Here is a 71598-nt window from a genome sequence, read left to right as displayed (position 1 = left end):
ATCAAGCTGTGGAATCATGATAGATCCACCAGAATTTTGCGGGATGTACGGTACGTGCCAAAGTTGAAGAAGAATCTCATCTCATTGGGGGCTTTAGAATCTAAAGGCCTAGTTGTGACGATGCGAATTCTTAAAGCAACTTCAGGAGCATTGGTGATGTTGAAAGGCGTGAGGAAGAACAATCTATATTACTATCAAGGTAGTGCAGTGGTGGGGACAGTAGCGGTAGCAACTTCTAGCACTAAGAAGGATGTCGAGGCAACGAAGTTGTGGCATATGAGGTTGGGACATGCTGGAGAGAAATCCTTGCAAATTCTTACCAAGCAGGGATTGTTGAAAGGTACGAAGGCTTGCAAACTTGAATTTTGTGAGCATTGTGTTCTGGGAAAACAACGAAGAGTGAAGTTTGGCACTGCAATACACAATACCAAGGGTATTCTGGATTATGTGCATTCAGATGTGTGGGGACCTGCCAAGACTCCGACAAACAGAGGTAGGAATTATTTTGTCACTTTTGTGGATGATTTTTCCAGGAGAGTTTGGGTGTTTACTATGAAGAACAAAAATGATGTGCTTGAAATTTTCCTTAAGTGGAAAGCTCAAGTTGAAAACCAGACATGAAGGAAGATTAAGGTTCTCCGAACAGACAATGGAGGAGAATACAAGAGTGATCCGTTCCTGAAGGTATGTCAAGATTGTGGCATAGTTCGACACTTCACTGTTAGAAAAACACCACAACAGAATGGGGTGTCGGAGCGTATGAACAAGACACTTGTGGAGAAAGTTCGTTGTATGTTGTCTAATGCTGAGTTAGGCAGAGAGTTTTGCGCTGAGGCTGTGACATACGCTCAACATCTCGTCAATCGTTTGCCATCATCTACTATAGATGGCAAAACCCCGTTAGAGGTACGGTCTGGAAAACCTGCAAATGATTATGATTCTTTGCATGTTTTTGGTTCTATTTCATATTATCATGTGATTGAATCAAAGTTGGATCCACGGGCAAAGAAGGCTCTTTTCATGGGCTTTAGTTCTGGAGTGAAGGGATACCGTTTGTGGTGTCTAGAGGCAAAGAAGACGATTATCAGCAGGGATGTTACCTTTGATGAATCTTCGATGTTAAAGAAGGTAAATCCATAAGGAGTTGATAGTACTCCACAACAGGTGGAGTGTGCCTGGAAGCAGGTGGAGTTTGAGCCAACAGTGGTGATCCCAACACGAAATACCACAAGTGACTCTCCTATGGCAGAAGAAGAGTCAGATGAGGAAGAGGTTCCTACCCAAGAATCTCAACATCAATCAGTGCCAATTGCAGTTAGAAGACAGAGACGAGATATTCAGAAGCCTGCTCGTTTCATGGATATGGTTGCCTATGCACTTCCAGTTGTTGATGACATTCCATCCACTTACCCAGAAGCCATTCTAAGTTCAGAGAGTGGTAATTGGGCAGGTGCGATGGAAGAGGAGATGCAGTCTTTGAAGAAGAACAAGACGTGGAAGCTGGCACAATTACCAAAAGGTAAGAAGGCAATTGGGTGCAAATGGGTATTTGCAAAGAAAGAAGGATTTCCTAATAAAGAAGATGTTCGCTACAAGGCAAGGTTGGTTGCTAAAGGCTTTGCTCAGAGGGAGGGAATTGATTATAATGAGGTATTTTCTCCAGTTATTAAACATTCCTCCATTCGAATTTTGTTGGCCTTGGTAGCACAGTTGAATTTGGAGCTAGCTCAACTTAATGTAAAGACCGCGTTCCTACACGGTGATTTGAAGGAGGAAATCTATATGATTCAACCAGAAGGATACAAGGTTGATGGTAAAGAAGATTGGGTTTGTAAACTTAGCAAATCGTTGTACGGACTGAAACAATCTTCGAAACAGTGGTACAAACGATTTGATAAGTTCATGAAGGATCAGAAGTACAAGAGAAGCAAATATGATCACTGTGTGTATTTGCGCAGACTTGAAGATGGTTCCTACATTTACTTACTCTTATATGTTGATGATATGCTGATTGCAACAAAGAGCCAAGTTGAGATTGACAGGTTAAAGGCTCAGTTGAGTAAAGAGTTCGAGATGAAGGATTTGGGGGAAGCCAAGAAGATTCTCGGCATGGAGATAAACAGGGACAGGGAGAGGGGAAAACTTTGGCTGTCACAGAAACAGTATTTGCAGAAGGTACTACAACATTTTGGTATACACGAAGATACAAAACCTCTAAGTACCCCACTTGCTCCTCATTTGAAATTGAGTAGCCGTTTATCTCCGACGACTGATGAAGAACAAGAATACATGGCGAAAGTCCCATATGCAAATGCAGTTGGAAGCTTGATGTATGCAATGGTGTGTACGAGACCAGATATTTCACAGGCTGTGAGTGTTGTTAGCAGGTACATGCATGATCCGGGCAAGGGACATTGGCAAGCTGTGAGATGGATTCTACGGTACCTCCAAAATACCTTAGATGTTGGATTGACATTTGAGCAAGATGAATCACTTGGTCAATGCATAGTTGGATATTGTGATTCTGATTATGCAGGTGATTTGGATAAACGACGGTCTACAACTGGCTATTTGTTCACTTTAGCAAAAGCGCCAGTTAGTTGGAAGTCTACCTTGCAGTCTACGGTGGCTTTGTCTACGACAGAGATAGAGTATATGGCGATTATAGAGGCTGTGAAGGAAGCAATTTGGCTTCATGGGTTGCTTAAAGACTTGGGAGTTGGTCAGAAACAACTTGAGTTATATTCTGACAGTCAGAGTGCTATTCATTTAGCAAAGAATCAAGTCTTTCATGCACGGACGAAGCAGATTGATGTTCGTTATCACTTTGTGTGTGAGATTCTCGAAGAAGAGGAGATTGTTCTCCAGAAGATTCACACTACGGAGAATCCTGCAGATATGCTCACCAAGGTGGTTACAAGGACCAAGTTTGAACACTGTTTAAACTTGGTTAATATCTTGCACATTTGAAGTTGGCGCCCGGAGGCGCAAATTTGAAGCACTGTAAAGTTTGTTTTTGTTATGTTTTTTAGAAGATTTGTTTTAGGTGGGACTTGAAATTAAGCCAAGGTGGAGATTTGTTGATTTTGGCTTAATCCCAAGTCCCACATCGGTGGGTTCATTGTTTGGGAAGGAGGTTTGAGGGTTATAAATTAAACTCTTCTCCTTCAGTGTTATATATCCTAATTTGTAATATCTTCTCCCATAATAATAATAAAAGTGAGCTGTTTTTGCTGTGCTCGGAGATTAGGCTAAATTGGCTGAACTCCGTTAACAATTTTCTGGTGTGTTTTTCCTCTTTATCTCTTTTATTATTCTGCTCTGTTTATTCAATATTATTTGTCGGGTAGCTCTGTTAGGGTTCTGTTTTAGTGGAGAAATTACCCGTTTTTTCCAACAGTAACTAATTATTTTGGTCTCTAAAAATTGGTTTCTATTTCATGATTTTCTTGTAGTGATAGTCATACTTTTGTGAGTGAATTTCTTATACATTTTTCTTTTCTAAAAGATCTTCCACATAAATGTGGATGAATTTTTGATATAATTTATTCTCTTATGTATCTATCACGGATCACATCCGTGAGTATAACTCTAATTATGTGAACAAACTATGCAATTACTACACCAACACATCTTATATGCCCATGTGGAACAATCTTTGATGTAATTTTCTATACTTGTGCACATTGGTAAAATATGGCTAAGAAAATATAGTGAAATTATATTTTAAATTTCAAATGTTGATTAAACTTACTCAAATTAGAGGATGTTTTAAGATAACTCTTTAAAAAATGAAAGACAATGAACTTACCATTTTAAGATTCATGAAAGTCCCTCGTTCTAAAATATTAATGTTATTTTAAATAAAGATTTATATAAATGTGAATATTATTAACAATAACTCAATCCAAAGCTTAACAATAATTATAACAAACGCTTTATCATCTTAACAAAGACAAAAGAACTAACATCACACTAATTGAGCTAAAACATCACATCCACCTAAAGACATTAAAGTCATTCAAAACTATCCTATCAATTAAAACAAAATATTCACCTACTTAATTCTTATTACATCATTCCTAAACATCATCACAACCCAGAAACAATTGCATAGGAATTTCCAAATCTAGGTACTTCTGCTCATTAAGAAAAAACAGATATTTTGGTCAAAGTTTATTGGTAAGACCAAAACTTTGTCACTATATAAAAATCCCTTTGACAAAAAATCGATCAACAAATACAAATCCGTCGATGATTACTTACCAACATAAATTTATAGATAAAATTCATTAATAGTAAAAGAGTTACCTACAATATAAATTGGTCAATAATATATAATTTTCTTATAATGTGCTTATTACCTAGCCTCCTATTTTTCTATATAATCAAAACTCACAGTGAGAGAGATAAAAGAAAATATATATTATTCTTCATAAAAAACTTAATAATTTTTTTTTTCAACTTCTGATAAAAACAAAAGATTTGATCATCAAATCATCTTTTTTTATAAAAATAGAGTACGAAAATCCTTTATACCCTTAATGAACAAACCTTTGAATTTCTTCAGGAGACTGGTGTACGTGTATAAAATATATGATGTTCTTTTCTTTTTATGAAAATAACTTATTATATATTTTTTTAATGACGATATGTAGTATTCATGTCTGGAGAAAATAAAAACTATAATAACCTGCTGCATCTAGCAAAATCAATTTACCAGAATTTTCTCGTTCTTCGAATGCAAGTAAGCATTAATTGATTAATATTTATACATTCTTCCAAAGTCTTCCTTTATCCAAACATGCTTCTAGATAGGAAAAGGAATCATTACTAATTTAGTTTAAGAATTAACTTAATATCAATTATATAAGAATTTTAAAAAGTGATATTTTGTTAAAATATTATATTCTAAAACAATAATCGATAACGTATTATAGATAAAAAAAACATTTAAGACTTAAAAAAAGTTAATTTTTAATTAAAAAAAAAACAAACAAAAAAACGATTGATTATAACAGATATGGGATTAAGTAATTTTTCTAAACTTCTCTTAATTTTCATACATAGTATGTATTAAAATTTATTAAAAACTACAAAAGTATAAATAAGGTTCCTTAAATTAAAAATTGAACTAAAAAAGTAATAATTTTAATGAATTGAAGTTTATAATATAAAGTGCATTACAAAAGTAGCTTAAAAGTAGGGTTTTTGACTATCATATGGGTTTTTTTTTTTTTTTTACTAAAATGGGGTCTGTTTAAAAAAAATTTACAAATTTAGGCAAGTCGTGTCAATTCGGCACGACTTCATATGCACAAATCGTCCCAATTAAACACGACTTTGTCATGTCATACTGAAGTCGTGCCAAGTTGCCACGACTTCTACCCTGTCATACTGAAGTCGTGCCAAGTTGGCACGACTTCTGCCACGTCATATTTTTTTTAATCTTTTTTTAATTTTATTGTTTATATATTGGGTAGTAAGTTATGTAATGTTAAAATTTAATTTGATACATAATTGTCTAAGAGTGTTAGTTTTAAAAAACAAAAAATTGGATAATCGTGTATGAATCATGTTTGAATTGAATGAATAAATACATAGATAAAGAAAATGAATGTTCTAAGAGTGTTATGAATGCATAAATACATAAATAAAGAAAATGAGGAAATGAGGAAATTAATAATCAAACTTGAATTGAATTTTATTATTAAGCTTGTCGGTGCGGACAATTGCTTCTATTGTGACCTTCCGTTCTACAATATGAACATTTTTTTGGCTTATTTGGAATTGAATCATCCATTTCGTTACGAATGCGTTGAGTGCTAGGTCTTCCTGATTGATGTCGACGCATGATGGGGTCAGGTAAGAAATTTGGTCCCGTGTAAGTAGACCAATAATCCTGATTTCGAACTGGATTAAATTGGATCTCATAAGCCTTTATTAAAATATTGTGCAGACTGTATACTGAGGCCTTTTAAATAACGACATTTGTGACCCAATATATAAACAATAAAATTAAAAAAAAATAAAAATTTACGACGTGGCAGAAGTCGTGCCAAGTTGGCACGACTTCAATATGACAGGGTAGAAGTCGTGCCAACTTGGCACAACTTCAGTATGACAAGGCAGAAATCGTGCTAAGTTGACACGACTTCAGTATGACATGGCAGGATCGTATCTAATTAGGACGATTTGTGCATATGAAGTTGTGCTGAATTGGCACGACTTGCCCAAATTTATAATTTTTTTTAAATGGATCCATTTTTTAACAAGCAAAATAAATAACTTCATCATGATTAAAAACCCTTAAAAGTATTGTTACTGATATTTATGATATTTATAAACAAACATAGAATATGCCATAAATGAATCTCTAAAACTGAACTCTTTCATTCAAAGAAGGTTAGTGGAGAAAGTGACAAGGTTGATGATATTGATGTTTTGTTTTTGTTCTATTTTGGTAAATTCCATGGCAATTTAAAACCAGAGTTCTGTGTCATCGAATCTTATCTCAGCAAAAAGAAAATAAAAGAAGAAACGTCACTAATTTGCAGGGTTTCCATGCACCCAAGTTTATCTGAATCCCAGTCATACAAGGCTGCGCACGTGCGAGAATCATTCATTGAACAAGAACAATAATCATTAAACAAACGTTAACAACAAAGTGGTGTCACAAGTCTCAGCATACACACACCACTTACGGGTCACGTAAGCATCCCAAGATCTAGATCAATCAATGTCTACAAAAAAATTAATACCCAAATCATAATCATACCTTATAAAAATCCAATTTCAATCTTAATGTTATTAAGTTAAGAAAATATTAATAGACAAGCTATATATAATTAGTGTATTTGTAATGTTCTTTAACCCTAACTCACCGATTTTCTTTTACTAAATTAGGGTTTGTGTAATTAATTACATCCTAAATGTATTTAATTAATAACCCATTAGAAAATAAATAAAATTTACTATAAAAAAATAATTTATTAGTGTTTCTAAATTTTATTAATAATAAAAATTATTTTATATATTAATAATTTTTTAATTTATAAATAGTATATGTTAATTAATATTTAATAAAAAATGAATAATTAAATAGAAGTTATACGTTTATAAAATAAAAGGATAAAATATCTCTCTTTGTTAAAGGAAAGATAAGAGAGTGGGGATTGAGACAAAAGAAAGGATGAAATTTGCTTTAAACCATAAACTAAAAAAATGGTTGTCTTGCTATTTCCTCCATGATTTCAATAGTCAAAATCATCATCCAACTTTTTCAAACCTTACCCTCTTTCCTCGAAGCTCCCTCCTTGACCAAAACTTTCCATGACCCACCTCTATAAAAGGCTTCATCAACTTGTGCATTTTAAATTCAATGTTTTGAAGCATAGAGACACTATAAACACATCCCCACTTTTTGGTTCTGTTCTTGTTTGTGTTGTGTCTATTAGTAGCACATTGACAAAGCATGAAGAACAAAAGGGCAAGTAGAAGGGACAAAAAGGAGATCAAAGTCACATATATTTCGAGCCCCGTGAAGGTGAAGACCAGTGCCTCAAATTTTAGGGCACTTGTTCAAGAACTCACTGGCCAATACTCCAATGTTGCTGAAACCTCCATGCCCATGGAAGAGGAGAATGAGCACTTGGAGAGACTGGTTCACAAAACTCATGAAAGTGAAGCTCAACAATGGAGGGTGGATGTTGAGAGCACCAACTTGATGATGAGACCTGAGTATAGTGAGTTCATGTCGAGATCCTTGATGGAGCCATTCAACCAACAACCTCTTCAATATGATTTGATGAGTTTCAACATGTCATAGGTTTTGGTTATTGTTCCGTACGCATGAATATATATATAATATGAATCTCCATGTTTGATTTTGATCTTGGTTTATCAATCTATTGTTGAATTAATGATGATGTGAATAGAAGTTAAAGGGGGTTCGTGTATTTTTACGGATTCTTAGATTCTTAGATGTAGTTATTTAGATTGTGGAATGGAGGAGAAGAATGAATAAATAAATACACCCAATTTTTGAAAAATATATGTTTTTTTTTCTTTCAATATACTGAGGACATAAACTTCTTCCGAACATGATTTGACTAAGTTTATAGGCAAATAATAAAAAAACCTAATATTTTAGTGACTTATTTTCTTAATTATATGTTTATCTACAACTCTATTGGAAATTATGTTTAAGGAATTCGAAATCGACGTCACTTAAATAATATAACTTAGTTCCTATGTTTCCTTACCGAAGAGGAAATCTGAATATCTTGCTAATATTTTTATATTTAAAAAATAAGAAAAATATAACAGGACAACACGTGTCTATTCAGGGTGCTGCTTTCACAATTTATCTTAGCCACGTGTGTAACTTTAATACATGTGTGAATATGGAAATAAAGGAGTAATCAAACAAATACACGAGTGTTATAGAAGAGAAAATATCTCAAAAAAATATCTCAAAAATATATTTTTTGAAATCATTGATTTCTTTTAGCTGAAAAAATAAATAATGAATTGTTACGAATTCGTAAGATAAAATTGAATGCCGACACTCATTTGATGTAGAAATAAGAGAAGTTATGCCCAACGACATGTGACTCATTTCCGTTCCATTGGTAATGTTTTTTATTTTTCTCTATGTTATTAAATATTGATAAGGACATTTTTTTTGTTAAATTAATATTTATTTCAGTGGCTTATGTGCAGACTGCTATAAGTGATCATAGTTTGATTGGTATGGATATGTCTGTTGAAACATAATTAAAATAATATTTTTATGCTAATATAAGTGTACCTGAGTGGAGAGATGGGGTCCAGGCACGGTCGGTTGACGTGGTGTAATTGCTGACGTGTTGATCTTCTTCTCCTCTGGTAGATTGTCCTTTCTTGCTGTCTCCTTTGATCGGTCGTCCCTTCGTGCTATCCACTTCGGTCGGGCGGGGGAGGGTACCTGCGAAGGCACTCCGACGCTCAAGTAAGTATGAGATTCTAAGCGCAGTTTCGTAAGTGAATGAAAACGTACCTTTCTCTGGCTTGAGCACAGTATTTATAGGATTGCCTAATGGGCTTTCTATTCCTTGGGCTCAGGGTGGTTATGGATATGTCTTGTCAGTCGTGCTCCGGAATACCCGGGGAACATATCTTCTCTAAACGCATATTCCTTATTCTTCGGAGGTGTATCTTAACCACCTTAGCTTGTCACATAAATGCCCTTACATTTATTGTGTATACGGCCGGTCGGAAAGTGCGTTCGTTTCCATTTATTGTGTATACGGCCGGTCGGCCACGTGCGTTCGTCCGGTGCCTACCAGTACACTTGCCCCCCAGGCTCGAGGTGAATAAAAGCCGAAGAGTCGTAATAATTGTTGTGCCTTTCGAGTTGTCAGACATTAAATTTAACGGAATGACGGGACGTTCGCATTAGCGAAGAATATTTTCGGTTAGGCATCGGACAAGCGGCCTGCCTGCATGGAGCACCCCTGGAGGACGACCAGTACGACAGAAAAAATAATAGTTGATGGAAAGCTGGTGCCGGTCAACCCCGATGATAATTTAAATGAGGAGGCCGAGGGGGAGACCCCTGGCCCACAGCCTGACGCCTCTTTTGAAGAGTTAATGAACAATGTGGCATAGAAAATTGCTGGACCCGACATGTGGGCAATGCACACTTGCATAAATAATTCTGATTACATTAAAGTAATAAGATAATTCTGATGCCGGACGAGGTATAAATAATTCGGATTACATTAAAGTAATAAGATAATTTTGATGTCGAACGAGGCATAAATAAGTGAATAATTCTGATGCCGAACGTGGCATAAAAAGGTCTGATTACGTTAAGGTAATAATTCAGATGCCGAACGAGGCATAAGATTGAGTAAATAATTCTGATGCCGAACGTGGCATAAATAATTCTGATTACGTTGAGGTAATAATTCAGATGCCGAACGAGGCATCAGATTGAGTAAATAATTCTGATGCCGAACGTGGCATAAATAATTCTGATTACGTTAAGGTAATAATTCAGATGCCGAACGAGGCATATATAATTCTGACTACGTTAAAAGTAATAATTCTGATGCCGAGCGAGGCATATATAAATCCGATAAATTCTGATGCCGAACGAGGCATAAATAATTATTATTACGTTAAAGTAATAATTCTGATGCCGAACGAGGCATATATAATTCTGACTACGTTAAAAGTAATAATTCTGATGCCGAGCGAGGCATATATAAATCCGATAAATTCTGATTTCGTTAAATACCTATGAAACCGAACGAGATATGAATTGAGTAAAGGACTAGGAGATTTGGATTTTAATTTAGTGCCTCGTTAAAACCTTCCCGGTCGTAAACCCTCCTTAGGGAAAAACCGACCGAGCGAGGAAAGAGTGCACTTTTATTATTAAAGTTCAACTGTAATAAAATTTGAGATGTGTGGCATTCCACGTTCTCGGTATTTCCTTCCCAGATAAATATTCTAAATAATAGGCTCCACCGGCTGCCGTATCTGCTATGCGGAAAGGTCCTTCCCAATTGCTGGAGAACTTGCCTCCTTCCTTCCGTGCGCTGCTCCGCATTCGCCATACTAAGTCGCCTTTGTGGAACAATCTTGGTTTAACTTTGGAGTTGTATCGTCTGGCCGCCCGAATTTTGCATGCTTCTTCTCTAATTCTACACTTGTCCCGGAGTTCGTTGATGAGATCGAGACCGACCGAGAGGCTTTCCTTGTTTAGATCAAGATCAAGGGTTTGCCGGCGGAGAGAGGGTTCGCCAATCTCGACAGGGATCATAGCTTCGGTGCCATACGTTAGGCTGTACGACGTTTCTTGTGTAGTCGTCTGAGGAGTACAACGATATGCCCATAATACTTCTAAGAGTTCTTCAGTCCAGTTGCCCTTTGCTGGGCCGAGACGTTTCTTCAGTTCGTTCAAAATAACTTTGTTTCCAGCTTCTGCCTGTCCGTTTGTTTGCGGATGTTCGACTGAACTAGCGATGTGTTTGATGTGGAGCTTCTCGTAAAATTCAGCTAACGTTAGGTCGGTGAATTGCCGACCGTTATCGGTGATGATGATTTGTGGAAGCCCGAAGCGGCAAACGATATTTTTCCATACGAAATTTTGAACATTGCGGGCGGTGATTGCAGTCAGGGGCTCGGCTTCGATCCACTTGGTGAAGTAATCAATGCCGACTAGTAAGAATTTACACTGGCCTTTACCGGGGGCGAAAGGACCAATGATGTCCATACCCCATTGGACGAACGGCCAAGGTGATAACATAAAATGGAGTTCCTCAGGCTTTTGATGGGACAAAGTGCCAAACTCTTGGCATTTAAGACATTTTTGTACGAAATTGGTGCAGTCACCCTGGACGGTCGGCCAGTAGTATCCGGCCCGGAATACTTTGGCAGCCATTGTCCGTGCGCCGGAGTGAGTTCCGCAAATTCCTTCGTGCAACTGTTGGATGACATAGGAAGCTTGGTCTGGTGTCAAACATTTAAGGAGTGGTTGGGTATAACCTCGGCGATAAAGGTCGTCGCCGATTAAGACAAAACGGGCGGCCTGCAGCTTCATGGTTTTTTCGCCGAGAGGACTACATGTGCCGTCGAGTAAATATTGCTTGATTGGGGTAATCCAAGTAGATTCCGTGTCGGTCGTCAGGCATTCCTGTAGGTCGATGCTTGGGCGTGCAAGCGTAACATGGATGACCGACCGATGCATTCCTTTACACTTCGTGGTTGCTAACCGGGACAAGGCGTCCGCGCGGGTATTGTGATCGCGTCGAACGTGCTGCATAGAAATTTCAGAAAAGGTGCTCATCGACTGTTTGACTAAGTGATAGTATCGCTGTAAAAAGCTTTCTCGGACTTCATATTCGTCGTTAAGCTGACCGATGACAAGCCGGGAATCACTTTTGCAAATTAACTTAGTGATTTCTAATTCTTGAGCGAGACGTAGACCGGCTAATATGGCTTCATATTCGGCCTGATTGTTTGAAGCTTTGAAGTCGAATTTGAGGGCTTGCTCGATGACAATCTCGCCGGGGCCTTCCAAAACAACTCCAGCGCCGCACGACCTCTCGTTGGAGGAGCCATCAACATATAAGATCCATGATGAATGTTCGGTCTCGGCTGAAGAAGTAGTGAGTTCAGTTGCGAAGTCGGCGAGAGCTTGCGACTTGATCGCTCCGCGTGGTTGGTACTGAATATGGAATTCGGATAGTTCGATCGTCCAACCGATCATTCGTCCGGCTAAATCTGGCTTAGTGAGGATCTTTACAATAGGGTAATTTGTCCGAACAATAATCCGATGATTCTGAAAATACATACGCATTCGTCGGGCGGTAATGATGAGGACCATGGCTACCTTTTCGATCGTCTGGTATCGGATTTCGGCGCCATGAAGGGCGCGACTGACGAAGTAAACCGGCCGTTCTTCAAAATTAATTTCTTGCACTAAGACTGAGCTGACGACTTCGTGTGAAACGGCGAGGTAGACTATGATGGGTTCTCGTGCGTCCGGTTTCTGGATGACCGGCGGGGTTGATAAAAAAGTTTTCAAATCGAGGAAAATTTCCTCACATTCGGTCGACCACTCGAAGCGGGATGCTTTTTTCAGTAGTCGGACGATGGGCCTCGTTCGTTCGGCGAGTTTAGGAACAAATCTGGATAGTGCGGTGAGTCGGCCGATAAGTCTCTGAATTTCCTGAATGGAGTTGGGACTTCGCATTTCGGAGATAGCTCTGCACTTCTCGGGGTTAGCTTCTATGCCTCTATGAGTTAGCATAAAACCTAAGAACTTCCCCCCCTCGACGTCGAACGCACACTTGTCCGGATTGAGTCGCATCTGGTGTTGGCGGAGGGCCTGAGAAACTTCTTTTAGGTCGGCAATATGTTGTTTGCATGAGTCGGACTTGACGACGATGTCATCGACATAGACTTCAACATTCCTACCAATCATGTTGTGGAATACGTGGTCCATTAGTCTTTGATAAGTGGCTCCGGCATTTTTGAGTCCGAAGGGCATCACTTCATAGTAGAAATTGCCGGAATCAGTCATGAAGGCCGTCTTCTTCCGGTCGGCCGGGTGCATTTGGATCTGATTATAGCCAGAGTAGGCATCAAGGAAGCTGAGGATGTGATGCCCGGCTGCACCGTCGACGAGACGATCAATGGTAGGCAGAGGATACGAGTCTTTTGGGCAAGCTTTATTGAGGTCTGTGTAGTCAACACACATACGCCATTTTCCGTTCGCTTTCTTCACCATAACCACGTTGGCTAGCCATGTGGTGTAATGGGCCTTCCGAATGAATCCAGCCTGTAACAATTTGTCGGCTTCCTCACGTTCGGCTTGACGTCGTTCCTCGCCTATATGTCTTTTCTTTTGAGCTATTGGCTTAGCTTCTCTATACAGTGATAATCGGTGAGTGATAACCTGTGGGTCTACGCCAGGCATATCAGCGGCCGTCCAGGCGAAAAGATCGGAATTTTTAACAAGTGTCGTCCCGATGGCTATTCGGTCGTCCGGTTTCAGCGAAGTACCGATGTGCGTAGTGTGGCGATCATCGCGAAGCGGGAATGGATGCAAGTCTTCTCCTGCTTCCATACGGGGATCGTCCATGCGAGGGTCGAGGTCAACAAGGGCTATCATTTGACGACGGGACATGTGTCGTCCGGAACGCCGTGTGGGGGAACGTCCTCGTTTTTGCGGGACTCGGTCGTCCGTATTGGTTGTATAGAGTCGTCGAGTTGGCTCACTTTTCAAACTTGCTACATAGCATTCCCTAGCGGTTTTTTGATCGACATGGATGGTTGCAATGTCGTTGTTAGCCGAGGGGAATTTCATGGCTAAGTGTGGAGTGGACACAATGGCTTTTAATCTGTTAATGGACGGACGACCGAGCAGGATGTTGTAGGAAGTGTGTGCGTTAACCAGGAGGTATCGTACGTTTATTGTTTTATGGAGGCCGTCTTCCTCACCAAAGGTTGTGTACAAGTCTATGTACCCCTTAGTATCGACCCGTTCACCTGAGAACCCTACAATTTGTTCGTTATAGGGCTAAATATGTGCTTCTGGGATGCGCATTTTCTTGAAAATGTCCCAATACAGTATGTCGACCGAGCTACCCTGATCTACCAAAGTCTTGGCAATTGCGAACTTGTCAATTTCTACAGTAATGACCATGGGGTCGTCCTGGACTGGATCTATGGCTGTAAAGTCTTCGTCAGTGAAAGTAATCGGAGGTATATGTGGACGCCTCCTCGTGGTAGCATGAGCGGACTGGATGTCACGGAGATGTTTCTTTCGGGCGGAATTTGAGCACCCGCCACCGGCAAATCCTCCAGCTATATAATTTGTTTCGTGGTTCGGTTCGCCCAAGTTAACGGGTCCAGCAATCATGTTGATGACTTCGCGGACTCGTTGGCGAGGTCGGGCGTTTCGGTCTGGACTTGTGCTACGGGCGCGTGTACGCCGAACGGGGCTTTCGCTGCGTTTTCGCGAAGTCTGGCTACGGTCAGTGTGGCGTTTGTAATCGTTACGGTATGACCGGTCGACACCACGGGAAGGACGGTTAGTATTCCGTGGTGGGGATCTTGAACTCCTTGTCCTCTTGACGAACTGCCGTAAATGGCCAGCTTGGATGAGTTCTTCAATTTTATCCTTCAAAGCTTGACATCCTTCGGTCGTGTGACCGAAATTCTGATGGTATTGACAACGCTTAGCAGTATCTGCATTCGGTGGTGTTTGATACTGCTTCAATGTCGGGATTAGGTCCGTTTGTAGTGCTTCATCTAGGGCTCGTCCCCTCGGCACAGTTAAAGGGGTGTAACTGTTAAACCTGGGGATTCGGCCTCCCCTATTCCGGTCGGACCTCAGAGTGGTTCGGACGGTTCGTTCGGTTTCGACTTCTCTTTCTTTACTTTGAGTTTGGTCTTTAAGGGCTCCGAATCCGACAGCTTTGAACCGTTGATGGTAATCAATGTGTTCTTCGATTTGCATGAATTTGGTTGCTCGAGTTCGAAGGTCCTGCATGTCTTGAGGTGGTTTCTTGATGAGACTTTCAGTGAAACGGCTCGGTCGGATGGCCGAAACCAAATGGTGCAATGCAACCTCTTGTTTGAGCCCTCGGATGTTCATGCATGCTTTGTTGAACCTATCTAGAAAGGTTCTAAGAGATTCACCTTTTTCTTGTTGTACCGCTATGAGAGACATGGAGGACATGTGATGCGGTCGGCTAGTGGCATATTGAGTGGAGAGTTTTGCGGCTAGGATGTCAAAATCGTTAATGGAGTTTGGAGGCAGCTCTGTGAACCAGGTAAGAGGTTCTCCCTGGAGCGACGTGGGAAATACTTTACACCACACATTGTTATCTGTGGTATACAAAGTCATTTGCGTCTTGTAGACATTTAAGTGTTCGTCCGGGTCGGTTGAGCCGTCATAGAGTTTAATGACGAGGCCTCTCCATTTGTCAGGAAGTGGAGTGGTGATAATTTTGTCTGTAAAAGGATGACCCCTTTTACTTGACTTTCTTTCGACTGTTTCAGCTCTGGAAGCAGGATTGGTATTGGCAGGTGTAGGTATGCGAGAGGCGGTTCGGTCGGCCATATGGGATTGGCCTTCTCGTTCGGGATTATCGACCTGTTGTTGGAGTCGTGCATTCTGCTCTCTTAATAAGGCGATTTCTTCTTCTTGGCGGCGTCTATCTTCTTCTTGGAGGCGTCTATCTTCTTCATATTGACGATGGTCTTCCATCCCCTTTTGTCGCAGTTCCTCCATCTGAGCTTGGAGGATTTGAATCATAGTCATCTGTTCTGCCATAGCGTCGTTGTTGTTTCTTGTCGCAACCATTATAGCTTCAAAAATTGAAGATTTGCCTCGGCCCCACGGTGGGCGCCAATTGTACCTGAGTGGAGAGATGGGGCCCAGGCACGGTCGGTTGATGTGGTGTAATTGCTGACGTGTTGATCTTCTTCTCCTCTGGTAGATTGTCCTTTCTTGCTGTCTCCTTTGATCGGTCGTCCCTTCGTGCTATCCACTTCGGTCGGGCGGGGGAGGGTACCTGCGAAGGCATTCCGACGCTCAAGTAAGTATGAGATTCTAAGCGCAGTTTCGTAAGTGAATGAAAACGTACCTTTCTCTGGCTTGAGCACAGTATTTATAGGATTGCCTAATGGGCTTTCTATTCCTTGGGCTCAGGGTGGTTATGGATATGTCTTGTCAGTCGTGCTCCGGAATACCCGGGGAACATATCTTCTCTAAACGCATATTCCTTATTCTTCGGAGGTGTATCTTAACCACCTTAGCTTGTCACATAAATGCCCTTACATTTATTGTGTATACGGCCGGTCGGAAAGTGCGTTCGTTTCCATTTATTGTGTATACGGCCGGTCGGCCACGTGCGTTCGTCCGGTGCCTACCAGTACAATAAGGTTATTAGTAAGGAGTGTCTCTTAATCTAGGGGTACATGTAGTACATGTGGTGGTTAAGTCACGTAAATATATTGTAACTTAAGTGTGTGTTTAGAACACGTAGTGGTTAAGTTGCATGCATAGTGAAAGATAACGTTGCACCATGAGTAAGAGTGCCCACGTAAGCATAATATTTTTCTGTAGTTAGCACCTGAAGATAAGTGGTGCCCCGTTTGCAGGTGGTTTTTTTGTTGTTATTTTAAGCGCTCATTAGAGATAAAATTATTTTCTGTTGTAACACCTTGAGTGAACGTGCCCATAAACAAAATGTTTTTCTATTACGTATGCTTTTGATTAAGATTAGATTCTCATGAGAGAAAGTTGTTATAAGAAATAAGCTATAAAAGGGGTTTGAGACCTCAGCTAAATGTATGTTGTTTCTGAGATTGAAACTGAATACTTCTTGAATTTTAGTAGGCTCTTACTGACTTGATCGTCGGAGTGTGATCAACAGGTAGGACCCCCTATGTTTCAGTGAAGTCACGTTCCAGTGCAACAAGACGTAGAACAGATTCCAAAATAGACGGACTGGAGTAGAGCTTGTCACCAGAGTCAACCGGCAAGAACATTAACACTGTAATAATTTCATCTAATTATTAGAATATAAGTTTTACATATTTCTATACAAACTTAGAGTTTTCCAAAACATTTTTAATACATTATTAGAGTTTGTAGAAATACAAATATTTACAATATAAGGTTTAAAATAGCATCCCAAAGCCCTCCAACACATGTATGATCGTGTGCTCGTGTACGTAGTACAGTCATCGCAATTCACAACACAACAAAGATAAGCTAATGAAAAGAAATTCCATAACATACTTAATCCATGCAGAAAGAACCAATCAAATTTATCATTTATAAACATTTATTTAAATGTTGTCATATAAACTTTCAATGTCAATTCCATCATTCTTATAGATCACACATGGATTTATTTTCAATCACAGTCATTGAATTTCATTTCAATCCATAACACTTTGATTTCATTTCAATCATACTAACTACACATGAATCCATTGTCTTCCGAAAGGCTCATTAAGTATGTTCCTACCAAAGACTAACCTCTAATCCATACATCAAAGATGAGGATAAATTCAAACCTTCAATACTGAGTGTATACAGCGGGACCCAGTGTGTATGAACTCCTAGTTAGTGAAGCCCGATGATCTCTGTTAAACAAAACTTTTACCCCTAAATATAACAATATTTCATAAAATGATTGATGTTATCAACCAACTTAATTCCACACGTTAAATTTAAGATGAAAAGGTAGGGTTATTTTGTCTTTGTTCATCAACGTGAGGAGAAATTCCATTATGAGCATCAAATAATGAAGAACTCTAGAAAATGTGCATTTAACAACCTATGAATCGGGTTTGCGTGCAAACAACGTACATATTTACATCAATGCTTCAATAGTTTTCCATTTATATGGTTAAGAAAAGGACACACCATAGAAAACTTGGCAATGAAGAAGATATACGATGCATCGTATATGTTCACATCTATGCTATAGGGTGATGTCTACCATTTTCTTTTAGTCGTGGTATTTACTTTTATACCTCCTAAATACCCTTTATTCCACTTCAACTTGTTAAAAAATTTAATCAACTCTCACATTGTTAGATATATATAATTAAATTATTACATGCAAAATATTATAAAATTCATTTTATAATTCAGTTTGGTAAAATTAAACAAAGTTTAAAATTATATTTTTAAGTTTAAAGCCATTCACTACATGTGGATTAGGAGGGCTATGCATCACCAAGTTCATTAATTCTAACTCAAAATCCAATCTTCCTTGTTTTTATTAATGCATTATTTAATACATTGAGTAAATTGTTGTTGTGCAAATGGACCTCAAAGAATATTAATTTATTTGTCAAAGAATATTCATGTATTTTTGCATGTGCACGTCCATGTATTTAATTTATGGGTTTGTATGTAGGCATGTGAATAATTCTAAAATTTAAGGCTCATTTAGTATAAGAGTTATACAAATGACTTTTTTTTAACTGAGTTTATGTGGGTGTTTGACCATTTGCATATCCATTTCTACTTAGGAGGCTTAGCTAGTCTAAATTTGTGATGCAAAAATGAAGCAACTAAGGGGTAGAGAAGTGAACCTAGTAAAGATAATATGAAATGCAATTATAGGTAATGTTACTTTGGAGGCTGAGGAGAAGATGCACTTATGATATCCTTATCTTTTTCTGGTAAGTGGTTTTTTGAAGATCAAAATTTCTTAATGGGGAAATAATCTAATCACTTATTTTTATCTATCATTATAAGTGTGTGAGAGAAATTAAAAATTGAATTGTAAAAAAAGAAGAAGGGTATACACGAAAAAAAACACTACATTATCTATATACTCCTTACACAACATATGGCAAAAAGACTACACTTCACATCTTTGATGTTTAACAAAAGGAATTAACCCCATCAAAAAATGTACCCAACCTCACCTGCTATAAGGTATATCAAAAAACCTATATGAACAAAAAGATTCAACAAATGTGTTGTCCTATGGATGTTTAACATAAAAGGGAACCTTCACAAGATAAAACAATGTAACAACGGATTCCAGTCCTCTAACCATCGAACTTGTGACGTGTATATATATACCATTGTAAAAAAATATCATTGCTTTAGTTATCAACAAATCTAGATGTCCTACAAAATTGTTATATCTAAATTGATATTATTTTGACAAGAGCAATATCAATTTAATGGTTTAGAAGTTAGATATAATCTCAATAAGAAACTTAATCATTTATAGATGTATAGTTGCTTCTATATATTTGGAAAAATATTTTGTATGAAAAATAATAAAGCAATGTATATATATATGCATGATTCAAAATTAACTTAGCATTTAAAGAGGAAGAAGCTCAATCTTTAAATGCCTTAAATGGAAAGCTTTTATAAATACTTAGATTGAGGAATTTATGAGCCTCAATTGCATTCATTTTTACATATTAATTCTCATCTATCTCTTTTTTATTTATTAACTATCATATAACCTACCTTGTAAAATAAACTATTATGAATAGTCATGTTGATCTTCAGTGTGCCTTTCTTCTCTATCTAAATATGTATCTAGGGATATTAATTTAAGGTTTTATTCATTTAAGAAATGATTTTTTTTAAACAACATTCTAATTAAATACTTGTTCAAACTCATTTTAGAAAAATCTGTCTTTTATCTTGACAAAGTTTTTTTCTTAATTTATAATTGAAAGAAGAAAAATTCAATTCAACCTGTTTTTATTATATCACCTTTTCTTTTTCAGCAATAATAAAATGATGATAAACCCTAATTATCTAACTGGTAAATTATCACTAAGCAATGATGGTGTCATTGGTGTGTGTCTGAACATAAAGAAGAAATTAAAAATAGAAGTTGATCTTCATTATTTTCTTTCACTGACCACACGGATACACAATTGATGAACACTTTCTCTCAATTCAATTTTAATTGATTTCATAATTTCTCAATACAACTTTAATTGATTCGATAATTTTAACTAATTAATTAATGCAGAGCACATACTTTGATGAAATAACTACAAACAAAAATGGGTGTTTAGTTAGCAAAGGAACTCATATTAAGTAAAAATGTTACATTTTTCAGTTCATTTGAACCCGTAATTTTTATATTGGAAATATTTCCCAAAATATTACTGGAACATTAAATTATAGATTATTTAATCTATATATACTCTAAAGTTTTGAAATATATATATGGAGGACCAACACACTTAAACTTTTATTTTTAGAAGAAATACTACTAGAATTTATTTATTTTTATATATTTTGTGATGCTTTTCCTTCATATTTTGATAATTAAGAATTGAGCTTCTGTCCATTCGTAAAATTCCACGAAGTATTTATAAAAAAGTTCTACAAAATAGGTAAAAGTTTAATCATAAAATAAAATAACTATTTTAAATGAACTTTAGGATGATTATTTTTCGTTTTTATTTTATTTTTTTCCTAATGACGATAATAAATAACTCATATTTAATAGTACATGTTTAAGTATATTTTAACTCCTTTGTTATTTCTTTATTTTAATTACTGTATTTTTTCTTTATTCTTCTAAAATTAAAAATAAAAATCATTATTTTTATTTTTTAATGTTATAAATATTAATTAACCGTTTATCTGTTAAATAAAAATCAACTAATCATTCCAAATAACATATAAGAAAAACTCTTAAAATCCATAAAATAAATTTTATTTATATATTTTAAAACAAATATTAAAACTAAAATAATAATTTAAAAAGGGATAAAAATCAACATTACAAGAAATTTGAAAATTAGTATATACAAAAAGTTCATGTAAAATTATAAAATCGATATTAATTAGTCATATGACAACTCTGAAAACATGGACGTTATGATGTTAACGTAAGTTTGCAGTAGTTAGAAAAATTGATGCTAATAGAAACATTATAAATAAATTAACATAATATTAATTGAATCTGGTAACAGTTAAGTTGATTCTAATAATGTAAAATTAAAATAATTATTAAAATTTAGTATCGATGTAATTGATGCAAATTTAAGTTATTTTAAAATAATATAATTACAATGTCTCTTAAACCAACGTTAATAATTTTTAAAAACATATTTAAGAAATAATTTTGGCCTAGACCAACGCTAAATACAATAGTTTATTAATTATTTTGATTATGTGTTTTCGTTTTTGTTTGCGTAGTTAACGCTGCTAGAATTTATATTATAAAATTAAATTCTTTATCTGTTTTAATTATGCTTATAATGACTTTGGTTGGGAATACGTATAGTTGTTAACTTGAATACTTTTTTTATTTGTTGAAATAAAGAATAACAAGAAAATAAATTAAAACTGATAATTAAAAAAGTAAAAATAGGTAAGTATTTATGGAATGTTAATTATATCCACACTAGTGTAAAAATAGGAATACTTAGTATGATGATTGTAAATTACTTGTAATAAAAAATAGTATTGTAATATTATTGTAATAAATGTTAAATTTATTATGTCGGTTAAAACTAAAAATGCTAAGTAGTTAATATATCACTTCTTTTTAGAACCATCATAATACTTTAGTTATTATGTCTCTTTGAATTTTAAGACATAGTATGTTTTCATTTATGTTTTTAAAGTTCAAAGGTTTTTCTAAAATCTAAAGTCTCTTCTCTCTTCTCCAAGTACAAACTCTCTGCATGAATCCTAATCGTGCTTAGATTTTATGATTCTAAATTATCTTTTTCATTCTTGAATTGCAAACTCTCGTCTTTGTCGTGCACACACATTCTGTTATGGTCCTTTTTTAGTGTTGAAAGTTGTTGCTATTGAGAAACGCACAGAGAAGAAAGAAAGATGGTGTCAATGTGTCACCCACCGTCGAAATCGTGGATTTGTAGGCCAACTGGAAGAATGACGATCTAAAGTACTACGTCATTTTCTAGTTCCTTAGTGGCGTTTGACCATCAAATCCGATGATTTCGACAACAAAATGAGTGTTTCATCCTTCCTTTCCCTCTCCCCCTCCACGGTTCCTTCCTCACCCTTGAGATCTTCCTCTTGAAACCCTCTAACACCTACAAATTACTTGTTTCCACCCTCCGCCTCCCTCTCAAGGACCTACATGACTCCACGCACCTCCACAAATTCCCCTTTTCCTGCCCCTTTGACTCCACACCAAGATCTAGCTCCACGACTTTGTTGTAGGAGCTCAATAGGCTTGCTCTCAAGAAAAGGCTTAAAGACAAGACAAAACTATGGAGAGGGTTGAGAATGATATAGCTGCTAATGTTGTGTGAGACGATTACAATGATTATCGAGTGGATTACAAAACCAAACAACGCCTACTGGCTTGTGTTATCATAAGGTTTGCAAATTGATAAGATATTTCCATTAGGACTCACTCTAATGTTGTTCCAATTTAGATTATATATATAATTATTATATTTATATATATATGATTTGACTTGATGTTGAATTGATGAATGCATCCATGTTGCTTTACTTGTTGTTTCTCATGATTTGGTATTGTTCTTGTGGATTTTTATAATTGAAGTGAAATAAACTTGGTTTCATCTTATTTTGTATTAATTACAAATTTAGCCTTGTCTGTAATGTAACGGATATGCTTGTCGTATTTGACTTAGAACAAATGATATATATACTTCTTTGTGACTTCTATTTCGCACCATACTTTTACAATTGGCCAAATATTTTAGAACTTATGGTTGACTTCCAATGTTGACAACCCTTACTACATCACTTTGAGAAACACAATCATTGAAAAGGTGGTAATAGAAAATAAACTTGAAAAAAAGTAAAAAATTCAAAAAATAAAAGAAAATACAAATGTTACATGCAATGGGATCAATGATCAATCTAGTAAGTCGATGGAAAATAGTAATGGAAACACAAGTACAACATAACATATAGGTCAATTATTAGTCTAATTTGAATCAATTAGCATTGGAAACATAAGTATATTAAAATATATAATTCGGTGGTTTAGGTTATAAAATGTTACAATTTGAGTTTTTTTAAGTAAATCCCAACATAACATATAAGTCAATTATCAATCCAATTGCACATTTACAAAGTTATCATGTATTTTGAAATATCATGTTAATATTGGAATCAAAATTGTGGTGAACGCTCATGGCAATAATCAATCAAATGACATTTTCAAATCAAAATTGTGGACATATCTGGTGATAATGATAAGTTTAATATTAGACAATGATCAATCCAATGAGATGTAATACTTAAGTCAAAATTGTGGACAATATTAGTGGTAATGATATGTCATATTTACATATTTAAATCAAAATTGTGAACAACATTCGTGGCATGATAAGTCGAATAATGATTCATCCAATAATATATAATAATTAAATGAAAGATGTGGACAACACTTATGGCATATTTGATAACACATACACTATTGTGCCCATTAGTGAATAAGTCGCAATTGTGGCATACATATCACATGATGATAGAAATCATTGTCAATCATCTTATGTTAAAGCATTACATAAAAACATATAGTAATTAATTTAACTTACAACGAAAGTGAACTTCAACTCAAAGGTTGGTCATCAAAGTCTTCAACATAATGAGAGTGCACCTGACTCGTACCTTTTTAAGTATCTATTTTGGTGAAAATCATTATTTTGGTGTAGTGTAGGAAGTTTTATTCCATATAAACGTTTACATTCCAAATTCTAAATTAGCAAGTGATCATAATGTGAGGCGTGAAGTTTGCATGAATGCAATTCATCCTATGTGATTAAGAAGTTAAACATTATAAGAAAAAAATTAGTTTCATTTCATATCCCCCAATTTGTAATCTTGTGTGATTTTGTTCTACTCCATATGTATTTATCAATTCAAACATAGATTTAGGAACAATAATTAAATTAAAATTTAAACTATATAGGATTACATACACACACATATATTCCTAAGTAATATAAATTTTATTGATGCCTAGGTGAAGAAAAATCTAATCACGAGGGACTTGCTTTTGTGTTTTAGAAAATTGAAAGAGTGATCACCGTGTTACATCAAGGTTGAACCATTGGCCATTAGTCTAGCAAAATATGTTAATGGACAAGTAGAGTTGTAACATTATCCATTGTAATACGAGAAATTAATACAACAACTATATATATATATATATAATCTCACATTTTTCTAAATATTATCTTATTGAGGACAACTTTAACTTCCTTCGGTAGAGTTGGCATATATCCAATAACTACTACTTTTTTTATTACAATGGAATATAAAATAGGAAAATCTTCAAGGAAAGTTAATAGACCATATTTTATGAAAATATTCTCAACTTAGAGACCTTGAAAGCAAAGAAAAAGTGTTCATTTACTAAATCATATATCTTTGACTTTCAAAAAAATGGATGTCTACAAGGTTTTCCATTTGATCTTCATTAGAAAACTTGATCTTAAGTTTTATCCTTTTTGTTATGTTCGTTTCATATTTAAACTCCCTTTCTCCATGAGGTTTCTCAATATAGTGACCAACCAAAATCAAATGGTTTTGAAGATTCCTCTAAAGAGTTTGGGATAATCAGTTTAGAGATAAGGGTTTGTCCTAACAAAAAGGCGAAAATAGAACTACAAATGTGAGAAATGTGGGGGAGGGGGTGCCATTTTAGGATTTTGTCTCAACAAACGGGGAAAAAGGACAATGTAGCTCATGAGAGAAATACACATAAGTTTTACACATTTCTAAAATTATTTATTCTTTTATTTTTTTCTTTGCATCAATTTAATAAGTGTCCTTTAAGTTGATGCTAACTTATTATCAAACAAAGTGTTGGTTAAATTGACATAACGCTTAAAAATACAAAAAATAAAGGAGGGTGGACTGCCGACTAGCTTGTCTCACCTGTCACCCGATAGGTTAAGTAGATCAGACCAATATAGATTGACGGGTTCAAAAGGTTGACCCGCCTCACTTAATGGTGACGGATTACCGGACTAGTCGGACCTGACACACTTTGTCATCTATACTATTATCGCAACAAATGTAATTAAAATGTAATGACAACCATACGATTAACTTCAAAATATCCAAACTTTGTGACAAAGAGAAGATAATTTGTGTTAGTACATCTCCTAACTTTGATTCTCTAATAGTAATACTTTTCAAAAAAATAAAAAAGAGAATAAATAAATAAATAAATCACATATAGAAGTAAAATATAATTAAGACATTTTATTTTTTTTGAAGTTCTGTTAATAAAATATTATTTTTAATTTTATATTATTTGTTAACTCGTTAGTTTCTACTAGTTTTATCGACAAGAGTTAAAAAAAAAGACTATAAAAGGTTCCAATACTGTGTTATAATTAAAATAGCTTTTTAATATAAAAAATAAAATAGAATAAAACTAAAGAAATAATTAAAATTAAAATTTAGCAACACACACGGGAAATTTATAATTTCCAATTATATTGAAAAAAATAAACACAAATAATAAACTACAATAAATTATTCTGATTTAATTAAAAATACTTGTTCAAGTTCCCCATAAAGGATTGTAGTTAACAGTGATCATTCTCTTTTTTAAGTAAGATTGCTTTTTAGGTTTAGAAAGATAATTTTATTTATTATTAGAGTGATCTTATTTTATTCTTAATATGTGATTTTTTTCTATAATGGTAGCCTTTAAATTGGAAACATGTACAATTTTTTAATTTAATTTTACATATATGTTATTTCTTTTACTTTATCCAATTGAATCTTGAAATTGACATATTTACCAAAGATACTAGAAGAAATAGTTTGATTAACACAAATATAAAATATAAAGGTACCCAAAATTAAAATTAAACAAAATTATATAATTCTCAAAATTTAGAATGAAAATTAACAATAACCAAGCTGAGGAGTTTAAAATTAATAAATTAAAAATTAAAAGAAAAAAATATATTTTAAAAAAGAACTAACACCCAATTCTCTTGTCCAAAAAAACACAATTGCATTAAACAAAATTATCCAGCAGAATCTCTAGTAGGAAAAAAAATTGATCATCTATCTTTTTTTAAAACTATTGAAAAGATGCTTCCAACATAATATTGAAAATTGTTTCAACATAAAAATGTCAAAGAAAAATATTAATTAGCAGAAATAAAATACTGATAATAATACATGTTAAAGCACTAAAACTTTACCATAAAAATTTAATTAAGAAATCATTAGTTCTTGGAAAGTGGAAGATTTTAGCAGAAGAAGACATCCAGAGATTGGTAGCATCCCTGTTCCTCTCTCTCTCTCCTCTTTCTCTCTCCTCTTTCTCTCTCTTCCATCGGTTTCCTTCCTTACTTAAATCTTAAAATCCAATAACTACATACAAGGTTGAACAGTACCATCATCATCATCATCAGAATTACAAGGTGGGTTTGCTTCATCTTTTACTATAGTTTTATGTTGCATGAGTAAATACTGTGATGTTCATGGTGGATTTTAGTGCAACTGGGACCAGATGATTTTTTGAAATTTGATCTAGCTGAACTTAGATTTGGTGTTTTTTTTGTTTATTTATTTTAAATTATTATTATTTTTTATTTGGGACATCTGGGGTGGTGTCAAATTGGTCTTTTTCTTCTCAAAGTGTGTTGCTTTGACTTTGGAGCACTTGGTTTGGTGGGCTGTGTTCTCATTTTCGGTAAGTTGGGGGCGGCTTGTGGGTGCACACGGATGTGCTAAAGTTTGAACTTTTTTCACACACGAGTTTGTGATTTTTTGCTCAAGGGAGTTCATTCTGCAGCTTAAGGGTTTTTGGCGCTGCTATAGTTTGTGATTTTGTTTTTCTTTGTGTCTGGTATTCACCGTGTTCTTCTGATTGGCATTCACTTTATGGTTTCTGAGGATGTAATAGCAATTTCTGTTTTGGGGTGTTAGGATTGGTTTTGTTCTATGTTTGTTTCTGATTCTGTTTTGCTTTGTGCTACGTCTGAGAATTTCCTAGTAGTTGGTTTTAACTTTACTGAAGCAGCCATTTTGTTATTGAATTTGTTGTTTTATTTTGGGTTAGGGCTTTTAGGTTTTCCTGTTTTGTTGAGCTACTGGGGAATTGATGATGTGATGGTGAAAATAATGTATGGGGAGTAGAACTACCAGGGGTTTTGGTGTTGAAGATGACAAGGGAGCTGAAAGAGGAATGCCGAGCTTCAATTCTGAGTTACCCATTTCCAATTCTAGGTAAATTTCCTCTTTGCAATTGTTCTTGGTTTAGGAATTGCATTAGTGGAGAAATCTTCGTTGTTTCTTCAATAATTTTCTTTTCTTTCTGTTGAATTTTCGTTGTGAATCTTGGTTTTACTTATTAATTGAATTAGGTGTCATGCGATGTCTGCTTACACTAGTGATACATGAGAAGCTTCTTTCTGATTTGCATTGAGATGTTTATTTGTCCATTATTGATGTTGGGTTATACTTAGAATATCTATAGCATTGTGATATTTGTGGTTGCGTGGGTTTCTTTTGTTCTGAATAGGGAGTAAATAATACTGAAAGGCTCTGTTATATTATCAGTTTGCTAGAATAAATCTATACAAACTAGTGGTGCCCAAATGGACTCATGCCTTTGTAATTGGATATAAGCACCTCTCTTCTTGAATCCCCAATCCTTTGTGAAGGTGGCTTTCAGTTCAAGATATGCCTAGGGATCCACATAGCAACTGCACTCACAAATGCTACAGTTGCTCAAGGTTTCACACAAAACCTTCAGCAGTTGTTTATAGCACCATAGGTATACATATACTCCATGGACGCCATAAAGCGCTTGTAAGTTTGCACTTGTGGGAAGATGGCTAATATTCTGCCATTTTGTAGATTTGAAATTAGAAAATATACGAGTGAAAGGATAACAAGTTAGTTGATAATGAGCATAGTTTATGTGAGAGATAACAATTTTTCATTTTCCTTTGGAATCTCATTGGGCCAGAGATGCTATCCTTGGCTGGGAGCAAGTATTGCTCTTACGTTTTTGTACTTCTCTATGTTCACAATTCATATAATTCTCCCTTTTTCATTAGAGAGGTGTGAGTACCTATCAATTGGTGCTTTTGTTGAGAGTTATTTGGGATTAATGGGGATTTTCGTTCTATGCAAACTTGCATGGCTTCACAATGCTTTGATGCCTTGGAGACTTGTGTGACAATGTTGAGACTTCTCTTCAAAGGCCAGGATGTGTTACAGCAGAGTCATGATTCAATGTTAAAGGATTACACAACTCAGCTGAAAGATCAACCTGCCAAGCTGGGATCCTTGCTGACCAGGTGAGGACATTACTAACACTCTTTCAGCTAGCCATATACCAGTCTGAGATCTGAAAGGGAGTCCAACACCTACAACAATAACCACATTCATCCTTCTCTAGATTTGGCACAAGGATAAGAAAAGGCCTATCTAGTGGCTTTTTTGGGATGACCGTGAGTGTTGCCTCAATTCTAAGCAAATTGAGCTTCCATCCTTCTAAGACGATTTCCCAGTCAGATGGGTTTCGCTTACTCAAATGCCATCATTCCCAATGATCAATATACAAACTTTTTGCTCCGACAATTGCGGGAGGACATCCTGTTAGTATCCAATCCAATTGCAAGGTATAAGACTTACGTCTCATATGGAGGATGTATGATTGTTCAAGGGGCTGTGGCATCTGTCCTATGACGAGCTTGTGTATATTGGATTGGAGAAACAAAGGGTTGTGTTCCAAGTCTGGGCAGCTTCACAGTCCGACTCATAGGTGACTCAATGTGCAGCCACAGTTGTCAAGATAGGAAGGAAGAAAACTAACTACTGATTTACTTTTGGCAGTAGAAGAAAAACAACTAATGGAGATTCAGAAATGGTATGGAACATAATGTATGTTCATGGAGCAAACCCACCCATTAGACAATGAAGATGGAAGGCTATCTTGAAGGATGCCCAATTCTATTCCTCATTGATAATGGAGCTCGTCATAATTTCATTAATGCTGAATTAGGGACCTTTTCAGGATTTTCTGTTAGTGAAACTCAGGAGTTTGAGGTCAGTATGACAGTAGTGTTTTTCCAAGGGAGGTTTAACAATGTCAATTCAGGTAGGCAAAAGAAGTACGTAGGTGAATGCATATATTCCTGAATTGAGAGGTGTTGGTCTTATCTTGGGAGTTGTAGCTGGAGATTTTTTGGGAAGCTAAGAATAATCGACAGAAAAGACCATGACTTCATGATTGTCATAATTTCACTCATACGATATTGGAAATTTACGTCACACAACAAATTATACAAGAAGCTGGACGAGGTAAGAGAAAGTAGTCTGCAAATTATTCCTGAGGACTAAGGATAATATGTAGACGAGGTAAGAGAAAGTAGTCTGCAAATTATTCCTGAGGACTAAGGATAATATGTAGTATGTGCATGGTTACTATTAATTAATGAGTATCTTTAGATAAGTTATTTCACACAGTGTTGGGAGTGGGAGGATAAAAATATGATATATTGGAGTAGTAAAAGTTTGGTATAGTTGGTTTGGCACAATACCGGATTTGCAGAGTGGATTGATCCTGGACTGTTATCAAATAGCAGAGCAGCGGAGTGGAACGGTCATTGACTGTAATGGAATTCAACTAGCAGAGTGGCTTTCAATAGCAGCCACCAGCGAATTTCTTTGTGCTATGGGGTCATTACCATGATATAGGCATATAGCCTTCAATAACCCATTCTGACCCTTTATTTCGTGTGTAAAATATTCCATAAAAAGTTACCTCTGTTTAACCTCTGTTCCTTTGCACTTATTGAGACTATTTTTTCACGTGTTCTGTTATTTCACGTCTCCTTGCTCATTTTGTTTCCCTTTCCATTTTCAGTAAAAGTGCTCTCAAGTTTCTCCTTTTACTGGAAATATGGCCTTTGTTTCAGTGAGAGTAGAATAAACATTTTAGAAAGAAAGTCATCGATTTGGATATAATTTGGAAACTTGATTCTGTGTTCTACTTATAGATGACCTCTATTATTCTATATGATTTTTTTCACTAAAATGAAACTTAAAGACTGCCATGTTTTAGCATAATTCTGACAACGCATGGTATTCAGCTATGCAGAGGGGAGCACAATTGATTCTTTTCGTGTTTCTGACTTTGGTGCATTTGATCAGCCATATCGCGTAGAGGATGCTGTCTGCCTTAGTGGAAGTAAGATTTCTGCAATACAACATAACAAAGTTTACATGTAACTGTCAATATGTTGTATCATCTCATGTTATGATAGCATCAAATTGTCTTTATAAGACCTTGTTATTTTTGTGTGTCTAGTTTTTGATTACCATTTCTAAAAAAAGGGAGTTGTGCATTTATGGAAGGTTGCTCTTTCTTTATCTTGAGGTTGTAAAGTGATATCTTTTTTGTAAGGAGTTCTGATCTGTCGCTTTGTAAGGATTACATGGTAATTGCAAGAGAGTCATATCACACAAGAGTAATAAGTAAAAAGCTGAGAAGTTATAAATCCATGAAACAAGTAGTGACTGTTTAAGGGTGATAAACATTTGACTTTTGAGAAGGGATTATTGGAGGAAGGTGTTTGGAACTCACAGGGTAGTTGTAACCTCATTTGTGATGATATGTTTAAGAAAGTTAGGAAGGTAATCTTGAGTAAAATAAAGGGTTTGGACCAATAGATAAGAAAACTGGCTGGTGGAATAAGAGTTTGAGAAAAGTAAGAAACGAAAGGAAGTGTTGTAAGGCCTTAAAAAGGTTGAAAATTGAGCAAGGTATTAAAAGGCTAGAAACAAGACAAGGAAAAATTGAGTTAGGCCTGATCCAAACTTTTGAGGAGTTTTATTGAGATCACACTGACAAAGTGTAAAATAAAATAGAAAGAGGCGTAGGCTGAATCCCTTGTGTGTATTGAGCACATTATAAATAAGAAAATACAAAGATATGGGCCAAGCCCGTTACATCTAACACAGAATGGAGAGTTAAAAGATGGATAAGATTGCCAAAAAATAGGAAAAGGAAATCAAGAGATATGAGGGTGGGATTGGGGTTTGAGGGGAGTGAGATGATGAAAGCAAAGAAGAGGATGAAGGTCAAAGAAAGAGTAGAGACATTAAATAAATTAGGGGAGAAAAGTCTCGTGAAAAAAAAAAACCGAACGCCAGTCAGAAACTGCCTCCAGTACAGTAGCCAGAAGTTTTTGGGATTGGGTGGGGATTGGTGTGGACAATCATATGATTATTAGATTAATCTGATGGTTATGGTCCGTTTGGGACCACTTATCAAGGTGGTCCATATCCTTGCTCCTCTTATTTTGAGCCTTTAACTATCAAGTAACTTTTAAGCGAAAACAAGTTGGGAGGCAAACATACTTGGCAAAGGTATCATTGACTAAAAGGAATAGTCTCATTCCAAGACCTGTAAAAGCATAGATACTACTGTTAGCTAAACACCTAGAAATGGATGTTTATAACTTAATTATTTTTTATTTATTTTATTTTTGCTACAAACATGGTTAATTTTATAGGCTTACCTTTGCTAATGATTTTTCCTAATCATTGATTCAGACCCAATTTACAACTCACTAAAAGTAAGTAGCCAAACAATTTCTCCGGGTTCTGTTCACATTAGTAGCCTTGGTCAGGTGAGTTTCTCTAGTTCTTTTCACCCAATGAACTTTCTGCTCTAGTAAGTAAGGTGAAGTTTTAGCTGGTTATTTTCAACTTTTCTGTATTTTCTCTTTGATGTAGTTGCCAACTTCACTTGATAAAAGTCCATTGACGAATCAAACAGAGCTGCATAGGTTGCGATTACAGAAGGTTCAATCGTCAAATCCTGACACTATTTTAGTTGGTAATACAGATAATCAGGAGGAGTCTGCCATGGCTGATGCCAGTCCCAGGACTGATATTTCTACAGATGTCGACACTGATGACAAAAATCAGCCGGTGATGTTTCTTTACCTTATGCTGTTTCCTCTTACTGTTCAACTGAAGCTATCTTAAGTTCCTAATCTCAATTTGGCAACCAGTTCAGAATGAACTTTTCAACAAGTGCCCATGTGCATGATTGAATTTAATCTGAAGTGTGTTCAAATAAAATGTTTAAGCCGTTTTAACTCTGTTCCTTAAATCAGCACAGAAACTGATATTCTTGATAATCTAACATTTGATGTGCCCTGTGTTTGCAGTTTGATAGAAATCAATCCCTTGCTGCTGTTTCTGATTCTAGTGACAGGTCGAAAGATAAATCGGATCAAAAGGTTTAATATTTTATAAATTTTATTATATAGGATGTATATAGAATTTCATATGGTATTTGTTACATGATGATAATTTTTTTTAAATATTATTGTAGACTCTTCGCAGGCTCGCCCAGAACCGTGAAGCTGCAAGAAAAAGCCGTTTGAGAAAGAAAGTATGCATTGTATTTACTTATGTTTTTTCGGTTAATATTTATTCATATAAATGTGTATATTTTCTTGTTTCCCCATATAAATATGGTTATTATGTCATATTGATTTTTTAGTTGTTCAAATAGGAAATAAATAGTGAATGGCCCTTTGTAACTCTCACTTTGCCATGTATTTTTGTGAATATGACCATATTTCTTAGAAAGTGGATTTGAGTTTAATTTTACTTTAAAAGACGGTTTATAAGGTGAAGATTGCCCTAATTTTTATATTATAGTTTGACTATATATCTATGTTGAAAATTAGTCATTTTAAGCATGAAATTTGATATTTGCATGTGGTCTGAATTCAACTACAATTGCTAGGATCAGAGTCGTGTCTATAAATTATGAGGCCTGAAATTTATATTCAAATTTTACTTTACTTTACTTTAATTTATTAATCTTTTTTAATTAATTACAATATTTTTTATCTGAGTTTTGTAATTAAATATTCTGAACGCTTCACTCATGATATATAAAATAACAAATTCATTTAATGTATTCATTAAAATAAGCATTATATACTATTTGAGTAATTTTAATTTAAATGCTTTTAAACAATACAAATAGTTACGCGGTCAATATTACTTTCAAGCAATGTGTGTTTTTGAAATACAATATAATCTTTTGATATATAAAATAATGTTTATAGTAGTCTGAATTCCTATTTTATATACTTCTGGCAATATCTTTATTGAAAAAAATTAAATTAATATAATTTTTTTTCATCTCCTTATCATCTAAATTTAAATTTTAAAAGTTCAAATAAAAAAATAAAAAGTGATTTCATGTTATTTAAACTTGCTTTTACTTAAATAGATGTCATTTAATGTAATATGCATATAAAATAATCTTTAGTTAAATGTGTACTTTTTTTATCAAAATATCTCTTTTACATATCAATATTAGATTCATTGATTAAACTTAAACATCATAACAATTCGAGTTATATTGTAAGAAGAGTAGGATAGGATGCTAGATACAACAAAGAACATGAAAATACTATACATTGCACCAGGATGTGGGATGCCTTGCTCTAGTGTAACAATATCTTCTAGTCCTTTGTGTATGTTGTTGGAGCTTACCAATGTGTCAAAAACTAATTTCCTTCATTATTGGTTTGCCTTTTTGTTTTGGAATCTGAAGAAGGTGCTTCATAGCAAAAAGGAATTGGAAATTGATATATTGCTGTCTTGTTCAGTATTTTGCTTCTAGAAAGTTTTTTTACTTGTGTTTTCTGTCAAGATAGTTTGTTTTATATAGTTGATTCAATGGTTTGTTTGTAATGTTTAAACCTTCTTGGCCTCTATGGCAGTTCTAAGAAATAATTATGTTTACATGCCCACTTTCTATTCAAATGCAAGGCAAAAGACCATGAGGCTTAAGCTCATTTTCCTCATACTTCTGTGGCTTCTTTACATAGGCCTATGTCCAACAGTTAGAAAGTAGTCGTTTGAAGCTGACCCAACTAGAGCAAGAGCTTCAGCGAGCTAGGCAGCAGGTGAGGTTTTAGTTAATCCTCAGCTAAATTGGGCCTAATTCTCTGCTCTTTCTTCCTGCTAATCATGTTTAATTTTAAACAAAATATCTTGTTTCTCCCTGTGTAGGGGATCTTCATATCAAGCTCGGGTGATCAAGCACATACATTGAGTGGAAATGGTATCTCACTTCTAAAATAAGTTACTTGTTGCTATTGTTTGAATTGAAAAATGTGTTTAAAACGTAGTATATAATATGTGTCTGTTGTGTTGTAATGAGTTATTTCAGTAAAATTGTTATCCATAGTTATGTTAGGTTATCCATACCATAACAATCATTCATTACATTATTTTCCAGGGGCAATGCAATTTGATGCAGAATATGCAAGGTGGCTGGAAGAGCAGAATCGGCAAATAAATGAGCTAAGAGCAGCTGTAAATTCTCATGCAAGTGACACCGAACTGCGCATGATTGTTGATGGTATATTGGCACATTATGATGAGATTTTTAGGATGAAAGGTGTTGCTGCAAAGGCTGATGTTTTCCATCTGTTGTCTGGTATGTGGAAAACACCTGCTGAGAGGTGTTTTTTGTGGCTTGGTGGTTTTCGGTCATCTGAACTCCTCAAGGTGAGGTTATGCTGATCGTTTTCTTTCCAGTTCTCATGGTTGCAAAATACAGAGTAAAATTCTCTTATGTGTTCTCGTGATGAGAATCTTTCCAGTTCTCATGTGTTTTATTAGCCTCAAGTACAAGTTTCTTATAACTATGACAGCTTAGTTTTTTGTTTCTGACGTATCGAATCATTTTATTTACATTTCACATGAGTCTTACAAATTTGGTTGTGTTGCAGCTGCTGGCAAATCAATTGGAACCTCTTACAGAGCAGCAGCTGATGGGTATCACCAACTTGCAGCAGTCTTCCCAACAAGCAGAAGATGCATTGTCTCAGGGCATGGAAGCACTGCAACAGTCCCTTGCGGAGACACTGTCCACCGGAGCACCTGCCTCATCTGGTTCATCAGGGAATGTGGCAAATTACATGGGTCAAATGGCTATGGCCATGGGTAAGCTAGGGACACTTGAAGGGTTCATTCGACAGGTACATTCTTCTTGTGCTTGTATGCAAATAGCTTGGCACAGTGGTATGGTTTTGGTGATTGATTGAAAAATATGACTTATAATAAGGTTACAACAATATTATTCAAGATATAATTAATGAAAAAATGTCAAAAGAGAAACATGCCAAAAGGATAATAATGAGATTATTTCAAGATATGTGTAATTAACAAAAGATTTTTGGTTGGAAGGGGATGCAATGTTGTGCTTGCATAACTATTAGAACTGGTCTACACTAGAATTTTCATCTCCTGTGTGACTAGATTTGCATATTTAGTACTGATTTTTGCTTTTGTCTGAACTCATGGCAATTTAGCGTTGCCAACACTATTCATATTATATCTAGCTTATGACTCTTTCCATGGTGTTTATTGTAAGGCTGACAATCTTCGCCAGCAGACTCTACAACAAATGCACCGTATTCTGACAACTCGCCAATCGGCTCGTGCCCTCCTCGCTATTCATGACTATTTTTCACGACTGCGTGCTCTGAGTTCACTCTGGCTGGCTCGCCCAAGAGATTGATGGGCGTGGTAAATAGTATGTTAAATTAAGTTTCATGGATCCATTATCAGCAATACTTGGTCACCAAAGGTTTTACTATGACAAGTTTGCTTGTGTTGTATTGCAGTCTTTGTATCACTGATGCTAGTGCTTCATTGAGTCACATAGTCTAGAAACGAAATTGGTGACACAAAGTATGCTTGTTGTCTGCTAATAATATTCACCATTGAAATTGTTGAATGGCCTTGCTTCTTCCATAGAAATATAGTTGGCTGTGAAATATTTTAAGAGTTGTTTCAGTTGCCATTGTTTTCTCATGAATCCATACAAATTGGTTAGATTTTACTCTTTTATTTAACTCCCTATGTAACATTTTTCTTTACACCAAGTCTCTGCTTATTCACTGTGTTACCCTTCACTACATGCAGGATTAAGAATGAAAATGATTGGGATTTAAGTACACTTCTCATAATACACTTTATACCAATATTTTCAAAAATAGGTGTACAATTATGGAAGATTGCAGTGATCATACTTTTCCTTTTAGGATACATTTATTCTTATACAAACTTAATGCAACGCGTGAATCGTTTAAAGTTATATTACCTCAGTTTCAAAATAATTACAGTTTTATTTGTATAGGAAAGTTTTAAAATGAGTAAGATTTCACCTAATAAAAATATTTTTTAATATATCTTTATAGCAATATATTTATGGAAAGAGCGAGATTAACCCTAAAATTTAGTGTAACATTGCACAAAACTTGGATATTCTATTAAATAATCGGTAACGTTTTTGCTTACAAATTCAATTCCTTAAAAAATGAACTTACCAATTCAATTGATTTTAGCAAACTACATAATATGAGCAAGAATAAGGATAACCATTCCACTTATGTGTTCCCACCATTTATGTTTTCACATAAACTTTTTCTGATTTTCTTTTGACAAAACTCTTATTTTTCCATTGTATAGAGCACACAACAATTATTCCCTCCATTTCCCTCCCATGAATGACTCATTACATGCCTCTACATCCACCATATCCAAAGGGGGAATGAAACCATATTACACATGAAACCAGCAACTTTAAGAATCCTTTCGAATTTAGTTAGGTTTTAGAGATTTTCAACCAATTGAGAGTTTTGTTCAAAAGAGTGGTAAATAATGCTGCCTTCCATTTCTCAGATAATAATAAGAAAGAGAATCTACTAATTTATTTAGTTGTTAATAAAGGCCAGATACTTGAAAAGAAAACAATTAACATCACTCTTGTTTCCAATACCAATTCACATAGAATACTCCTATAACGTTTGGAACAAGACTACTACAATTACACAGTAGGTTAACTTTTTCCTGTCTATAAACTAGTAAATATCCTAATTTCTCAGTTGTTGATTATCCATGACAACATTCACCTGAGCAAAATGTGTAAGTTGTCATGAACTCTGTATCACAGATCTTAAAAAAAAAAACTTCCTTACCCAACTATTTTTACACAACCAAATGCACATACTTTCTTATTTTTCATCTATTTCTTCTAGTCTCCTCTATTTCTGCAATACCAAACGAACAGTAAAAGACAATTAATGGAAATGCAATGACAGGATGCTCCATAAAAAATCATTAGCACCTGCGTACTGTAGTGACCTAACATCATGGAATTATTACACAAAATACAATATTATTTCTCTAACATGCTACCCAGTGTATTAATCTGGAATGATGTAAAATGAAATGAGGTAAAATAGACTTATACGTCACAATATTTTCAGCAGTGTGCAAGCATGCACGACAATCAGAAAAACATCACTTTCTTAACTTAAGCCAGGAAGAATGAATGCAGTAGTTTGATCCAAAACCAAAAGCATTATCTCATCCAGTATGGACATACAAAAACATTTTAAGATAACTCTTTATTTGAGGAAACAGAACAGCTCATGACCAAGTTTCAAAAGTAATTGCTGCTGTAGAAATTCTTCAGAAAGGGAGAGATGGCCGGGTCTTTTGAGGCTGAATCCGGCACTTGCTCGTGCTGACCAACTACGTACTGACCAATGATATGATGCCTCTGCTTTGAATGGTCCACAACGTTTTTCAGCTCTTCCATCCCTTTGAAAAGCAGCATATCAATCACCTGAAGGTCCACAACGTTAGTGATATTCCTAAAAGCTTTCATAAACATAATTCTTGTTTTTACTGAAGCATTATTTCCAAAGTCTTCCATGCATTGAACTATAAGGTACTGGATTTGAATAAAAACTATATGTGCAAGTAGAATATATGTTTTTTGCATTGAAGACTGAGACCAAGTAAAGAAAAAATAACAAACTCATGCTTGAAAGCTTCATCTTGTCTAAGGATCAAAGGAAGAATCTGACATGTCTTTGGACAAATCCACAGATAAAAGATAGTGATTATCTACAAAAAGAAATAAATTCAATTTGCAGAAGCATAGCAAAATTAAGCATGGCATGAAATAAGAGATAACCAAGTTAATCATAAATTATAATTTTCTGACATCCACCTTAAAATTTGCAAGACATCAGATCAAAGAAATGCAGCCTCCTCTCTTTTATACCTTAAATTATAGAAATGTATCGCCTCGAATTAGAGGAGAAAATCCTATAAGTTTAGCTAACCATTACAAAACTCTCCCCATTCGTTATCCTAGCCTTTACTCAACCAATGTTGTGTCCACAACTTACAAAGTAAAACAATTTGTACAATTTGCTCTCGACAAGTTAATTCAATGTGGAAAATTAAGCCCCTTTTTCATCGGAGAAAATAGACGGGGAGATTGGAAATACTGTTCATTGTTTGATTGAATGGAAGAGTGGTGTCCACTAGTACTTTTCCATTCTATTTCTCAACTATTTTTCATTCATCTCTTTAACTCCCTCCTTATTTTCTCTCTATTTCTCTTCAACCAAGCACCTTTAATTTCCACCTTATTTCTCGATAAATTCCATTTACCTTTTCTCTTTTCATCCGCTTTATTTCTTTTTTCTTTACCAAACAGACCCTAAATGGCGAACACAAGAATTATCATACAGCATGTTTCAAAAGATATTCCATTAACAGAACAGGCAATTAAAATGTTGACCAGATTATACATTCAAATACTTCACAAAAACCTTATCCCATAACAGCTTAGTTGCAAACATGACATCATTAAACTCGGTTAAAAAACAAAAATTGTCAGGGATGTTATTATAGACAATGGGAGATTATCGAATATCCGTTCTAATATTTTTTCTAATATTTCAATAAAAGTCTTACAGAATTCCTATACTTAAAACAAGCTACCTGCTCCACATGTAATTTGAAAGAAACAACCACACACCCTATTGAATCAATAATTGCAATGCTTCCACCACATACAACAAAAAATCACATCATTTCTACCTTACCAAGAAACAACACCAATAAGAGGGCATTTACTCTACTTTTTTTTCCTGTTTTCGTATCAGATTTTTGCCATTAATTTTTGTAATTACTCAGCCCTAACTTCCTGCAATGCACTTACCGAACAAAATCAAATCTCTAACACTGAAGGTGAATTGGTGAATGAATAAGTAAATAATAATCTTCAACCACTACCTTAGACCGGAATTAATTGAAGCTCACAAGAAGATTAGAAAATGTTCCAAACCAAATTAAAAAAAAAATTAGAGAGAATAATGAAAAGAAATGAAAAATACTTTGGGATCGCTGACGTGGATGTTCTTGCGGATCTCGGAGGCTATGGTGGAACGGAGATGGGCGACAGAAGTAACGTCGTATATGTTGTAGATTTCCATGACGGAGGGTAGAGAACGGCACGCTTCTCTGAAGAAATTGAACACGCGCTGACGCGCCTCCTCCATACTCGCCGAGTTCGGAAGCACCTTCACGCTCCGAAACGCGCTCGCCATTTCTAACTTGTAACTCGGAACTCGCTGAGTGACAACTCGCTCGCTTTTGGGTTTCTTGCTTCTGTTCTTCCCTAGAAATTGCAACTGGTTTATTGCGATGAGAGAAATTGAAGAAAGGAAGTATGAGAGACTCGTGACGGGCACGCGCTCGACGGCATCGTTTCGAATTTGGGCTTTGTGCTTATGCCATGTACACCCCTTTGGGGGATTACTATGTACACCACTTTTTTTCAATTTACAATTATCTACATTTCTTGAATTTATCGTTTTTTTTTTATTTTACCATCTTTTTTTTTTTTTTACATATTTTAATGATTTTAAAAAAATTTAGCAGAGTAATAAATAGTGTTACCATTTAAAAAATAAAATGTTTTGTTACCAATTTTTGTGAAACATAGTTTCGACATCTTTTTATTTTTAAACAATTTTCATGGTATATCATCGCTCTGTTAATATTTAACTTATCCATGTAATGAAAAATAATAATTATAAAATTTGTGACAAAAACTTAAATTATAAATTTTGCAAAATAATAATAATTGTGAGGAAAATCTGGAATTAAATCTATTCTAAAATATGCTAATACTTCTTCCCCTTATCCTATCGTTGTTGATTATTGCATAATCACAAACATTTCGAATTAAGTTTCTGAAAGTTCATTCATATATTTTGTAATTAAGCCTCTATAATTATATTTATATTCCGTAACTAAACTATTACAAATTTATTTGTATATTATGATTTTATAATTGTGGGAGTTTATTTGTTACACAATTAAAAAAAAAAATCAAACCATATAAATAGGCTGTTGGAGTTTTATATTAAAATGTCTAATAAATATACTTCTGAAATATTAATTAAAAACAAACTATTAAAAAGGTATTTTTGGGAGGATGTAAATGTTTCCTCTATACATGTTCTATATTGCACCTGCTTTTAGAAATTATGTGCCAGGAAGTAGCTCTAGAAGAACTTTTAACACAAACCATTAACTTGCATACGTGTTGGGCCAAAAAGATGCATCACAGAAAGACCATTCTATCATAATCGAGCAAAACCATTCAATTAGCTGTTCTACTCAACTGTATCCTAATATAATTATCCACTCTTACATTGAAAAATCCCATGACAAGAATTTTTAGTTTCAAGGAGGCACAATGTGCAGAAATTCCACATCTGTATAGTGATTGCAGTTGGTGTAGAGGATTCAATAAATTGTTTGTTAGCGAAGTTGCATTAAAATTTACATTTCACCACATTCTGCAATGACACAAGCTAGTTTTGGCCGGTTATTGGGTCCGGTTGCCACGTTCTCAATCTTCCTCACAACCAAAAGGCCATCTCCAAGCACTCTCTGCATAAAGGGAAGACAGATTGTAAATGCACAACACATCAAAAGTTTGGGAGAAGGAACATTTCAAATAAGGCACATAATAAGAGTGCATATGAATCTTTGAGGCAGGTTAAAATTCTTTTTACACAATAACTGAGAAATGAGCGGGGCATGTAGTTCCCCCCCCCCCAAAGGGGAACGTACCACATTTTCCCATAACATTTGGCATAATAAACAATTAGCAATGTACTAATGCCCAAAAAACCTTCACATTTTGACTTGCGTAGCTTAAATTTGAAAGTGGCTTTGGTTTGTTCGGCTCTCAGGCTTAAGGTAGAACTCTAAGTTTACAGATTTAATAAAATCTTGCAATCTTTGTTCCCAAATATCCGGCATCTTAATTTGAAGGAATGAAGACATAAAACTTGAGGAACAATTGAATTCAGATTCTTGCTTTTAGAAGAATAATTAATATATGCAACAGAAGATATTGAAGCATACCCCAAAAACGACATGCTTGTTGTCAAGCCAGTCGCATTTTGCGCATGTTATAAAAAACTGCAAACAAGGAAAACTTATGAGTAGAAAATACAGCATGACAAATTTAGCGTTACCACTGAAAAAAGGGAAAGGAAAAGGAAGTGACCATTGGAAAGTTACCTGACAACCATTGGTATTTGGTCCACTATTTGCCTGCAGATTAGACAAACTGGACTTAATCCTTTACATTATATTATAACAAGTAAATGCATAATTTAGCCACACATTTTGAATTAATTGATGTTGTAATTGGTTGAAGTTAGCAAAGAAAAATCAATATGATTCCAAAGTGTTCGGGAAGTAAAACAATTGTGTTAACCCGTTAAGGTAGATTCGCATATGTAAGTGCAGTCAATTAGTTCTCCAGTTAAGGCGCTATTTCACAAATTGATAACCATTGTATGATTCCAGTGTGTAGGATGTAAAACCTGTGCAGGTTAACCTGTTAGGAACTGTCTTGTACATTTGTGTATGTATGTACTGTCAATTAGTGCTCCAGTTAAGCTATTTATAAAAATTGCAACCATCACAGAAAATAATACCATACTGTACATATTTATCCTTGTGTGGTCACTCCATCGAGAGTCTCTATTTTTTCACTATAACTCAAAAGGACAGAAGGTAGAAACAAATACATACCATCGACAGAAGGCCGGGGCCAGTGTGTTTGGCAGTAAAGTTTTCATCATCAAGCTTAAGTCCATAGATTGAAACACATCCACTACCATCACCCTGCCAAGGAACAATTTATTTTAGTAAGGACTTTATATAAAACTAGGATTAATTCTATTGTTGCTACTGACAATATTTATCCAAGCCATACAAATCTTATAAATTAAAATGGAGGGCAGAACTGCATTCAGGTAAATTCAAAGATAGATCAATCAAAGCATATACATGAACAGCGGTACTAACTATTAATGAAAAACAGAAATACTAACTTACATTACACACAAATTAACTATTCACAAACAACATTTGAATTTAAACCCAAGCATGTCCAGAAGTGTTTGATCAGGTTTGGTAATTGGTATCTTGATAACTAAGCTTTTGGAGGTGGATACCATGAATTAGAGAAGGATCAATATAATCTGACTCTTCAAGAAATTGATCAGGTTTAAGAAAAAGCTAAGGAGCTATACAATACAGGCATTAAACTTTGGTGTGAGGAAATGTTGGAAAAAAGAATGGACAAGACCTTATCTTTAATGGTTGCATAGAAGACTATCATTATCATAGTGCTTACGCACCACAGGTTAGATTGGAAGCACTTTTGCAAGAAAAGGTTATGGGAGTAGTTGGTTAATTGCATTCCATAAGATAAAAAGAAATTCTTATAGGCAAGAATCTAAATGGACATATTGGTAGTGAGGGAAGGAAAACTGATAGTTGATGGTGGTTTCGGACAATTTCTTCTTGTGGTCACTTGTTTTAAGAAGTGGGTGGGAGTAATATCTAATCATCTATGAAAGAGGAACTTTGAGGTTGTAAATTGTGTTTTTCTAATAAAAGAGTTCGTGAGGATCACAAGAAAATTCTAGAAGCGGGCCTTACAACACAACATTAGCTCTTGAGGTTTGTTTCAAGAGCTGTAAAAACTCGACAGGTTATAATAACTCCTGCATAGCGCAACTCAGTTTTCATGCAAGTACTTTTTGTCTCACGTTCTTGCTTTGTTCTGCCTCTGTTCTGGAGAGTTGCTCACGCTTTAATTTATAATTTACAATTTACTCAAATTATTAATGTCTTAAATTTTGGATTATTTTTCCTTTTTGAGTATTTACGGGCAGTATAAATATTTTAAGGAATTGTATTTGAAATCTTCAAAAATAGCAGTCACCCCACTAACTGTCTACAACAGTTTTACAGTCAAAGTGAGATAAACCAGACCAGAAAAGTACCTTTACAAAATCGCCAGCCTGAATCATAAAATCCTTAATCACTCTATGAAATTGACAACCCTTGTAACCAACTGGAAGTCCAGCTTTTCTGCCAATAGAATCAAATCATAAAAAGTATTAGTTAACTAAACCCACCAACCAAAAATGCAAATAATCTGGTCCTTTTGAGGCTAAGAATCTTATATTGCAATTGAGCAGCCAAAGTATATTACGGGGATGACAATTATGTCAAAAAATGCACAGTAATAGATTGAAACCGTCATAACTCTCTTGAATCCAAAGTTATAAAAACAAAAACGAAAAGAGATGGAAAACCACAATAGATTGTTGGATAGACTGGAGAAGACTGTTTCACTACCTGTACTCCCCAGTGCAGAACTGCCTGCCAAACAACAAAAACCAAATTCATCAACTGATAGGAGACGATTGTCATTAAAGAAATCTGAATGCCAAACAAACACCCACAAAAAAAAGTCCAAAACATAATTTAAGAAGGAGTGAGAACAAAATGAAGTAGTTTCAGTCCCTTGTTAGGGTCTATATAAGCACGTGTAGTTACGGACTAAGCATCAAAACTCGCGATACTTTCTGGAACCAAAGACATACTTAAACTTTTTTGTTTTCTCCAATCCAATTCTTGGAAACTCGTTCACAAACTTGATTACAAGGTTAACTAACAACAAATGCTTAAAGCCAAGGCACAGACAAATAGTTATCAGCATAGCCCTCAGTGGTTGCAGCAGAAGATAAATAGTTATGAGCATAAATAGGGAGGAACTAAAAACCAACAAAAAATTTATAAGGAACAAAATCAAAACTAGAGATATTTTATGGCACATAAAACATATTGAAACTGTTTTTTTTTTCTAATTCGTGGAAGTTCATTCACAACTTGATAGCAGAAGCCAAGGTTCAAATGAACAAGTATCAGCATAACGCAGTGGTTGCATCACATATATTCTAAAGAGGAACAATAGAGGCTTTAAGAAACCGAACGGAGTAGCGAACCTGAAATTCTCGGCGGTTTTGGGCGCAATGTCGGCGAAGAGTTCCATCTTGATTCGACCAGCAGGTATGTTGCCGATGGTGACATCGAAGAAGACGATTGGGTTCTTAGGGTTTGGAGGACGCACGTGCCACTCCACACCCGCGCTCGTGTTCGTGGTCGCGTTCCCTACAACCGAAGCAGCCATTTTCACTTCACACAACTACTGCGAAACTATTCCAGGAACTTCACTCTCGCTGTTTTAAATTGAAGTGAAGAGAAAAAAGTGTGGAATAAAAAACCAAATGGAATCTAATAATAATATATTATATATTAATAATAATAATACTAATAAATTACAGTGTCTGTAAGAATTATTAAATATTAACGCTACAATTTTTCTGTTTATTTTTAAATAAATTTGTTTTTTTTTTGTTAGTTCTTTTATAAAAAAATTTAAGAATAATAAAACTTTGGTTAAATTCCTGTTTTTGATCATTTTATTTATTTATAAAATTAAATTTCATTCCTCTATTTTTAAATGCTTAATTTCATATATATTTTTTTTAAATTCAATATTATTCTTTTTGTTTAAATCAAGTAAAACACCTTTAAAAAAAAATTGGGAGGATAAATTTTATTAAAGATGATCAGTTTGAGTGAGACTTGATAGGAATAAAGTGATTTGATATTTTGGACCAATAACTAAGTTAAAAAATTGACATAATTAGAATATAAACTGATGTTACACATAGTTTAATATATTGTTTAATTTAAAAAATAATAACAATTAAATAATTATTACTGTAATAAATATAAAGCTTAATAACACATTTTTTTTATCTTTACAATTTAATTAATTTTTTCATATAATAAAACTAACAATTTATTTTAAAAATTCAAAAAAACTAAGTTGTATATGCTGAGCAGAACTTCAAGTATATTTTTAATATAACTCGTGCACAATTTTTGTTAGATCTTTAAGGAAAGTACCGTGGTTGTACGAAATCAATGCGTTCTCAAAATCGTTTCTAGGGTAGATTTTCTTACAAAATATCATTGCAGGAAAGTTGTTTTCAGAGAAATAACTGGTGGAGGAGACAATACCTTCAATATTCTTGAGAAAGAGTCTCTTCGTTGATTATGGAAAAATGTGTTTATTCATCTAACATGAAATCTGCTCCTTGCATGTTAATGTAATCTAGAATGGATTCTATCTTCTCCATGCTTAGCAGTTCATATTGCCTTCTTAATGTATGCACCTTAACCTTAATCTTTTTTTTTTCTCTATCACCATATGTTTTCATTAGAATCTGCTAACTATGAGTGGCTATCCACATCTTGGAATGAATAACTACATGGAATGAAAACACAGTGGTGGGAAATAGAAGAGTGTGGGTAAGATGTTGGGGAATTCTGATATCACTGTTTCATACAGTATTTTAGAAGAGTATTTATATTTTGGCTGCTCATCAGATTCAATCATTGTTGTGATTGATGAGTTTGTTTTTCCATTTGGAAAGTGAGTTTCATATATACACATACTAGTTGAATCAAACTTCCTGAATTAAGCAAGCATAACATTGCCTTAAACAAGTGTCATTATGCAGGCTGTTTACTGTTTACTATGCTTAGATATTACATGTAATACTTACCAAATGAACTTTGGAGAATGAATTAAAGTAGAAAGATTGGTACAATATGTTTGAAGGAAATATAGTGTTATTCTAAGTTACTTTGAAATGAATTTTGAGTTCCCTCTTTCTCTGTTTTGGAGGCAATTAGGTAAGGTTACGTCTGCTGTTGTCTCTGAATTTGAACAACACAGGATACTTAAGATTCAAAAAAGTTGAGTAATCATTTACTATAATTTATTAAGCATTTAAATGTGATAGGCTACTGTCATATATTAAGCATCTAATACTTTACTATTTATATTTATACAACATTCATTAGAAAAATTACATCCTAGAAGATGCATCACTGTTCAAAACAAACAACATCATTGCGATATATTCTGAATGTGTGCAATCTTTTCCCAATCTTCGCCTCTTCTTTTCCGGCAACGCGGTTCCAGCAGAGGACAACCACGAATATTAAGATTTGAAATTGATTTGGGAAGACCCTCCTCGGGTAAGCGATGGAGGTTGAGGCAATTTCTAAGATCCAAATTCTTAAGGGACGACAGTTGATGGAGACCCTTGTAGTTCAGTTTTTGTAGATTTGGACAATCAGAGATGGTTAGAGAAGTAAGAGAGAGGGGAAGCAAACCTTCATCAGGAAAACATTCTGCATCTAGTTTTGCAATCCACAAGGTTTCCAAAGAAGAACTGTCTGTGAAAGCTCCTTTCAATGAGCCAACAAGTCTAGAGCAATTAATGATTCTCAGCACCTTGAGATTTGATGGGAAACCTCCGTTAGGGAACGACTCAAGTACTGAACAACCTTGTATTGTCAGAGTGTGGAGATTTGATGGGAAACCTCTGTGAGGGAACGACTTAAGTCTTCGACAATCTTTTATTGTTAAAGTCTGGAGATTTGATGGGAAACCTTCGTCAGGCAATGACTCAAGTCTTGAACAGTCTTCTATTGTCAGCTTTTCTAGATTTGATGGCAAACCTCCTTCAGGAAACGACACTAGTCTTGGACAGTCTTTTATCCATAACCTCCTCAGAGATTCAAATTTAAGACAATACTTGAGTGTTACCTCTTCTACAATCCTAGGAGTAGAAGGCTCAAGTTGTTGGCAATCTTCAACTTCTTGTGTTTCCAAAGGAATAAGTTGCTCTGGCAGCTGTCTTTTAAGCTTTGGACAATTTGTTATAGAAAGATCTCGTAGACGTGGAAAAGCACCTGTCACAACTTGGCATTCCCACTTTTCCCATTGACTCATAAAGGAGAAGTCCAATGTTTCAAGGGATTTAAATGAAGAAGAATTGTTCCCATGAAAATCAGCATCTACACTCACTATTCCATCAAGTCTTGAAATCTTCAAGACCTTGAGAAATGGTAGAAGTCCAAGGGGAGGTAAACATTGGCAAAATTCGCATCCATCCAACATTAAGGACGCTATATTCGACAATGAATTTTCATGTAACCAATTTGGAAATCGTTTTCCACCATATCCAATGATTGACAACTTCTTTAAGTTTTTGGAAGGTTGTAGATTCTCAATTACGTCCTCTTCTTTTTTTGAATCAATAGAGTTCCGATTCCACCCCCATTCTAAGGTCAACGCCACAAGATGTGTTTTATTCTTCAAATCCACTTCTAATGCATCCAGGGAATTCGAAATATTCTTTAGGTCCCCAATTGATAGACTTCCCTCAAGGTTGAGCTCTCCTAGCTGTTGCACACCAAACTCCCTGCCATGGCCAACATTAAAGAAATTCATTACTACTTTTAGATTCTTCAGTTTTCCCAAATGCGGTGACACCTTTTTCACTTTAGTCTCTATAAGTTCAAGCCGGAACAAATTGGTGAGTAAATACAAATTTGAGGGCAACTCATCCAAATCTCTACAGTAATTCAACTTCAGTATCTGCAAGTGGGAGAGTGAACATATCTTTTCAGTTAGTCTTTTTATTCTAGTACTGGAGAGGTCTAAGGAACGGAGATGCTCAAGATTTCCAACAGAGTCAGGTAACTCTTGAAGGTCAGAACAATGAGACAAAGATAAGATACGTATGATCTTAAACTTGGACAACAATTCATGTATCGACATTTTGATACCATTTGAAATAAATGTACGTATCCTTTCTGTATTAGATAAAGTTCTAAACCCATCAAAACATCTGGGGTAACCGTGTTTAAATGAAAAATGACGAGTTACTTCTGGTATCTTTTCTGTTTGATTTTCGGACCTGAAGTATATGCCTCCACTGACATATTTTGCCAAATCATGTAGAAGGTCATGCATGACAAATACTTCTTTCTTTGATTGTTGGAAGAAGGACCTTGATAGTAGATCATTGAAGTATTGTTGGCAAACTTTTTCTGGAGTCCTACTAGGTTGACGATAGTGGGCAAAATTTCTAGTCATCCACAAATGAATCAAATCCTCCTTTTTAAACTTATAATCCTTGGGGAATAGGGCACAATAAACAAAGCATACCTTGAGATGGGAAGGAAGGTGGATATAGCTCAATGCTAAAGCGGGAATAATATCACAACGCTCTTTTGAAAATTCCCATACTTCGCTTTGGAACACAGTTTTCCATTCTGAAACAGATGATTTGTTGTATAACATACTTCCCATTGTTTCCAAGGCAAGAGGTAGTCCTTTGCATTTTTTTACAATCTTCATGCCAATTTCCCTGCACTCTGGATTTGCTGGAGCATCATCATCTCGGAATGCATGTTTAGCAAACAAATTCCAGCAATCATCTTCTTGTAATTGCTTTAGGGAGTGTTCTTCTGACCGCATGGTAGAAGCAACTTCCTTACTACGTGTAGTCACAAGAATCCTACTCCCTTGGGCTCCAAAAACAAGTGGCTTTTGCACTTCTTCCCATTTAAATTGGTTTTCGTTCCACACATCATCCAAAATAAGAAGAAACTTTTTTCCTGTCAATTTTTCTTTCAATCTTCTGTGAACCATCTCTATATCTCTACTGTCATCAGTAGATGTAGTGACATGCTCAAGAATTGCTCTTGATACCTTAAAAACATCAAATTCATCTGAAACACAAACCCAAGCTTTGACATCAAATTTAGCCTCATCCATCCTTGGGTCATTGAATACATGTTGGGCAAGAGTGGTCTTACCCACCCCTCCCATTCCCACAATACAAAGTATAGATAGGTTGTTGTGAGTGTCGGATGTGAGCCAGTTACAGACAAATTGTTTGTCATCTTCTCTGCCATAGATATCACTTTCGTTCGGCAAATATGTTGTTGATATTTTACTACCGGATCTGACTCCAACATCATCAGCCCTTTTCAAACCTAGAACATGGCTGCGGGTTGCAAGATCTTCTAAGTCCTCAATGACTAGTTCCATCCTTGTTTCAATTTCATTTTCTTCAAAAAAACTGACAAAAGAAGATTTGAGGGAATTCAATACTTTTTTAGCAGCACTCTGAGACTGAGCTTCCACTTGGCTTTTGGAGAGTGCACAATCTATTTCATCCAAGAGATCCTCTGCATCAAACACCACGCCCTGGCTGCGAGAAGCCAATCTCTCACGCGTGGATCTGTGAACTGTTTCTGCTCCGCATCATCAGCCACAACATCAACTTCTAGGAGCTTCACCTTCAAATTGCTTAGCTGCTTCTTGTTGGTTTTTTTTCCACGAAATATGTGCCCAAAACGAGAAGCCAAATTGTCAATAGTCCTCTCAACGAAGGTGGACACAAGAGCACCGGTAATCAATGCAGCAGGCATGGTAGAAAATGGAGTGGATGAAAGGAAATGTGTGATCTGAGTCAGTGAGTGCAGAGATATGAGTGATGATGAGATGAGTAGTAAAAGGTATTTTACTATGAATGATGGTTTAACTTGGATTGTAAATGCACTAATCACATGGCCAAACACAACATCTTTAGGAATATTGACGACTTTGTCAAAGTTAAAATTGATTGGTCATTGGTTTTCACATTTATTCTATTTACGTCTTTGCTTTGCGGGCTTTCAGATATATATTAAGGCCAGTTTAATGAATCTAGTCATATTTGGTGGCTAACTAATCAATAAACAAACCCAAATAACCATGAAAACAACAAATTAGACAACTCAATAGAGGACAACAAACTGCAATCAAACTAGTTAAATAGTTTTTTTTTTCTTTTCCATCCTTTTGATTACATATTTATACTGTTATGACAACTATTTTGTGTTTGTCTCCTTGTTTATTCGTTACTTATTTATATTCTGGCTGCTCCCACTTAGTCCATCAGATTCAATTATTGTTGTGATTGATGAGTTTGTTTTCCCATTTGGAAAGTGAGTTTCATATATATACATAATACTAGTTTGAATCATACTTCTTGAATTAAGCAAGCATTACATTTATATAAACAAGTGTCATTATGCGTTTACTGCTTACTGCAACATTTGAATGCTTAGATATTACATGTAATACTTACCAATGAACTTTAGAGAATAATATTGTATTTTCTGGTTTGAATTTGTTGCCAATCTGCATAACCGTCCCTGTTGAAGCCAATAGCTAATGATATATGAGGCAAGGAGAAATAAACAAAAAGAAAACTGATTTTTATTATTTGTGCAAAATGCTATTCATTCATTTGAGTCCTTACTGTTACCAACTTCCACTTTGTGTAAATTGATTGCAACCAAAGAGGGCATGTAATTTAAGTATCTAAAGAATTAGCGATAGTGATTAAACCAGGAATAATAACTGCTGATTAAAACAACAAGTAATATGAAGCCAAAGCCATGTATTAACCTTTAATAAAAGACATTATCAAATATTTCATAACGTATAATGAATTAGAAGTAGAAAAAGGAAAAGGAGAATGAATTAAATTAGAAAGATTGCTACAATATGTTTGAAGGAAATCTACTGTTATTTGCAGGACTAGCACCTCCAAAAGAGGAAAGTAGTTTATACACATTCTAAACAAAAACAAATATTAGTAACCCACCAAATGCATCACTATTCAGTTTCATAATCACTGTCATAAACACGCTCGCTATATTCACTGTCATAAACATCCTCTATATACAGTTTTTCAATGTGTGCAATCTTTTCCCAGTCTTCGCCTCTTTCTCTTTGGCAACGCGGTTGCAGCAAAGGACAATCACAAATACGAAGACTTGAAATTGATTTGGGAAGACCCTCCTCCGGTAAGCGTTGGAGATTGTGGCAGTTCGTAAGATACAAAGTCTGAAGGGATGAGAGTTGATGGAGACCCTTGTAGTCCAGTTTTTCTAAATTTGGACAATGAGAGATGGTTAGAGAAGTAAGAGAGAGTGGAAGCAAACCTTCATCTGGAAAACATTTTGCATCCACTTCTTGAGTCCACAAGCTTTCCAAAGAAGAGCTGTCTGTGAAAGCTCCTTTCAGTGAGCCAACAAATCTAGAGAAATTATTGATTCTCAGATGCTTCAGATTTGATGGGAAACCTCCGTCAGGAAACGACTCAAGTCTTGGACAGTCTACTATTGTCAGCGCTTCTAGATTTGGTGGGAAATCTCCTTCAAGTCTTGGGCAGTCTTCTATCCATAAGCTCCTCAGGGATGGAAGCAGCATATGCATGCTTCCAGGTAATGATTCTAATTTAGGACAACACTTGAGTTCTAGAAATTCTAGATGATTATGGACTAGACTCTGTGAAATCATCTCTAGATTATCAAACCCACTGAGATGAAGCGTCTTGAGTGTTGGGAACAAATCCAGTGGAAAGCTTCGTAGGAAGACACAACCATCAAGGGGATAAATGTGCAAAATTTCAAGAGTGTCGGACGACCCAACAATTTCCAGCAATGATGTTTTCCACAGTGTGAGCCTTTTCATTGTACCACATGACTCTAACTGCAGCTTTCCACATTGACGTAGTTGTATATCTAGAGCCCTAGGAGCGGAAACCTCAAGTTCTTGGCAGTTTTCAATATATAGTGTTTCCAAAGGAATAAGTTGCTCTGGCAGCTGTCCTTTCAGCTTCGGACAATTTGTTATGGAAAACTTTCGTAGACTTGGAAAAGCACCCCTCACAGCTTGGCAGTCCCACTTTTCCCATTGACTCATCAAGGAGATGTCCAATGTTTCAAGGGATTTAAATGAACAAGAGTTGTTTCCATGAAAATCAGCATCAATACTCACTATCCCATGAAGTTTTGTAATCACCAAGACCTTGAGAAATGGCAAAAGTCCAAGGGGAGGTAAACGTTCGCAAGATTCACATCCATCCAACTTTAAGTACACCATATTCCACAATGAATTTTCTAGTAACCAATTTGGAAATCGTTTCCCACCATACCTACATATTGACAACTTCTTTAAGTTTTTGGAAGGTTGCAAATTCTCAATTACGTCCTCTTCTTTTTTTAAATCAATAGAGTTGCAATCCCAACCCCATTCTAAGGTCAGTGCCACAAGGAGTGTTTTATTCTTCAAATTTGCTTCTAATGCATCCACAGAATTCGAAATATTATGTAGGTCCCGAATTGATAGTTGTCCCTCAAGGTTGAGCTCTCCTAGCTGTTGAACACCCAATTCCCTGCCATGGTCAACATCAAAGAAATTCATTACTACTTTTAGATTCTTCCCTTTTCCCAAATTCGGTGGAATCTTTCTCACTTTCGTCCTTATAAATTCAAGACGACACAAATTTGTGAGTAAATGCAAATTAGAGGGTAGCTCCGTCAAATATAAACAATAGTTCAACATCAGTATTTGCAAGTGGGAGAGTAAACATATCTTTTCATTTAGTCTTTCTATTTTAGTATAGGAGAGGTTTAAGGAACGGAGATACTCAAGATTTCCAATAGAGTCAGGTAACTCTCGAAGGTCAGAACAACAAGACAGAGATAAGTTACGTAAGAACTTAAACTTGAACAACAATTCATGTATCGACATTTTCATACTCAAACCCCCTAAACCATACCGCATAGGTTTTGGCATAAATGTACGTAACCTTTTTGTATTACATAAAGTTCCAAACCCATCAAAATATTTAAATCGACCAAGTTCAACTGATAAATGACGAGTTACTTTCTGTATCTTTTCTGTTTGATCAACTTTGCAGCTAAAGTATAGTCCTCCATCGACATATTTTGCCAAATCATGTAGAAGGTCATGCATGATAAATTCTTCTTTATATACTTCTCCATATACTTCTTCAACATATTCACCTGTTGGTTGAAAGAAGGACCTTGATAGTAGATCATTGAAGTATTGTTGGCAAACTTCTTCTGGAGTCCTACTATGTTGACGACAGTGGGCGAAATTTTCAGTCATCCACAACTGAATCAAATAATCCTTTTCAAATTTATAATCCTTGGGGAATAGGGCACAATACGCAAAGCATACCTTCAAATGTGAAGGAAGGTGGATATAACTCAATGCTAAAGCGGGAATAATATCACAACGCTCTTTTGAAAATTCCCATATTTCGCTTTGGAACACAATTTGCCATTCTGAAACAGATGATTTGTTGTATAACATACTTCCCATTGTTTTCAAGGCGAGAGGTAGTCCTTGACATTTTTTAACAATCTTCAGGCCAATGTCCTTGCACTCTGGATTTAGTTGAGTATCATCATCTCGAAATGCATGTTTAGCAAACAACTTCCAGCAATAATCTCCTTGTAATTGCTGTAGGGAGTATTCTTCTGACCACATGGTAGAAGAAACTTCCTTGCTACGTGTGGTGACAAGAATCTTACTCCCTTGGGCCCCTAAAACAAGGGGCTTCCGCACTTCCTCCCATTTAGGTTGGTTTTCGTTCCAAACGTCATCCAAAACAAGAAGAAATTTCTTCCCTGTCAATTCATCCTTCAATCTTGTGTGAACCATCTGCATATCTCTACTATCGTCAGTTGATTTAGTAACAGCCTCAAGAATTGCTCTTGATATCCTGAAAACATCAAACTCATCTGAAACACAAACCCAGGCTTTGACAACAAATTTAGCCTCATCCACCTTTGGGTCATTGAATACATGTTGAGCAAGAGTAGTCTTACCCACTCCACCCATTCCCACAACAGAAAGTATTGATGGTTGGTTACCATTGTTGATGTCAGAAGTCAGCCAGTCAATGATCAGTCTTTTATCATCATCTCTGCCATAGATATCAGTTCCAACAACCAACGATGTTGTTTGTGATTTCTGTGGCAGTTCATTACTCAACCCAGATCCAACACCGCTAGCTTTTTTCAATCCTAGATCACCCCTTTGGCTTGAGAGAAATTCTAAGTCGTCAAGGATTTGTTCCATCTTACATTCAATTTCCTTGTTAAGGGAATTAATAGTAATAGGAGAAGATTTGAAGAAATTGAGTACCTTGCAAGTACAGCCTGAACAGGTTTGAGATTCAGATTCAACATCTTGTCTTTTGGAGAGCATTTGTATATCATCCAAGAGATCCTCTGCATCAAGGACAGCATCTTTGACCTTAAGCAGCCAGTTTCTGACATGAAGATCCATGAACTGCTTTCGCTCTGCATTATCAGCCAGAGAATGGATGGAGTGCAGCTTGATTTCCAACTTGTTGAGCAGCTTCTGATCAAGCTCTCTTGCATAAAAGAAATCGAGAATTTGAGGAGAAGCAAGCTTCTGGAATGCAACCTGAAGGAAAGAAGAGAGAAGAGCACCACCAATAAGTTCTAATGCCATGGTAGGAGAAAGATGAGTGGATTCAACTGCTGCTAGCTTTTGCCAATGACTAAGATAATGAAGTCATGAAACGCGTAGTGATAAGATATTTGATCAACATTTTTCTTCTTCGATAGTTAGTCAAACTGCAACATCTGTATTGCATCTAAGAATGAGTGGCTATTAGGAATTGTTTAAATTAAGAGATATATTAAAAAGCATGTTAAAATCTATTATTTATTAGTTGATATATTAACTTCTAATGTGATTTTTTAAGCTCTGCAGGTTTTTTTTTCATGATATTAAAATAATGTTTATAGTAATCATATATCATTTAATCTTTCTATAATAATCTAACGTTATATGTATTTTCTTTGCAAAAAAATTATATATTTTGGTATATTTTACATATTTAAGATGACCGAGTGCATGTTTACTTGTAAAACCATAAAAACAACTTAGCCAACTCAGCAAGCTAGTTAAATAGCCTAAAGATAATTTTCTTTCACTCTTGTTTTTTATATATTAATTTTGATTAGCCAGATTAATTGCAAATTATGATGAAATGAATGGTAATAATCTATTTTAGGAGTGATGGTTTACTGTAACACGTACAAATAGCAATTATTGCATTTGGTAGCTCTTTCACAAGTCTATTGGATGATGGAAAACGCTCTCAATGAATGGATAAGGTTAGATATACTTACTCATTTTCACATAATGGCTGAGCAACCAATGATGAGTGATGTCGCTTCTTCCTCTGACTCTTCTTCTATAGCGTCTTGTAAAAAGTATAATGTTTTGCGAAAACTGAGTTCTAGATACCCAAATCAACTTAAGGGTGTCTTTGGATTAGGGAGAAGAAAGGAAAGAATTTAAGAGAGTAGATTTGAGAGGAAAGTGTAAAGAAAGTGAGGTTGTTTGGATTAGGGTGTATTAGAGTGGATTTGTGAGGAAAGTTTATTGAAGTTTGTGTGTGATAAGATAGTTGTAAGGAGATTTTTTTTTTAAAATGGTATAAAATGTAAGTTTACAAATTTACCCTTTTCTTAAAATAATATTTTTACAAATCAAAATTAAAATTAAAATTATATTTATATTTTTATAAATACATATAATAAAATATTTATATTTTTATATTGATAAATTTATTTTTTAGAATTGAAAATTTTGTAAATTTATTTATCTTTTTATTTTTTAAATTTAGTTATGTTTTAAAAATTAAAAAATAACTATGGACAAAATAGGAAAAATAGATGTTACGTGTCTTTCTCCTTTATTCCGTGAAGTTTCTTTGCTTATATGCAAAAGAATACATTTTAACGAAGGAAATAAACAAAAAGAATACTGATTTTTATTATTGGTAGAGAATGCTACTCTGTCATTTGAGTCCTTACTGTTATCAACTTTTACTTTGTGCTCCTGTTTGTAAATTGATTGCAACCAAAGAGAGGGCATGCAAGTTATATATCTAAAGAATTAGCAATAGTACTCAACAAGGAGTGTGGATGGCAGTTATATGGGTTTTATGGCTCATAGAAATTGTCATTTTCAGGAATGGATTAATAGATAGATAAGCAAAGAAAATTTTAGCTATTGATCATACTGGTGTCTAAGTCCTGTAACTTGCCTTAAGTTCATAGGATACCACTGATGCGGTTCTGTAATTGTACTTATAGAGTGCTTGCAACAAACAATTATATACCCAGTTTTGTGGAACACTTCATGGCTATTTTGTTATTTTTAGATCTGTTATGGCTAACTTCTATCCAAGAAAATACACATTTCTTGGCTTTTGTCTAAGGCTGCAGAGCTTACAGCAGCTTGCAAGCATATTCAAATGAGGGATAACATCTTTTTTTATATGGTATACAAAGGAAAACACGGGTTAAGTTTAAGTCCACAGATTTTTGTATTCTCATATTTGCTATGGTTGGGCATGAAGGAAATGGTAGAATGCAATTTTGGTTGTAGCAGGTCAGGCTCTAGTTTCACAGCTTTTTGTTTTCTTAGATTTGTTGTGGTTGGTGAGAAGGAAATGGAAGAATGAAAATTTTGTTGAAATATATAATAGGTGGTTCAAGGCATTAGAAGTTGTAATGCTGATTCTGAGGATTATGTCACATAGTCTAAAGTATTTTTTATATAAGGTTGCGGCATATCTCAAATGTTCTAATTTATTTCATTCTATTTTTGTTTGAAAAAAAAATTAAGATTAAACCATTGGAACAAAATCGCAAACCAAGATCAATAATCAATGGTATCTCTTATTTATTTCAAATGTCTTTTGAATATCTAGCATAAGAGTATTAACTCAATTCTCATAGTTATTTATTTATAATTGTTTATATTCTTACTAACATGAACGTAACAGAATTTTCTACTTATGGATCTCCCTCATCATTTTTGACAAATCCAATGATCATATTTGTTCCTACCAAAAATGAGTTCAGGAAATGCAACTCGGTGAGAACCATGTTCCTTAGATAACGAGCTTTCAATTTGTCGGAGATGGAAGTTATTAGTTAAATTATACTCGCATAATTATTCTCATAGTTATTTATATACTTATAATAGTCTATATTTTCACTGACAATAGAATTTTCTACTTGTGGATCTCCTCATCATTTTTTATAAACTCAATGATTATATATGTTCTTATAAAAAAATGAGTTTGAGGAGTGCAACTCGGTGAGAATTGTGTTCCTCGAAGAACAAGTATCCAGTTGGTCTCCGATGGGAGAGGGAGGTTATTAGCTAAATTATACTCCCCTTTGTGGGCCTTCCAAATCCTTCCAAATCCTTTGCGGGTATCTAGGCATCCTCCCCTTTGTGGATGTCTTCTTGCACTTCTTCGAGGTAAAGAAACAGGGGAAGAGCTTTTGGGTAAGCTTCTCTGGGATCGCAGGGAGGATCCTTCTTTATCTCTTTCAGAACTCATACAAAAGTTGGAAGGGAAAATTTTTCAAGATGTGCTGCGCCAAGCACGACCCCACAGCCTTGGACGGCTTCCCTCTGTATTGGACAGAGCACCCCAAGCTACTCAAGGCCAAGACCCTGGATGAGCTATCCCCTGTTGATAGGGAGGTATGCAAGGCCTTGGCTAGCCTGGGGATCATCTTTGACACGCTGAAGCTCATTGCGTGCGAGTACAATGCCCATTCCCTAACCACCTACTTTGGTAGGGTGACTCCTTTCTTATTGTCTTCTATTATCTGTATCTTACTGCATCATGCTTGCTCTCTTGGCCTCTTCCAACTGTTTTCCCTTGTGCTATGCATCATACTCATTCATCTGCGTGTTTGTGGATTTTGTAAGATAATCGAATCCCCCGCGTCCCTTCTCATTCATCTTGAATATCATATATACAATTATTGTGAATTATTGTCCAGCCTAATTACAAGGGACTAATTATAAGCAATAATGACAGCCTAATTACAAGGGACTAATTATAAGCAATAATGACAAAATATTCTATTCTTAATATTCTATTCTATCACACCCCCGCAGTCGAAGCGGGAGGTTCACGGACGCTGAGACTGGTCCGGAAATCATCGAAGAGAATACGAGGAAGTCCTTTGGTGAAGATATCTGCAATCTGATGTCGAGATGGAACGTGAAGCACGCGTGCCTGACCACGAGCTACTTTTTCCCGTACAAAGTGAATGTCCATTTCAATGTGCTTGGTACGCTGATGTTGAACAGGATTACCAGAGAGATACATTGCACTGACATTGTCACAATACACCAAAGTGGCCTGAGGAATAGGAAAATGGAGCTCTAGTAAGAGATTGCGAAGCCAACATGACTCAGATACAACATTAGCAACACCTCTGTATTCTGCTTCTGCACTGGAACGGGAGAGAGTGGGCTGTCTTTTGGAAGACCAAGATATAAGGTTGTCACCCAGAAAAACACAGTACCCAGATGTGGAGCGTCTGGTGTCAGGACATCCACCCCAATCAGCGTCAGTGTAGGAGATGAGTTTTGTAATGGGGAATGGTGATAAATGTAGACCAAAGTGTATGGTGCCCTGGACATACCGAAGGATGCGTTTGAGAGCAAGCATGTGTTCTGTCGTGGGTGCATGCATGTGGAGACAGATTTGCTGAACCGCATATGAGATGTCAGGTCTAGTGAATGTGAGGTACTGTAAGGCTCCTGCAAGACTGCGATAGAGAGAGGGATCCTCATAAGGAGTGCCAGATGACGTGCTGAGTTTCTGTTTGGTATCGACAGGTGTGGCAGTCGGTTTGCAGGATGTCATGCCAGCACCTTCAAGGATTTTAGAAGCATAGGTGCTTTGACTGAGAAAAATGCCGCCAGGGTGGCGAGAGACAGCGATGCCCAGAAAGTAACTCAACGGACCAAGATCTTTCATTGCAAATTCAGTAGCCAATAATGACATAATTGATTTGCGAAGGACATGAGTAGAGGTAATAAGAATGATGTCGTCCACATAAAGAAGAATGTAGGCCATGTCAGAGTGTTGTCGATAGATGAAGAGAGAGTGGTCTGATGTGCTATGTCGAAACCCAATGGTAGTTACATAGTCTGCAAAGCGTTGGTACCATGCTCTAGGTGCTTGCTTGAGACCATAGAGTGATTTCTTCAGACGACAAACATAATCTGGATGATGAGAATCATGGAAACCTAATGGTTGATGCATATAAACAGTCTCATGAAGATCACCATGTAGAAAAGCGTTCTGGACATCCAGTTGATGAATGGGCCAGGATTTAGAGAGAGCAATGGTGAGTACTGTTCTAATAGTAGCCGGTTTGACCACCGGGCTGAAAGTCTCATCACAATCCACACCTGCAACCTGTGACCTGCCATCACAAACAAGGCGAGCCTTATAGCGCTCAAAGGAGCCATCCGAATTTTTCTTATGTTTGAAAATCCACATGCATCGAATGAGATTGGCATCACAAGGACGAGGAACTAAATCCCACGTCTTATTTCTAATAAGAGCATCAAATTCAGATTTCATTGCGGATTTCCAATTGGGGTCTGATAGGGCTATTTTGTGATTTTTGGGTAATGGAGAGATGGAGTGGTTTGAGTGAGAAATTGATAAGTTAAATAGTTTACGGGGTTTGGTAATGCCTTGCATACTACGGGTGGTGATAGTACGTGTAGGTGGTGGTTGAATTGGTGGGGGTGAGCTATTGGAGATTGTAGTGGGTGGGTTGATTGGAGGGGTAAGGGTCGATGATTGTAGGTTAGTTGATGGGGGTGGCTGGTCAGTGATGGTTGGTAATTGGTTATGTGTGGCTGGTGGTGGTATTTGATTTTGCCACTGATGGATGAGGTAGGGGTGTGGGGGCATCGTTTAGAAAGTGATAAGAGGGGGGTGAGGGTGAGTGTATCTTGGTGAAGGGAAATTGAGTTTCATCAAAGATGACATGCCTCGAAATTATTAATTTTCTGTTTGACAAATCAAAGCATTTGTAACCTCTATGATTGGAAGGATAACCCAAAAAGACACACGGGGTAGAGCGAGGTTGTAGCTTGTGAATGGTAGATGACGGGAGTAACGGATAACATAGGCAACCAAAGACTCGTAAGTGTGTGTAGGTGGGATCACGATGGTATAGGAGTTGTGTAGGTGACGTATTTTGAAGTGTTTTGCAGGGAAGAATATTTAACAGGTAAGTTGCCATGTGAAGGGCATGATGCCAAAATGATTGGGGAACAGAAGAATGGGCTAGCATGGTGCGCATCATATTATTAATGGTTCTTATTTTTCGTTCGGCTTTCCCATTTTGTGAGGATGTGTGAGGACAAGAGAAGCGAAAAACAAGACCATGGTTGGCGCAATATTGTTGGAATAGAGACATTGTTGTCAGTGGTGAGTCGCCTAACAGAAATTAAATTTTTAATAATATTCGGGGCATGTAGGACATTGTTTAAGTGTAGAGGTTTGTAAGGGGTGGCTATTTGTGTGTGTCCGGTGCCGTGAATTGGAATACTATGGCCATTACAAACAATGACTTTCTGATTTGAATTACTTAAAGGAAGATAAGACGAGACATTACCTTGTGATGCTGATGTGTGAGTTGATGCGCCAGTATCCATGTTCCACGGAGCGTCAGGAGTCTGGAGAGACATGGTGTGCATAGCTGCCTCGATGTCTGTCGGTGTCGGAGATGTAGTAGCAATATATGCCTGAGGACGCTGTCCTAGGATGCCTGGCTTCGGAGGACCGATAGGGCGTGCCCACTGAGATGTGGGATATGGGCACGGAGGCATGGTCCATGGTGGTGGAGACCAACCCCATTGGTGCCAGGCTGGATACTGTTGCTGTTGCTGCCAAGGAGGAGAGGACCATGATGGAGGAGTATTGGAAGCGCCAGACCGAGATGCACTGCGGTTACCACGCCTACCTCCGCGACCTTGGTTGCCACGAGGGTGAGAGCGGTTGCCAGAGTGACGGGTGTTCTGCTGAGAGGTGTCGGTAGAGGGTTGCTGCTGAGTGGTGTGCAAGACAGTATGAGAGCCCGTGCTTGTCATTTTAGCCATACCTGCTTCTTCCAAAGTAAGCATAGAGCGAGCCTGATAGAAGGCTGGTAGAGGATTACTCTGTCGAATCCAGTTGCAACACTGCGGTAAGCTTCTGGAAGACCAGATATCAGTTGAAGGACCAGACGGTGGTTGTTGACAGGAGAACCGACATTCCTCAACTGGTCCGAGAGCATCTTGAGGCGCTGACAGTAGGCAGATACATTGGCGAAATCCTCCATACGAGTGGTAGAGAATTCTTGCTCAAGAGTGACAGCACGAGCGTTCTGATTGTCCTGGAAAATGTCTGCCAAACGGTTCCAGGCTGCTGCTGCAGTGGAATCAGGTTCCAGAATGGTCGTCAGCAGATCAGTAGAGATGGTGGAATAGATCCACTGAAGAACGGTGGCATCAAGAGTGATCCATTGTTCATAGTCGGCGCTAGTAGGAGCCGGCGGTGGTGTTGTTGTGAATGGAACGATGTGATGCAAGACGCGATGGGATCGAGCATGGATGCGGAAAAGCTCGGCCCAGGTTCCGTATTGATCTTTTTCCATCTCAAGAATAATAGGAATGTTGTTCCTAATATTGGAGACAACAAGAGCGGGAAGAAAATCAGATTTCTTCATGTTGGGTGGGGAAGTTTCGTTTGAAGGAGAAGAATCAGAGTCAAACATGAATGCGGAAAAGAACGAGACGAGGAGGAGAGGTGGGGCGGCGCGGAATGATCGCGGCGCGGTGAGGTCACCGGAAACGGGTTCAGACGATCGTAGGAGGAGGGACGATCAGAACGGCGCGGATGTGCAGGGACGGCGTTGGCTCGTTTGCTGCGCGTGTTGCGGTGTTTAGGGAAGGATCAGTTTCAAGTCTGATACCATGTAAGATAATCGAATCCCCCGCGTCCCTTCTCATTCATCTTGAATATCATATATACAATTATTGTGAATTATTGTCCAGCCTAATTACAAGGGACTAATTATAAGCAATGATGACAGCCTAATTACAAGGGACTAATTATAAGCAATAATGACAAAATATTCTATTCTTAATATTCTATTCTATCAGATTTGTATAACCGCTTTGGCCCTAACATCTGTTATTTGGTTTGCCTGGATGTAGGATCGGTGATGGATGCGTCTAAGAGGATGGTTCTGGTGAAAGCGATGAAGGCTGCCCGTGCCGCCAAGGCTGACGTCTCTTCCGCCCCCGCTGCTGACCCCATTCCCTCATTAACTTTGCCCTTACCACCACCAACCACTACTGAAACCCCCATAGGATCGTCTTCACCAGCTTCACATAACCCCCAACGTCTTCAAACACCCGGCTCTCCTCCGCCCATCGCCGCAATTTCCCTGGCTATGGCTTCGTCACCGGCTCCCGCCCCCCTTGACAAAGGGAAACGGGTTTTGGAGATCATATCCGATGATGAAGACTCAGGTGGCGTGACCCCCTTCAAGAGGAGGAAAGCTGCTAGGGTTCCCACCCTGCCAGTGGTGTCGCCCCAGGGAGGGGATTCCCTCAGGGACAACCCTCATAATGCTACCTCTCCCATTTCTACAACAGTCCAAGGAGAAAAAGACGACGGGACCGAACTTGCTCCCTCTCCGACGCCAGCAGAGGTCTCTGCCGCTCCTGCCTCCCCTGCCTCTCCTGCTACTGCTCCCGATCTCATCACCATTCCTCCCCCCATCATGCATTTTATGAAGGGCTTCAACGGGGAATCAATGCCAGAAAGCCCCGACAGGAGGGAGGGAATGCCCTTCTACCTGGGGGCCTTCTTGGCCGTGGCCCTTGACTGGCGTACTCAAGCCAGAAATGCTGCTTTGCAGGCACAAACCCTCTAGGCTTTGGAAACAAAAGTCGCTGTTCTGGAGGAAGAAAGGAAGGCCCTGGGATGCCAAAAAGAGGCCTACCAAGCCTATTTGAAGTTGGCGGAAGGGGCCAAGGAGGAGGCTAAGAAGCAGCTGGGCGAGGCGACAGAGCTACAAACCGACTTCTACGCTTGGGAAGTCACCCTTCAAGTTCAGATAACAGGCCTCCAAGGCATGGTCGAAGCTTACGAAGAAGTTCAAAAGGACCTGAAGAACCGATGTTGTGAGCAGGCTGACAAGCTGGAGCGGATGGAAGGGGAGATGGCCGCTCAGGCCAAGGTTTTGGGCGTTCTCCAGGTTGGCCACGACAAACTACAGATCGAGGTCAGCCGGCTCCGTGTGGAGAAGGAAGCTTTGGAGAAACAGGTGGCGTCCGAGGACGTCGCCATCGAGGAGTTGGAGAAGGACAAGAAAACCCTCATCAATGACATGGTGGGCACTTTCGAGGAGGGGTTCAAAGAGGCTTTGGCCCAGGCCGTCTGTGAGAATCCGGGGATCGACGTTTCCAACTGCGATTTCACTCATCACATCGTCGATGGGAAGGTCGTGCCCTTTGAACTGGATGACTAAACTGCCGCCCTCAACCGCCACCCTTAATCCTTTGCCTTTTATATTTGTTTTTGCTATTCCTTTGATGAACTTGTAACTTCTTTGAACCGGTGTCCCTTTTATCACAACTATGGATGACAATTTTTGCACCTTTGAGTTATCGAGTTCTGTCTGCATGATTTTACCTCCATTTTTCGCCTTCACATGCTTCGATTACTTCGCTCCCATCGTATTCCTCGGAAACCGTTGTGCCTTCGTATCGATGAGGCCTCCGCCTCGCGAAGGTGTCAGTAGTTTTACCATCTCTGCAACGCAAAAGTTGAGACCTACTCTGGGTCTTAATCACTTCGGATAAGGTCACTCGTCAATGCCCACGCCCACTGAGAGGCTTGCCTAACGACGCTGTATCGTCCGTGGGGTGTCTCAGACATCGAAGCGACCTGTGCCCTAATTCTCGGCGCTCGGCACCCACGCCTAAGGAGAGGCCTGCTATAGCAGCGTCGTATCGTCCTTAGGGTGTCTAGAAACGCCAAGCGCTGAGAAAGCTCGAAGCCCTCCAGGGGTCGTTCCCTCCACGGTCTTTCCTTCCCATGGGTATTGGGGAACCACCCCGCCAGCGATTCACTCAGCCTCTGGCAATCTCGCCTCCCTCCACAGTCTTCCCTACCTGTGGGTATCGGGGAGGCGACGCTGCTAGTGATTAGTTTTGACTTCTTTGATTTCATCTCCCTCCACAGTCTTTCCTACCTGTGGGTATCGGGGAGGTGACACTGCTGATACTTGTATTGACAACGCCTTCAATGTTTCACAATGGTAAAGCCTTCTGCACGTTCCACTGGTGACGCCTTGGGCGTCTCATGCCGACGACGCCCGGTGCGGTTAAGCCGTTGCCTTTACCTTGACGTTGGCTTTGACTTTGGCTCAGGTCGACGCCTGGGGTAGCGAAAAGCTCCAGGTCTCGCCCGTGCCATCCACGTGGCGCCTTTCGTATGGCTGATGGGACGTTCCCTCACTTGACTGGGTCCTGACATTTTCTGAGCCTCTGACCCATTCTTGACGGCGCATCGTACCCTCGGGCATTCTGTCGATACGACGTTTTTTGAGTGTTAACCAGTGGTGCCAGGGTCATCCTCTCATCTTCCGCCACGTGGCTTGATCGCATGGTGCACCCATTTGCGTCGTTTAGTGCTCTAACCGCAATATTTAGTTCTTCAAAATCTTGAAACTGCCTTCATCGTCTATGTGCTTTCGTAACCTACTTAGTTTGTGTAACTAACCCCAAACTAGTGATAATAAGGATTGTTATTGTTGATTTGACCATTGTTGCTTGATGGATGTTATTATGTACAGTATATTACTCAAGTTATTGTGCCATGTGGGAGTCATAAATTTCAGAATCCCTTTCTGTCACATCACTTGTTATGAAGCTAGAAAAAATGGGAAATGAATAGGGACTGAAGCTTGTTGTTTGCTAGAAAAAAGATGGGAAATGAATAGGGACGCGGCACTGGTGTTTGCTTATCACATGCTTCCGTAGCAGAGACGTTTCTTAACATTCAGATTCCTGTTTGTTTGTGTGGTGCATACTCTAAAACTCTACACAGCTTCAACATGTACCATAGGAGCCCACAGAAACACTGACCGTTGATCATTATTGTGCTATTCCTTGCAACTTTATTTTCACTTTATAGAAAAGCTTATATGATTTCAATTAACCTCAATCGCAAGATCATTAAATAAAATTATATAATACAGAATAAAATTATAGAATAATATTGAACAACAGACGTAATACTATATACTTCATAACATTAACAATATTTCAATGCTTAGATATTACATGTAATACTTACCAAATGAACTTTGGGGAATGAATTAAATTAGAAAGATTGCGAGAATATGTTTGAAGGAAATCTACTGTTATTCTAACTTACTTTGAAATGAATTTTCAGTACCCTCTTTCTCTGTTCTCGAGGCAATTAGGTAAGGTTACGTATGCTGTTGTCTCTGAATTTGAACAACACAGGATAATCAAGATTCAAAAAAGTTGAGTAATCAATTACTAGAAAATATCAACTACTGCAACAATCTGCTTGGATGGGAGGCTACATACACGAGAATTTTGATCTGATTACCACTTTTTTGCTGACTATATGGTGATTAAACCTCTATGATTTTGAAAGACTATCCAAATACTAGAGAAAAGGTAATCCTTGAAGTCCAATTTCATAGAATAATGGTATTTTGTATAGTGTTCAACAAGATTAGAATGTAGCAAATTGCCTTTCAAAATGGGAATGTACATATTCACTGCTAAAGAAACAAACAACTATTTGATTAGCACAAAAGAAGACCTTCATTTAACCAAGTACAATAGTTTCCATATCAGTTAGCCTTCAAATATAAATTAAATCTTTATTTTTTTCCTTTTCTTTATTAAAGAGAAAGACTGAGGGTTTGGATGAATGATAGGTGGGTATGGAGATTAGAATGGAGGAGAGATTGGAGTGCTGAATAATTTTATGCACAAATTAGATAAAAGCAAAGTTTTACAAAATGAGAGTGACTAATGAAGATGGAAAGGTGATCAACATGGGTGCTATACTGTTATATAAGCATTTAAGAGCACCAATCCAATAGGAACTTAGGGGTGAGATTGGTATAACTGGTAGATTCATAATTGTTTCTTTTTCGTTAGAGCGTTTCATTTTAGAGCACCAAAGGGAACTCAAGTTGTTGAATGCATAACTTTAGATATGTAAGCTCCACTCTTCCATATCATCTCTCCCTAAGCTTACAATCTTGGAATTGTGGCTGTACAGAGATTGAAAACCATCATTGGCCACTTGTTCTGTTTAGAAACTTTAGACTTAAGTGGAACTACTTGTGGAGAATTTGCCTGAAAGCATGAAAAAAGCTTTCAATGATGACACTATTGAAGTTAGATGATTGCAGGAAACTGTGTCTCTATCAAAGCTTCCACCATCCTTGAAAATGCTGACAGCCTATGACAGCCCTTCTTTGGAGCTCTGCTAACCCAAACAATATTATCCTAAGCAATTTGAGGGTGGATGTGTCGTTTTCCCGGGAGATAATATCATGAATCACTGTGGATTTCATCCTGGAGATAGTTCAAAACTATTCCTTACCTCTCACTACCTGAATTCTGTGGTTTCATTTGTTGTGTCATTGTTTCTGAGGGATCAATAGAGGGACGTTTTTTGTGTTCTATCTATCAAGATAGCAAACAAGTGGGAATGGACGAAGGCAGATTAGAATCCTTGGTTGAAGTATCTAATAACGAGTCACAGCTAACAGATATTGGAGTTGATGGATCAAATAATGAAAATGGAAATGAAAATGAGTGGAAAGAACTTCTTCATGTGATTACTTCATCGGTACTCAAAATTGTTTGGTGGTGAATTTTTCCTTCATTTAGAATAAAAAGGGAGAATGGTATGGGATTTATGCTCAAGAGTTTTATACATCATGATGTTGTAAAAGTTGAAATTTTGGCCTTTCATTTCTTTTATAGTAGTTATGTAAGCATGATGAAAATTTGGATTGTTAAAAGGTATGACAGGACTACCACCGAAATAGGATAATAGTTGATACACGTTCTAAACAAAACAAAATCAGTAACCCATCAAATGCATCACTATTCAAAACAAACAATATCACTACCATATACAAAGGGCTTCAATGTGCGCAACCTTTTCCCAATCTTCGCCTCCTTCATTCTGGAAACTCTGTTTCACCAAAGGAATATAGAATTTCAGTTAATAAATATGAAAGACTATGAAATTCTTAAAGACTACGATTTTAGAATTAAAGAATTAGTTACTCATGAGAATATACGGGAAAATCCACCTTATCTCACCTTATTCTTTACTATAGCAAAACTTTGATGCTTCAGAATATTCATTCCAATCTGAAAAGTTAAGTTCAGAGATAGATTTACTGTTGACAAGTTAGTGATTTTTGTCAAACATCTTAAGCCAATTATCCTCCATTGTCATGACAAATCCTTTATGCAGCAGGTGGCCTAAACTCAACAGGTTTGTCTTTGCCATCTTTGTCTCTAAAAAAAAACTCTGCCAATGCCTTTTGCGATGAGACTGCTAAATCTACAAGACCAACTCTTGTCTGTGATAAATCATTCAAACTAATGAACCATTCCTCTTTTCTTGTCATATGAGTAGAACAGCCAGGATCTAAGTAAAATGAAGTGTCATTTGAGGATTTAATGTTAGTGGTTGCCATGAGCATCACAACTTTAGAATCTGATTCTTCATCTTGAGCCAAATTCGCACGGTTGTGGGCTTGTTCTTGCAGGCCTTCGTAGCATTGATCCGTTCTTGAAGCATGTTAATGTAATCTAGAATGGATTCTTTCTTCTCCATGCTTAGCAGTTCATATTGCCTTCTTAATGTATGCACCTTAACCTTACTCTTTTTTTTTCTCTATCATCTTATGTTTTCATTAGAATCTGCTGTGGGTAGAGACCTTGGAAATCTTGTTGAATATTTGAATTGATACATTGGCAAATGAGCATGCATTGATATCAAGTTTTTGTTGTTGTTTGAACATTTATAATAATTTATTAATGTTTTAATATATAAAAACAATGAACAAAGCATCCACAACTTCGTTCTTCTTTTCTCATTTCCTATCTGGCTTCCGTCAATATAAAATGTGGAAAATCTTCCGAAGATGGAGAAGAGATATGACGTATTCATATCTCGCATGCTGAACATAACAGGATAAAAATTTGGGTTTGTAATGAACCCGAATCATTGGAGAAGCAACTTATTACAAAATAGAATAGAGATGAACAAAAGGGGACAGAGATGAACAAAAGAGTAAACTGAAGACAAAGGATATGAGAATGAATATCTCTTCTTTCTTATTATTCAAATAAAAACAAATGGTCTGAATATATAAAGTAGTACACTCATTTTAGGGTTTAACTAAAGAAGGAAATAATCAATATTAAATAGTAGAATCATAACACACAAAGATAAAATAAAGGTTATTCCCTTCTATAAAGAGAAACAATTGATAATTAGAAAGAACTCTCAATTAATATTAGGATCCTTTTGTAACTCTTGTATCCGTATCCTTTAATACCCCGCCACAAGGTGGAGAACAAATATTGATGAGACCCAGCTTGGAACAAATATTCTTAAAAGATTGAGGACTTAAAGCTTTGGTATAAATATCAGCCAGTTGCTCTGTGGTGGAAATGGGAAGCAAATGGATGAGACCTTTCTTTAATTTTTCTCTGACCACGTGACAATCTATTTCTATATGTTTTGTACGCTCGTGAAATACTGGATTTGCTGCAATGTATCTTGCTGAGTCATTGTCACAGTATAAAAGAGATGGTTGCTCAAAAGGAACTTTGAAATCTTGAAGAAGATAAGTTAGCCATTGAATTTCACATGTAACAGTGGTCATTGCCCTGTATTCAGCTTCACAAGAACTCTTTGATATTGTTCCTTGCTTCTTTGATTTTCAAGATATGAGTGAATTCCCAAGATACACACTAAAACCAGTCACTGATTGTCTTGAATCACTGCAGGTGCCCCAATCACTATCACAAAAGGCTTTGAGATGAACAGTAGTAGTGGAAGAGAAAAATAGACCAAGACTTGGAGCCTCTTTGATATATCTGAGAATTCTAATCGCTGCATTATAGTGAACAATTGTAGGCTTAGCAAGAAACTGAGAAAGTTGTTGCACAGAAAATGTTATGTTAGGTCGGGTATTAGTGAGATACATAAGTCTTCCAATCAATCTTCTGTAGGCTTGAATATCTGTGAAAGGAATACCTCTAGTAGAACAGATTTTCTCATGATTATCAATAGGAGTGAGTGCAGGTTTGCAGGCTAAAAGACCTGCATTGGTTAATAATTCCAATGCATATTTCCTTTGATTTACCATTATTCCTGTCTTACTTCTTGCTACTTCTAGACCAAGAAAGTATCTTAAATTCCCAAGATCTTTAATCTTGAATGTCTGATTCAAGGCTTGTTTGATTCGAACGATCTCTTCTTTATCATTTCCTGCCAATATTATATCATCCACATATACCAATAATGTTGTAAAAGATCCTTCAGAAGAATTAATGAACAAGGAATGATCATTCATAGATTGAGTATATCCCACAGAAAGCAAAAATGATGACAGTTTGGCAAACCATTCTCTGTTGGCTTGTTTAAGGCCATATAAAGCCTTTTTTAGTTTACAAACTTTTCCTGGTGAAATAGAAGTCAATCTAGGAGGAGCAACCATGTATACATCTTCTTTCAAATCTCCATGTAAAAAGGCATTGTTTATGTCTAATTGTTTCAATTCCCAATTATAAATAGAAGCTAAAGAAAGAAGCAACCTTATGGTGGTCATCTTTGCTACTGGAGAGAAAGTATCGAGGTAGTCAATGCCTTCTGTTTGTGTATATCCCTTTGCCACTAACCTTGCTTTATACCTTTCAATTGTTCCATCAGCCTTATATTTTATTTTGAATACCCATTTGCAACCTATGGCAAGTTTGTTCAGAGGCAGAAGAGCAGTCTCCCAAGTTTGATTTGACTCTAAAGCAGATATCTCACATTGTATAGCTTTTCTCCAACAGTCATGTTTCACAGCTTCAAAATAAGTGGTTGGCTCAACATGTGAAGAAATAGACATAACAAAAGATTTGTAAGAAGGTGATAAATTGCTATAAGACAAAACAGAATTCAAAGGATATTTAACACTTGAAGATGTACTGGAAACATTAAGATTACAATGATAATCCTTTAAATACTCAGGTGATTTTTTTATTCTTGTGCTCATTCGGACAGATGGATCTGATTCAGAACTTTGTTTTATATCATGATTTTCATTGAGGTTTTGGTCTATATGGGAACAATCTTCTTCTGAAACCTCAATTTGTGACTCACAATTATTATCACTGCTATTTTCAACATTATCACAAGGTGCGAGAATGGCTTGTGATGGCTGACTTAAGACAAATTGATCTTCAGCAAACAAAATTTGATCATTAACGTCGGGATTGTTAGTTTCATTGCTAGTATCTTGAACCCTTTGGTATGGAAAAACATGTTCATAAAAGACAACATCCCTAGACACAAAAATTTCTCTTGATTGAATATTCAACAAAATATATCCTTTTGTCCCCCGTTGAAAACCAATAAAAACACATTTTGATGCTCTTGGATCAAATTTTCTTCTATTTGTTGACAAGGTGCTAGCATAACATAAAGAACCAAACACCTTTAATCCATTAAAATTTGTATCAGTTTTGAAAAGCATTTCATGAGGAGAAGAATAGTTTAAAACAGGTGTGGGAAGCATGTTTATAATATGCGCAGCATGTATCACAGAATATGACCAATAAATTTTGGGTAAATGAGATTGTATCATAAGAGCTCTTGCTACATCTAATAAATGACCATGTTTCCTTTCAACTATACTATTTTGTTGTGTAGTATTGACACATGATGTTTGATGTATTATTCCTTTACTGACAAAAAAATTAGTCATGAAAAATTCAGTTCCATTATCACTTCTTATTATTTTTATTGTTGTCTCAAACTGTGTTTGAACAAAAATAACAAAATTTTCCAAAACCTTAACAACTTCAGATTTTTGTTTCAAAAGAAAAATCCATGTGTATCTCGAATAGTCATCAACTATGGTCAAAAAATATTTATGACCATGAATTGATGGTATTGAGTATAGTCCCTAAACATCTACATGAATCAAATCAAAACATTTTTTTGATTTAGATGTACTAATAGGAAAAGAAAGTCTTTTTTGCTTTGCAAAATGACAAACATCACAAACAAAAGATTTGTTATATTTAACAAAAGGAAATTTATTCTTGATAACATCAATACATTTATTTGAAATATGACCTAATCGAAAATGCCAAAGGGTTTCTAGATCACTAGCACTGACATTAACAGTATTGATGGTGTGTGTACATTCAAGGGGTTTAATTTGAAATTTCTGGTAAGATGGGATCCTGAGTATATAAAGTCTATCTTGCGTTTTAGCGATTCCAATCATCTTCATTGTTATTTTGTCATGAAAGTGACAACCATTAGAGTCAAAGGTAAGAACACAAGATAGTTTATCAATCA

The 71598-nt window shown here is 36.4% G+C and overlaps 6 protein-coding genes and 2 pseudogenes across 14 annotated transcripts; 1 reads left to right on the top strand and 7 right to left on the bottom strand.

Annotated features, from left to right (window-relative positions):
- Positions 1 to 14077: 14077 nt before the first annotated feature.
- On the bottom strand, positions 14078 to 15868 carry LOC137809931 (uncharacterized). The gene has a single exon (XM_068610992.1). It carries the CDS (start codon positions 15866 to 15868, stop codon positions 14078 to 14080), a length of 1791 nt encoding a protein of 596 aa, XP_068467093.1.
- A 10129-nt stretch (positions 15869 to 25997) lies between these two features.
- LOC137834763 (transcription factor TGA6-like) lies at positions 25998 to 35807 on the top strand. Of its 9 annotated transcripts, none has more exons than XM_068642976.1 (12): positions 25998 to 26430; positions 27072 to 27238; positions 30115 to 30212; positions 31580 to 31656; positions 31763 to 31960; positions 32203 to 32274; positions 32370 to 32429; positions 33889 to 33966; positions 34073 to 34124; positions 34302 to 34573; positions 34798 to 35046; positions 35442 to 35807. In XM_068642976.1, the coding sequence occupies exons 2-12, from the start codon at positions 27138 to 27140 to the stop codon at positions 35586 to 35588; spliced, it is 1404 nt and encodes a 467-aa protein (XP_068499077.1). In that variant the 5' UTR covers positions 25998 to 26430; positions 27072 to 27137; the 3' UTR covers positions 35589 to 35807. The 9 variants fall into 9 exon arrangements, with proteins under 9 accessions (XP_068499077.1, XP_068499656.1, XP_068499438.1 ...); XM_068643269.1 differs by having other exon boundaries at positions 26242 to 26430; positions 27081 to 27238; XM_068643119.1 differs by lacking the exon at positions 25998 to 26430 and adding an exon at positions 26454 to 26702.
- Positions 35808 to 37230: 1423 nt separating this feature from the next.
- On the bottom strand, positions 37231 to 39665 carry LOC137811355 (NADH dehydrogenase [ubiquinone] 1 alpha subcomplex subunit 6). The gene is made up of 2 exons (XM_068613055.1): positions 39271 to 39665; positions 37231 to 37703 (listed from the first exon to the last, which is right to left on the bottom strand). Exons 1-2 carry the CDS (start codon positions 39481 to 39483, stop codon positions 37518 to 37520), a joined length of 399 nt encoding a protein of 132 aa, XP_068469156.1. The 5' UTR covers positions 39484 to 39665; the 3' UTR covers positions 37231 to 37517.
- An 836-nt stretch (positions 39666 to 40501) lies between these two features.
- LOC137811346 (peptidyl-prolyl cis-trans isomerase CYP22) lies at positions 40502 to 44545 on the bottom strand. The gene is made up of 7 exons (XM_068613043.1): positions 44266 to 44545; positions 43616 to 43639; positions 43258 to 43345; positions 41996 to 42088; positions 41477 to 41509; positions 41318 to 41374; positions 40502 to 40837 (listed from the first exon to the last, which is right to left on the bottom strand). The coding sequence occupies exons 1-7, from the start codon at positions 44448 to 44450 to the stop codon at positions 40727 to 40729; spliced, it is 591 nt and encodes a 196-aa protein (XP_068469144.1). The 5' UTR covers positions 44451 to 44545; the 3' UTR covers positions 40502 to 40726.
- Positions 44546 to 46081: 1536 nt separating this feature from the next.
- LOC137821356 (putative disease resistance RPP13-like protein 1) lies at positions 46082 to 54346 on the bottom strand (annotated as a pseudogene).
- Positions 50703 to 54696, bottom strand: LOC137821348 (putative disease resistance RPP13-like protein 1). Its single transcript, XM_068625902.1, has one exon. The coding sequence runs from the start codon at positions 54540 to 54542 to the stop codon at positions 50862 to 50864; it is 3681 nt and encodes a 1226-aa protein (XP_068482003.1). The 5' UTR covers positions 54543 to 54696; the 3' UTR covers positions 50703 to 50861.
- A 5764-nt stretch (positions 54697 to 60460) lies between these two features.
- On the bottom strand, positions 60461 to 61883 carry LOC137809918 (uncharacterized; annotated as a pseudogene).
- Positions 61884 to 68962: 7079 nt separating this feature from the next.
- Positions 68963 to 70285, bottom strand: LOC137809912 (uncharacterized). Its single transcript, XM_068610974.1, has 2 exons — positions 69924 to 70285; positions 68963 to 69281 (listed from the first exon to the last, which is right to left on the bottom strand). Exons 1-2 carry the CDS (start codon positions 70283 to 70285, stop codon positions 68963 to 68965), a joined length of 681 nt encoding a protein of 226 aa, XP_068467075.1.
- Between the last annotated feature and the right edge of the window lie 1313 nt (positions 70286 to 71598).

This window comes from Phaseolus vulgaris, chromosome 11, assembly GCF_000499845.2.
Source record: "Phaseolus vulgaris cultivar G19833 chromosome 11, P. vulgaris v2.0, whole genome shotgun sequence".
NCBI lineage: Eukaryota > Viridiplantae > Streptophyta > Magnoliopsida > Fabales > Fabaceae > Phaseolus > Phaseolus vulgaris.
Note: the sequence above shows the minus strand (reverse complement) of the source record. Positions and strands in the feature narration are given on the sequence as shown.

Bases quoted from the DNA above. Each gene is read 5' to 3' on its own strand.
- LOC137809931 (XM_068610992.1), bottom strand. From the start codon at position 15,868: ATGGTTGCGACAAGAAACAACAACGACGCTATGGCAGAACAGATGACT.
- LOC137821348 (XM_068625902.1), bottom strand. From the start codon at position 54,542: ATGGCATTAGAACTTATTGGTGGTGCTCTTCTCTCTTCTTTCCTTCAG.
- LOC137834763 (XM_068642976.1), top strand. From the start codon at position 27,138: ATGGGGAGTAGAACTACCAGGGGTTTTGGTGTTGAAGATGACAAGGGA. The intron at 31,657-31,762 runs GTGAGTTTCTCT...TCTTTGATGTAG, and splicing joins ACATTAGTAGCCTTGGTCAG to TTGCCAACTTCACTTGATAA. The intron at 31,961-32,202 runs GTGATGTTTCTT...CTGTGTTTGCAG, and splicing joins CTGATGACAAAAATCAGCCG to TTTGATAGAAATCAATCCCT.
- LOC137811355 (XM_068613055.1), bottom strand. From the start codon at position 39,483: ATGGCGAGCGCGTTTCGGAGCGTGAAGGTGCTTCCGAACTCGGCGAGT. The intron at 37,704-39,270 runs GTATTTTTCATT...GTGGACCTTCAG, and splicing joins TCCACGTCAGCGATCCCAAA to GTGATTGATATGCTGCTTTT.
- LOC137809912 (XM_068610974.1), bottom strand. From the start codon at position 70,285: ATGAGCACAAGAATAAAAAAATCACCTGAGTATTTAAAGGATTATCAT. The intron at 69,282-69,923 runs GTTAGTGGCAAA...CTGTTCTACTAG, and splicing joins ATTGAAAGGTATAAAGCAAG to AGGTATTCCTTTCACAGATA.
- LOC137811346 (XM_068613043.1), bottom strand. From the start codon at position 44,450: ATGGCTGCTTCGGTTGTAGGGAACGCGACCACGAACACGAGCGCGGGT. The intron at 43,640-44,265 runs GTTCGCTACTCC...GTTGTTTGGCAG, and splicing joins AAAACCGCCGAGAATTTCAG to GCAGTTCTGCACTGGGGAGT. The intron at 43,346-43,615 runs GTAGTGAAACAG...TTCTATTGGCAG, and splicing joins TTCTGCACTGGGGAGTACAG to AAAAGCTGGACTTCCAGTTG.